The sequence below is a fragment of the Ixodes scapularis genome, unplaced genomic scaffold (assembly GCF_016920785.2).
Source record: "Ixodes scapularis isolate PalLabHiFi unplaced genomic scaffold, ASM1692078v2 ptg000800l_1__unscaffolded, whole genome shotgun sequence".
Lineage (NCBI taxonomy): Eukaryota > Metazoa > Arthropoda > Arachnida > Ixodida > Ixodidae > Ixodes > Ixodes scapularis.
In genome coordinates this window covers 1,048,203-1,120,291 of record NW_024610039.1, presented here as the reverse complement: position 1 = coordinate 1,120,291, position 72,089 = coordinate 1,048,203, and the positions used below count along the sequence as shown (strand labels likewise).

General features: G+C 45.5%; 1 protein-coding gene and 1 pseudogene across 1 annotated transcript; one reads left to right on the top strand and one right to left on the bottom strand.

Annotated features, from left to right (window-relative positions):
• The first annotated feature begins 32,543 nt into the window (after positions 1-32,543).
• LOC120844525 lies at positions 32,544-37,518 on the top strand (annotated as a pseudogene).
• An 11,641-nt stretch (positions 37,519-49,159) lies between these two features.
• On the bottom strand, positions 49,160-62,371 carry LOC120844524. Its single transcript, XM_042287979.1, has 4 exons — positions 62,277-62,371; positions 50,559-50,687; positions 49,887-50,015; positions 49,160-49,802 (listed from the first exon to the last, which is right to left on the bottom strand). The coding sequence occupies exons 1-4, from the start codon at positions 62,369-62,371 to the stop codon at positions 49,160-49,162; spliced, it is 996 nt and encodes a 331-aa protein (XP_042143913.1).
• Between the last annotated feature and the right edge of the window lie 9,718 nt (positions 62,372-72,089).

Sequence of the window (72,089 nt, the reverse complement as noted above, 5' to 3'; positions counted from 1 at the left end):
ATAATTTTGTACACCACATCGGTGCTGTCGTCTTCGACCCTTTCTATTTTAAAATCCGAAAAAAAGAAAAACTTCAATGTTATCGAAACCGTGAGTGAAAAGAGATATATCTGGTATCAGCGAAAAAGCAAAACGGGACACCACGTTCACTGTCGGGCATTGCTTGTGAAAGTCCGAGGCGAAATCTGCGTTCCGGAGGCACGCCTTGGAAGTGCCAAAATGTTTACCGGACTCCACCGTGCTGGAAAAATGGCTCCCGTCAAGAAATCTCATTCCCGTCGCAGTGTTGGCCTGACTGCAGCAGAACGTGTCGTCCTTTCGACGGCCCTACGATTGCTGTTTCGTTCTACATTTAGTATAGTGCCGACTGTGCGATTTTTAAATCCATGTGACGAGGCACGTCCGACATTTTGGCGACAGTGCAACAATTGTTTGTGTCGAGTTCCTCTTTGGTTTGCACGATCAATTAAGCCACAGTGCCACTGCTAATACACCATAAAAAATAGTCAGCAGATACTGTTTCAGGCATGTTTTTTCCTTGTATAATGATCCTGTCACATTGGACGTCAAAAAACATGTATTTAGTCATGTGCGATGCAAAGATACGCATTAAGCAAACATGCTCCAAACATGCCTCAGGTGTGTCAGCAGACTGTCATCATCTCTGCAGCGAACATGTTTTGTATTATGTATGCGTATTGTGACTGCTGATTTACGGTGACGCCAAATACTTTACCAGGTGGAGAGCATCCCACTCCTCTTATTTGCGCTAGGCAGCGTGCCTACCGCCCCCAATACTCGCCTATGCTGTTGGCGCCTTGCGTCCGCGGAAAGGCGTGCGCATCACGTTGTCCACGCCACGCCGTCCTGCGATCGCGTGGTGCTGAAGGAGGGGGCTGCCGACGGCGCACTGAGGTACCGAATTTGACGAGACAACAGAGACGGCTGTTTCGACTATAACTCGAAATGCCGACGACGACGTATGACATACGCCACACATCCGCCTTCCAAAATAAATAAATAAAAACAACAACATTTGGAGCCTTTCTACTCTGTGAAGGTAAATACCACCGAAGCTCTTTAGCACACGACATAGACGTGACACAATGTTTTCAATCAAGATAGGAACACATTTATTGTCTTCATGGGCGGTCACGTGTCGAAAGGAAGGCACACATACCTGCCGCCCGCCCCTGCTGTTGACATTTTTGTTGCTGTTCCCGCCGTTGCTCTTCGTAGGCGCGTTGCTCTTCGGGAGTCCGGACTATACGCGGACTCCCCACTACGAGGAGAGACGAGAAGTGAAACTGAAAATAGAAAACGGCAACATGTCTCTCTGTTTTTTTACATACACTCGCGTTGACGACTATCGCCGCCTCGAGGAGCCGGAGGAAAGTAGACACGCGCGACTGGACCGCCACCCGGAGGAAAGCAGCCACGCGCGACGGGACCGCCACCCCGGGAGAGTGGACAGAAAGAAAACTAGGCACTCAAACACTTGGGACGACGACAAAGAGTGGGCGATGCGAGCGTAGACATGGCCGACGCGGGTCGCATAGTGCCAGATCTTGAGAAGCCTTTAATATCTACCCGAGAGTCTATTCATCTTGAAAATGGTGCCCATTGATAAATCATCTACTGAAGATGTAGATTTTCGAGCGATGAGACGAATAAGGTTTTGCATATAAAAAGCGATGTTGCATCGAATTTTGGAGATGAGTTTTTGTTGACGCACATGAAACATGCACGGAACCCTAGCCATAAACTGCTCCGTTGTAGAAAAAAACGAAAATAAAACATTTACTCAAATCGCGCTAGATTGTCTTCGTTATAGGGGCTTTTCTGCATGACGTAAGCTTCCAGGATACATTTTACAACCGACCAAAGCTATGCGCCGGTGCTGCTCTATATAAGTTGTAAAATGCTCTGGTGTCCCAAGTTTAGCTTTATAGTAGTTTTTTTCATGCTTTGCCTTCTAAGAAGTCACCCCCTTCCACGGGCTATCAATTCACAAAAAACTGCGGGCGGATGGCATTGCCGCCGGCAATCGAGAAATTAATGCACAGCACAGAACCGTGAAGCCCAAAGCCCTCACAGGAGGATGGTCTAACACTGCAAAAAGAAGGCAAGAGAAGTAGTATCTGGAAAGTCGGTATCTGGGTGTTCAACATTGTGTGGTGAAAATCCAACAAAAACAAAACAAAAGTACTTTACCCTTTTTAAGTCTTCATGCGTACCTAAGGTCACTGGATTCTGGAAAAGTAGCGCGAAGATCCCCGCATGGTCGCCAATTCGGTCCGTGAAATTAACCATTTCTCCTTGATCCCTCCGTATTTTGTGAGCCCATCTAAATTCGCTGGTGACGGGTAGCGTTCTGGAGACGTTTCTTGTATACTCATATTTTGCTTTTCACACACGGGCGAAACAAGCGTACATCTTTGTACCACCACCACATGCTGTGTCGGTACTTGGAAGCACTAAAAATATTTTACTGTTTTGACATGCGCAGGAAGAACAACATAATTGTTAGAGATCCATGGAGATGGGCATGATTGATAAGTTGATCACATCGGCAGTGCCAAAGACGCTTACATTGGCGAGGAGCGCTTCCAGTTCAATGATACTCCTTGGGGATCTTGGCGCGATTGGTTTAGAACAACCCTTAGGAAGCTTCGCAGATTTGAATGGACCGAAATAGCGATTCCCATGTCAACGTAGGCAGATTCCCTTGCGAGGTTATGGTCGTCTGTATGTTAGTGTATGTTTGTGTCCAGCTTGCATGTGGGGAAGGCAATTGCGCTTCTTTTCGAGAATCCGGTGACTTGATGCGTACCCAAAAGAAGTAGAGATAGAACTTGAGAAGCAGAAGGGTTTTGCGTTGGGTGTTTCCATGTCAGTTAATTCAGTCTTTTTCTGGGTGATATTTTGTATATTTTCGTAAGATATATATTATATGAAAGTCATGTCCTTGGGAGAAGCCATCTGCTATTTTTTCTGGGTGTTTTACGAAGCAAGGGCCAAACCATTCCTGTGAAAAGTACGCGTCCTAGAAAAAAGGGTTGATGTAATATTGGTTTTTGTAAAGTTGGGAAATTTAGAAGAAATACGCTGCTGGTGTAATTAAGTTAATAATTATTTCTAGTAATTGAAATGTAACATTAATATTGTTGAAATATGCCATTTTAACGACAAACATGGTGGGCATAATTGCCCACCGTGTTTTAAGGTTTCTCACATATTTCCGAGAGACCTTGAAGGTACAAAGAGCAAAACACTGTGGCTCGAGTTTATCCACAGTGCAAAGACACGTATGAAATACACTACAGTATCTCTAATGCAAGTCCAACGTCGCATTAACAGTCGCGTTTTATTTGTTTTATTCACTTACAATCATTCAATCAAATTGCTCACTAGAATCATACAATCGGTATCCAGTATTTCGAAAGTGTCATGATGAAAGGAAACTAGTAGATTGGTACATAAGGCAAGTTATAACAGAATAAGACAATGTACAATCGGCTGGATGTTGTGAGGACATTGACAGTTTATCGGCAGTCACTAATAACTCAGAGGTTTCACAGTGTTCCGAGGACAACTGTAGTCACAACTGTGAGACAGAAAAGAAGTACACTTGTCCACGCAGCCCTTGGGCAAGGTACCATAATGCTGAAACTATTTTAACTTGCATCTGCTGGTGCTGCTACACTGCAACGCAAAGATTGTTTGGTGCAGGTCAAGGAAGCCCAGTGGAGTAAACCTTCTTCTAGACGTGTGGTATGCTGCACTTCATAGACCAGTTTTGCTACAGAGCTTTAAACGCTATATTTGTGAATCAGTTAGAAGACTGCATTACTCCAAAAGAAACCTAAGAAAATAAACATTCGAATAGAACATGCCTACACTGCTTTAAAAAGTACTCTGTGTGGTCTCACGTACGTAGCCTGTGCACTTACTGCCTAGCTTTACCATTTGCTACTCTATCAAATAGTTCAGCATTTTTCTATCGCGAAGCTGTGCAGCCTGGCTCTGGTAATCAGAGAAAACAAATCATCATAAAAACTTTCGTCACATACAATCACACACTTTTGTATCGTTCAGCGCTCTGCTCACAAGTCAGACCGACGCAGCCAGCTCCGATTATCAAAAAGCCTTTGGTCCTTTTATTGCCACTGCTTATATAACCGTTTACACACAGATAAGGAAAGGGGCGGTGCTGACGGCATAGTGGCGGCACTGCCGGCATAACAGGACAGGGCAGCATTAGTTGGCACAATACAACGTTGAAAGCTACTGATGAAAAACGACAAAACGTGCACGCCCTACGCTCTCCTTTGAAATTATGTTGTTGATACATGTCTGGAAAACTTCCTTACAAGATTCAACTAAAACTCTGAAAGAAGCAGAACGAACTGGGAGGTTTCCAAAATCGGAGTCGGCCGTGCCTTTCATACACAAATACAAGAGCGCTTGGTTTCCTTCAGAAAAATACGCATTTTCTGTCCTCAGCCAACATTTCCGGGATGTTCCTACGCAGAAATGCACCTTGAGGAATTTCGATGCCAGCCACCCACAAAATAAACCATGTCGTTCTCTTCTATCGTCGAAGGGTAGTTTGAAGGCGAATCGTCTGCCTTAGGAAGAGAAACTGTGCTTCTTAAGGCAAGAGGAGGAGAGGATGCCAAAAGGCCTCTTGGGAACGTAGCAAGGAGAGACATCATTTCGTCAGCACAGTTTGATTTTTCCGACTGCTTGAATAGGTTGAATAAGCTGCTAATCAAAAGGTGCCTGAAAGGTGCCCGAAATTGACGGGAAGTGGATTTCGTGTTTGCACCGGATTTTGAACGTATAACTGCTAAATTGTTTTCAAGGGTTCCCTGGTTCAAATGGCGGGTTAAAAAGTAGAAAAAACCGTAATGAACCGTGAAGTGATTGCTGAGCAGCAGTAGTGACCTAACTGTCAAGCTGAACCGACGAATGCAGTGCGGCTGCCTCCTACACCCGAGTATTCGCAGGCTTTTAGAAACCAGAATGCACTCTTTCAAAAACTCATCATGGATAGATCCGTCACACATTGCAGAGGCATATGGCGTCTTTGCAAATTTCTTCAAGCTATCTAGGCTGTCAAAGAGACGGTCTATTCTATCAACGAATCTCGCCGTGTGAACAGCTGTGGCTGGAAATTGCTGAAAACTAACAGGGGCATACATTGCAGCCGCGCAGTGATTGCTAAACACTTGAGCTGCTAGCTTCACCGACATCTTTGACAAGAAGGTCAAATTAAAATACTTTTAGTTCAGCTTTGGCATAAAACAAATCTGAAGTTGACTGTACTTTTCATAAGCTTCCTTGATGTAGGAACATCTCACTATGTAATCGCCAACTTTGAAGTCGTATTTGAATAACATGTTTCTGAGGTACTTCATAAGGTACGGAGCATCGAAACGGAAAAAAAGTGGCTTGCCATTTATCTCTACGTAAGTCTTTTCGGCAGTTACGATGTTTGAACGAAGAGACACATTCAGGCTCCCTTGTTCGCACACTACAGCTACCGGCTCCAGGCCAGCGTCCACAAGGGCGTTGTAGCACTGGAAAAGGAGATCTTTTAGGACATCTAAAGGTGTGCCTTTGTGAGCAAACCAATAGCCAAGCGGCTGCTTCCACGGTGTTCCGACTCCTTTCGCCATGAACATGTGAGCCTTGTTTGCCAACTTGTTACCTTGCTGTCCACGATTTTCTTCAAGTCCTTCGAACCTGTCAGAGAAGGGGTTGTATTAAAACTCTTCTTTGATGTGCATTTCTTCAAAAACTATGCTGCAGGCCCGATCGGCTCGAGAAAAAGAACCTGCCCGCGTCTTTATCAGCTCGAAAATGTCAGGGTCACATCCAACCCGCAGTGGCACACGTTGAACCTATAGCTACAGTGACCTTACTGATGGCAGCCTGAGCAGTCGCCTGCAATACTTATAGCCCTTGGGGCTATGAAAGTAGAGTCCTAAAGCCAAGGCTTTGTTGTGGCTGCACCATCTCCGGCCAAATCGGCTCTCATTGCTCATTCTCAGCTGGGCTTCAACGATTGCAGCGACAGCAGGAGACACATGAACGCGCACACTTTCAATGATTTTGGCAACGGTCCTCATATGACGTTGTCGTTGCAGCCTTCTTTGCAACCTTTTGTTACGCTTTTGCAGCTGTCACACCTTGGCTCTCACGGCATTCATCTTCTTCTTGTCGATGCTGCGGTTTTTTCCGGGTGCTGCAATTTGACAAATGAACCAGATCAGGTCTCCAAGAAAAAGTTGCATTTGCCATCAATTTATTAAATGTGTAATCTATTCACCTTCAAAGATACTCCTCAATGATTTGAAGTGTCTTTAAGCAAGGACAGCAATTATGGCAGACTACACATATGCAATTCAAGTTAGGAAAAGCAGCAGTACATCTTTATGTCGTACTTGGCGCTTCATGTTGGCCAGAGACCTGATAGTCCAAAAAGACAAGGGCGCATACGGAAACATGCAAGACAGAATGGGCATCTAAACAACGAAATGCATTTTCTAAAAGCTTGACCATACCTTAGTTGTGCCCATGGCACTGTAACGGTGAAGCACTTACACAGCAACAGGCAACTAAAGTTTGGCAGATAGGACAAGGTACCATGGCAGGCTCAGCATCAGACACATGTGACCAGGGCGGCTTTTCGACAACTATAAAAAAACACTGCCTTACGTTGGGTTTTGCGGGAAGACTTTTGATTCAGTGAAGCCGGTTGGGCTCTTTTTGTTTGATGGTGTTATCGCCTGCATGTGGAACATTTTTTTTGTCTTTTTGTGTGCTTGACAATAACAATACCGTGAAACACAAAAATGCGCTGAATTTTGAACAAACTTCAATTTGTAGCTGCCAGCTACCCGGTTTTAAGTTATGAGACCCCTTGCGCCATCAGCTCTCAAGATAAAGTTTAGTTTCGCTGGTATTTTTCGAGCCTTGGCTTTTTCATTTATTGGTGGTCTGACCTTTTATAAATTTCACAAAACAAAAACTGCAAAAAAATAGAAGGCAAAATCATAGAAGGCACTCACATTTGTGAGAAGGCCCAGCAGCATAGACAGAGAGTCTCTAGGCGACGGTGAAGGAACCAAAATCTTCATGTCAGCCATGTCCCCGCTGGACTCTTAAGCAGGAGCAGCATCTTGACGTAGAGCGTAACTGTGATCAATTAAAAAAAATAAAGAAAGGCTTTTACAAAAACTGTAAGTGAGAAAGCAAGTTCAACAGAAAGAAATGGGGCGACTTGGTTGTTCGTCTTAGCTGGCATAAACAGTGCTTCTCTGTGTAATTTTAGAGCGCCTGTCTGTATACTTCTTGTTTCTTGTCCTTTGTCAAGTTGCAGTGTTTCTATTAGTTAAGAAAGCAAGCTCACAAAAAAATTGGGAATGAAAGTATAGCACAAACAATATTCTGCCACCACTTATTATGGGCCCCTAATGGACTGTTCTCTAGTACGGTGCACGAGTATGTGTGGTCCAATGAAGGCACAGAAGTCCGCTCTCCAAATTTAATGTGAATTTAGCGAAGGAGAAAAGGTTAAAGTCCTTCCTTATTCTCCTATTTTAACGCATAAGAAGGAAATTCACCATCGTTTCGTGACAGTTTTATTTCAGATTACTGGTCGTCAGGGTGACCACAGGAACTCCGCGAGTCTGAGCGGCCGGAGTACGTGCAGCTCGATGAGGCTGGCGAACTCCTTTCTGAAAAGTTTGCGTGAAGTTCGTGATGGAATAGAAGTTGAGTTTCTCCCTATGTGTCTATCCCAGCACAATACAGGAATAATACCCTTGTTCTCACGAAAGTTCCAGTTCAAAAGACTGGTGCCAGGGTGACCACCGAACTCCACCAGTCTGAGAGGAGGGAGCGCGTGCAGCTCAATGAGTTTGGCGAACTCCTCTCGGCAAATTTACCGTGAACATAGTCATGGAATTGTTGTTGCGTTCCTTCCTATGTGTCCATTCTAACACACGACAAGGAAAATCACCTTGTTTCCATGAAAGTTCCATTTCGGAAGACTGGTCGTCGGGGTGGCCGCAGAAACTTTGTGAGGCTGAACTGCCGAAGTATGTGTAGCTCGATGAAAGTGGCGAACTCTCCTCTGTAAATTTATGGTAAATTCGCCTATTTTAACACAAAATGTAAATCACTTTCTTTCATGGGCAGCTTTATATTGGAAGACTGGGTATCGGCATGGCAAAAGATGGTCTGTGGACCAATATTGACGTTCATTATGGCACCTCGAATAAAACATGTCATTATAATCAAGCCTTAAATGATCTAGCAGTACCTCTGACTATGTTCTACCGGCTCTTTCCAGCTAATCTCACCTAGTTCTATTGCAAGATGCTCAGGTCATCAAGAACAGGAGGTAATGCAGTAGTGCTGGCAGCTGCTGCCACTTTATGTTAGTTACAATGAAAAAGCTCGCCACGCACAACTGCTGAACCTGGAGAGCCTTTGCTGGAAATGTTGCCATGTGTCGACTCTGCAAATAAAATAAAAATATTATGAGCCCACAAAAGCAATATTTCAGCCCCATGTGGTAACTATTTCTTTAAGAGCGGGTTAACCATGCTTAGTCACAAAGTGCACGGAAGGTTTATTGGTCTGCTTATATTTTGTGGGAAGCACAGTTAGTTGTCAACGCATTGTGACGGAGGTGTCCAGGCCGCAGGAAAGCTGACATCTCGAAATGTAAGGGGCAAACTACCCTGTCTCGTAGCTGCCATGATTTCTTCCCCTGTAGACTTCGGTTGTTGCAGAACCGAACCCAGACTTCGCGCCTGCAGATAAGGCATGAGGCTATGTGGGTGCAGTGAATATTACGAAAAAAAAAGAACCCAAAATGTCCACAAACCAATGCATATCAAAGCAAGGACATTAACAAATGCTTGACATCAACGCTCTGTGTACGTCATGAAGAGTAAAAACACGAGTCTTATGCACAGATGCTCTACTATATATCTGTGTTGCACCACTGATAACCACGCCGATGATCATGACACTAGGATGATGAAAATAATCCCTGAAGAAGGGGAACAAGAGGGACAAAGGACAAACACAAATCTCGAAACACAGCTAGGCGACTGGTGTGCGACCGAAAAAAATCCGCCTGGTCCGGGTATCGAACCCGGGACCTCTCCATTACAAGTGGAGAGGTCCCGGGTTCAATACCCGGACCAGGCGGATTTTTTCGGTCGCACACCAGTCACCTAGCTGTGTTTGGAGATTTGTGTTTGTCCTTTGTCCCTCTTGTTCCCCTTCTCCAGGGATTATTTTCATCATTCATGTCCAGCTCGCTTGCACCTTTGCATTTAATTGCATTATAATGACACTAGGCTTCTTAGAGCCAGGCCGGTAGAGGTAAATTTGAATATTGTGGGCACTTTTATAATGGCAGCACAGAACCCTGCAAAGTCAGAGTGATTTCAAAGTTAAAACATTTCTTGTATAACGCCTTCAGGTGTAGTTTCTTGTGCAGATCCAGACAACCCTAATAGTTTTAGGTAAAATTATCAAGAGTTAAAAAAAGACCGAACAAGGGGGCACGACATCACACAGCAGGCATGTTACTGACAGTAGTGAAGTCTCACCTTCGAGAGTCGAGGGAAAATCGGTGCAGCGAGATGCCAGCCGTGCGGGTGTCGCTTTCACACACTTCCACGGAGCACCGTTTCTTTGCGTATCGCGCTGCGCTCGTCGTCGCAAAGGGCGTTGAGCCCCTTGGACGCAGTAGCGTCCAAGGTCCAAGGTCACGACTGCCGAGTTCCCGCGCAAGTAACTGGGCTAATCATGCCCGAGCAAACAACAAAACTTCCCAAATGGTGTTAACTGCCGCTAAAACAATTAAAAGGCGAAGAGCACGTGGAGGCCCAAACACAAGCAAGCAGACGGACGACAGCAGCGTGTCTTTCCGCGCGCCACGACGTCTATAAAGGGCTGCAAATATCACTATTGCTAGCCGGCCTTTATGTTAGGGGCGTACAAAGGACGCTAATAAGAAGTATGCATATTACTAGCAAAAACAAAGAAAATTTTGAATTTTGTAGCACGCCAAACAGGATTGATATCTAATATTTATATTTACCTTGTTTCAAATACAAATGATTATACTTCTAGCCACAAACTAATTAATATTAATAATCTTTGCCCACCCCACCTCTCCTAGTCGCGCCTCAATCGCATCGTTCACGTGACCCTCCAGGTCGATGTCGCTGGCGATTTGTTTTGAACCGCCTTTTGGCCGAAGCTTCGCTACCAAGGACGTTTAAACAGACAGGACCCGGCATGACGTCAGCCTGAGTGAAGCCGGAAGAGGCGTTTAATCCCAGACTGCCTCGCGCACCCGTTCCGACGCCGTGGGGTAGCGCACCCGCGGTTCGTCTGCTTTCTAATCTGCTCCGGCGTGTGCTTCACGAGGCTAGCTTTCGATGCGGTCGGCGTCCGCCGTGGGCGTTCACGATGCAAATGCTTTGCAGCGTGAGTGTTTATACTTAGTTCCACATTATGTGCGAGCGAAGTCAGAACTGGAAGCGCGAGCCCGTTGTTCTGTGCGCTCCTGGCTTGCATGCGCGCTCGTGCGATCTGCTGCTGCTGTTTATTAAAAAATGCGTTGCGCACCGCCAAGTCCTTCACGGTGCGTCGTCTAGAGCGTCTCAATTCTAGTCACTTACTTTCTGCTGGGCAACCAGGCGTTCGTTTATAATATTCTCATCCAATTCCGACCATACCGGTTTAAAAGTCTCCCGTAGAGCGCTGTTTCAAGTAACAGTGGGTGCCGCCATTACTTTCGGTGCACACAGTCGCGTTGCCACGGAAATGTCAATCGCAACGCGGTTGTTTGCACCGAAATTAATGGCGGCGCCCACTCACTAGGCTTCCCACTGGTCAAGAAATGCTCGTTGCGGCTCGTGGCCACGTCTACTTCCGTTACACTTCGCTCCATGCATTGGGGATAGGGACGCCACCTCCTGCCCATTATAACCTCCTTGTTCGCTACCCATGTACGTTCTATCACGATCAATTTGAGTGCGAACACCGCTCCGCGTGGCCCCCTGGCAATTCCTCTATGAGGCATCAGTGCACCTTGTGGTCAAGGCCTATCGTTTCTATAGATCGCCGCACCACTCTGCACTTCCGGGTCGCCTGCTAGCGAAAAACAGTCGGCCAAACTGCGATACTGTTCACCAAAGACAAAGCGCAATTTGCACTAGCAATGTGCGCCAGAAGAAATTACTTGTATAAATATTTTTAGCGCCATCTTTTTAACTATGAAGTTTTAGTAGATTATTCCCATTACTCCGAAAACAATACCCTATACTTCACTGACGCCTTTAAGCATGCGTTATATTGTTATCGGAGGTATAAAAACAATCAACTAAGACTGCGTATTATTTAGTTCCCGTACGTTTCGCAAGAGCAAAGGACCACCAATGCGCATAGGCAAGAAGTTAGCGCGGCTGGAGCGTGGGTGACACCCTAGCTTCATCATAGAAAACAGCGCGGTAAAAACGACGAGGACGAAGACACACATTGGGCGTCCTCGTCGTTTTTTTTTCGCGCTGCTTTTTTTTCGCTAGCAGACGACCCGGAAGTGCAAAGTGGTGCGGCGGTCGCTAGAGACGATATGTCTCGACCGCTAGCTGCACTGATGCTTCAAAGAGCAACCGCCAGGGGTCACTGATAGCACCGCGTGCCACGCGGAGCGATGTTGGCACTCATATTGATTGTGATAGTACATATACCTCGGCAGAGCGTCGCGGGCGTAGGAGTCGGACTAAGAGCGGAGTCTAACGCTGGGGAGAGACTGCCTCCCGCGCCTACCATGCGTGTACTTTCTGTACACGCGTGGGCTTCTGGAACATTCGGCGTAGAAGGTTGGGTGTGCGGAACATTCAAACCTCGAATCAGCAAGGCGGTTCTCGAATTTGCCAGAACATCACATTACAGAGTCAACAAAAACGTGTAGACGCGGCCAGGAATCGAACCCTAGCCTTCTGCGTGGAAGGCAAGCGCAATAACCGTTAGGCCAAAGGCGCGCTGCCTACTTGGCCAGCTGCGCGCGCGGTAATATGTAGTATAAAATATATTCAAGATTTCCCTTGTTACAGGCTGAAATAAAAGGAGGACTGAAGTGAACCGGACGCAATTTTCGATTGGTCCGGACAGAAAGGTAATTTTGTGCTTTCGCGACGTGCGAAGACTTGCGGACGTAAACCATGGGCGCCGGCCTGATGACGCAGCATTCCCCGTGAAAATTGCCTGCGCCTAAAAAAAACAAAAAACCTGGTGCACCGAATTATGTGAGTAGTAAGAAACCCAGAGCACCCATCCGAGTTTTTTCTTTTTTTCGTCATCAGCCTAACGCGGAGACGCAGACTTTCAGGAAGCCAAGATGACAAGTTAATAAGTTGCAATTTTTGCTCGGTTCACAGCTCTCGTGTAAGTTGTAGCTATTGGTAACCGGCTGGCGAGCTTAAAAAAGAGGCAAACAAATACGAAACCCGTAAAATAAAGAAGGCTATATAAAATGTCCCTCCAAATATGAATTTAAAAAAAAAAAAATGTAGGAAGGGCTTTTTCTTTCTTTGTATTGTTTTTTATTCTCGCCATTTTATTTTAACGCGTACGTGTATTTTCTTCGTTTTATGCGGCGTGAATAGGCCACTCTTTTTTCTTTCTTTTCTCTCTTTTTCCACACCCTATTTATTCTATTGTTTGAAAATAATGGCAGCTGCCCTTCGGTTGCTCATACTCCTAGACAGCCCAGAGTGCACTGTGGGCGGCAAGCTGATGCCTGCCACCTCCATGAGAACATGGGGCTCCCTTTAGCTTTATGTCTCGCTCAAATCTTCTAAAACGTTCTGCGCTTAGTCTCATGTGCCTGCATTTCTAGAGCCCCTCGTTATCTTCAGAAATCTCCGCGGTAAAGGTTTTTGTTATAATATCAGATTATTTGTGTATGTAGAGAAGTGATTTTTTTCTATTCGTGACCCCATCAAAATTGACGGCACCTAGCCTATTAACAACATATCTGCCGGCAGGTTTGTTTGCCAGCCTTTTCGACCGAATCAGATATTCATGGCGCCTGGTGGTCTAAGCATAAAGACGCGAAAGTCGTCTAGAAAACGAGTGATGAAAATCACCATTAATCGGTGACATGATAAGAACTGAGTAGAAGCTCTGCCTCCGGCACGCACTCTTTATTTTCCGTTTGGACTTTGGACTTTGGTCTCCGCGTGCTATGAAGTGCAGAAAACACGCGCTGAGGTAGACCATTTCTTGCGTTCTTAACTTTTTTGGGACTGTACAGGGTGTCACAAAAGAAAATTTACACGGTATTTTCTACCGCAAAAATAAACTAGGCATCGCCGAACGCTCATTCTCCGCCCAAAGGTAGAGCTAGAGGTCACAACCAGATGCCAAAGTTTCAGCCCGATCCCATAACTTAATCAAAAGTTATAAGTGGTTTTCTGAAAATTTCAATGGGAAAATGGAGCCCATTTTTGCTCGTTTTCGGTTTCTGGTGCCATAGAGCCTAATGTGTTTGAGAACTCCGTCGGCCGCCATTTTTCCATTGAAATTTTCAGAAAATCACTTATAACTTTTGATTAAGTTATCGGATCGGGCTGAAACTTTGGCATCTGGTTGTGACCTCTAGCGCTACCTTTGGGCGCAGAATGAGCGTTCGGCGATGATTAGTTTATTTTGCGGTAAAAAAGACCGTGTAAATTTTCTTTTGTGACACCCTGTATATCCAGTTCCAGTGTTTAAAAAACAGAAGCCAGCGTGGGAACATCAATAACCAGCACGTGTCTCATCATCGCTTCTGAAAGCGAGCGTAACAGGCACCATTCGCACGAGCTTTGAAAATGGCATCGACCCGAAACCCGTTATTACGAGCATGGCGTCTTACTGTTGCGTAACGCGTGCAAGTGCGTGTTGCTTGCGCGCGAACCTAACTTTGGCAAACTTGCACTTGCACGGGCTTCTACAGACAAGCAGAGACACGGCGGTGGCCGGTTGCCTTGCTTGCAGTTAGAGCCACTAAATGAGCAGCGCTTAAAGGGTCTTGAAACGAGTTTTCTACATCTTCCTCCTTAACTTTAATCCTCAACTCAAATTCGAAATGTGAAATCTTGTCGTCGTGACATTCTTCGGCACCGGTGCGACGACTCGTAGCATCCACCGTGCTTTTTATGCACACCATAGAACTTGTCATTCCCCAGTGACGATAAGTTAGGTCAGGGCACTCATTGGCCACGAACGCGAATCCAAATATTCGTCGGCGGATGGATTGTTGACGAGCGCATACGTCCAAGTGACGGAGTTCTCGTATCTAGTGCGTTAGTTGGGCTCGGATGACGTCAGGTTGGCACCGCTGACGCGCTTTGGGAATCGCGGATGTATCATAGTGAAAGTCAGAGAGTTTTCGAAGGAAAGAAGGTACAAAATAGTAAGCTATATTTTCAAATGTTCGTACCGAAAAGCTGGCTTTTGACTTTCTACCCTCTTTCTTTTGGCCAACTGAACGATATGCGATTAGTAAAGTCCCAATTTAAAATCATTTATATCAGCCGAAAATTTGTTTCATGGCCCTTTTAAAGTATTTCAGCACCCTGTTTCCAGACATTGTTGTGAGCGCCGGCACCTTTGTGCCTGTGCAGAATAGACGCAACTGCCGATCTTCATGATTCAAAACAGTCTCTTCCTCAGCATTAGATTCGGTGTTAGGAACCACACGTAAAATTGCTTGGCTTTCTCGCGAACTGTTTATACGTTTGTGGTGGACGAAACTCCATTTCCTGTGATTTCAAATAATGCTTCACAAAACTAGCGAACATGGCTTTACGCCACAAGATAGGTAAGTGTCATTACTCTGAAGCGTAGCTTATTTAGTGACACTACTTGCAATTGTTTATCCTCCGCTCAACCTTAAGCAGAGTTTACAGCCAAAGCTACGAGAGCGAACTAGCCAACACACCTGGCTTTGAGACGTGCCTTTCAAATGGACCTTTCCACAAAAAAAAAAGAGTGTATGGCTGGGGCCATTTTTGTGTTCGTGCGTAAGGCGCGTGCTTTGCTCGCTTTCCGAAGCGGCTAACACGCACGCGCTGGGCTGTGAAGTTCGCACGCTGGACTGTGATTTTGTAAACACTGGAAATATCTATGAGGGGTATTCGCTGGACACCATATTTGAGGGCGCTGTTTAGAGCGCATGCTCAGAACGAGCTCACAATAATAATATGCTAAACCCGGCAATTTCGATGTTGTGGAATGCACGTTTAAAAGAACTCTGGAAGCTTGTCATCAGCACGCGCCCAACAGTCTTCACACAGTTATTGCCGCCAGGAAATACTCCCTACAAGGAGTATTCACTGCGCGCCATATTTGTGGGTGCTGTCTAGAGCGCATGCTTAGAGCGAGCCCCCATTAATAGGCTGCTAAGACCGGCCATTTTGATGATGTGGAATGCACGTTGCAAAATAACCCTGAAAGCTAGCCATCAGCACGCGCTCAGTAGTCGCGCACACAGCTATGGCCGCCAGTGAATACTTCCTATACTCTGATCACCCTTAAGTTGAGACTGGGACCAGTGCCACAGGCACAAGAGCTCGAGATCGCTGCTTTGAAGCGCTCTTCAGCAGAACGAGCAGTCGTGCAAGAAATGCACGTTTCGGAGACAGGAGCGCGGACTAGCTCGCGCTTGCAGCTTCGGCTGGTGACGCTAGTTCTGCAGAAGAACGTTACAATGTATCGACCTCGTGCTCTTGCGCGTGAAGCATTCACTGTAGCTAAAGACCGGTTCGCACATGTAACGAAGTGCTGATATAGCGCTGCTCACGCGTCGATAGCCATTTATCGTCTGCAATGAGAAACATCTTTTTAAGGTGCGATACCAAGCTGGTGAACGCTCCCGTCAACACGCGCTTAGCGCGAGGTCAGCGCTATGCTTGTAGCGCTCCGCGGCGTGTGTGAACAGGCCTTAAGTGTGAGCGGAGTATACCTCAGTGAAATACTTTTGTTTGTAGAAAAGCTCGTGCATCGGAGGCTCTTTCCAAAGCCACCCGCTTGTGCCCGTGCCTTTGTCTGCATTGCAGATGTTTGTAAGATGAAGTATAGTTTCTATCGTCCGTTGCGCTTGAACGGCGAGCATAGCAGAAGCTACAAGAACCAGCTCTGAACTTCAAACGTCCCCGCCAAGCTCGCGCAGTCGTGCAATGAATGCATCATTCAGAATGGTTCAGAGCAACATGCCCGTGCCGCTACAAAGACTGGTTCACACAGCCTCTTTTTCTTACGCTCCGTTTGTGGGCAACTGGGTGTTCCGCAGCGTTCAAGCAGGTTGCCCGTATGTTACATCATCTCTCGTGATTCTTACTGCGAGGCGGCGAAGCGTAATCGGCCCCTGGAGCGGTGCTCCGCCGCTGATTATTAAGTGCGGCCAAGAATTATTCGCAGAGTTGTTTGGTTCATAGCGCGCGACGTGAACAGTGGCTATTGACCTTTCCAAAAAAAAGGGCTCCTGGGCTGTGCCATTTTCAGTTTTCGTGCGTATGGCGCGTGATTTACTCGCTTTCCGAAGCGATAAACATGTGCATGCTGTGCTGAGAACTTGTAACTATTGGAATGGTCTATACTCCGTTCGGGCTTTAACCTGAGACTACAACGTATTCCGCAATCTTGAGAACTCAAGGTCGCTGCTTGGAAGCATTCTTCCGCAGAACGAGCTCTCGCGCAAGAAATGCATGTATCGAAACCAGGAGCGCGGATTAGGTTGCGCCTGTAGCTTTTGTTGCAGTCTCAGCTTAAGGGTGGACGGAGTATCCCTGGTGAGAAACTCGCGAGGGGCTCCTCTCTTTTGCTCACTATGGGGTGATGCACGTGCAACCCACGTGGTTGTTTTAATTTTCATTACGAGTATATAATACCCCATTCACATGACCGTAAAGGTACCTTTAGCTAAAAGACCTTTATTCTCTGCGGCTAATCAATGAACGATCTTCCGCTCGTGGCATGTGCTCGCGACCCAAGAGCACGGGCTGATTCGTCGATAGCAAAGGGACTTATGTTAAAGGTACCTTTATGCTGACCGTGGGAATGGGCATTGACATTCCACGTGCTTGCAGAGGTAGAGGAAGCTGATAGATCTAGTGCCACTAAATAAGCTACGCTTCAGAGTAACGACACTTGGCCATATTGTGGCTTAAGATCATGGTTGCCAGTTAGCTGAAGCTTTCTCTGAAATCACAGGAAAAGCTTTTCCGTCCTCCACAAATGTTTAAAGAGTTCGCGACAGAGCAAAGCAATATTACATGAGCTTCCTAACACCGAATCTAATGCTGAGGAAGTTGCACTTTTGAATCATGACGATCGGCAGTTTCGTCTGCTCTGCAAAAGCCCCAAAATGGTGGCGCGCACAACAGTGTCGGCGAACAGAGTGCCGATACTCAGCGCAGCTCATTGAGTGGCTCTACATGGATCCTATCTTTGGGTTGTGACAAACAAAATCCACCAGGCCACTATACCTAAGCTTCGCTCTGCAAATATGTGTTGGTGAACGAGTTAGTCGTGCCATATTCCGAGGCAGGCAGCAGCAATGAAAATCCCACTAGTTACGCTACGAATGTTTCCGTCTGCTTACGCTACAAGTCCCCCGTGATTGCTGGGCTTCATGTTAAGCGTGGCTTATAATTCAAGGAGATAGGCTGGCACGCTTATTGGACACGCGAATGTTTTTTTTTTTTTTTGTGGCTTAGAGGTAACGCGAGAAAACGTAAAAAAACTGGGGTTTGTTTACCAGCATTTCGACTGAAACGAGGTTTAGCCACTTTTGGGGGGAAGTAATGTAGACATGGTCAGTTTTTAGCGCGTTGAACTTTGCCTTTTTTATGAATAAGACCTTCGTGGTTGTTTACACTAAATGGATTGAAAAATTGCTCTCCATGAGTTTAGGGTTACGACTTAAAACTACTATGATAAATTACGCCTTTACCTTACTTGAAACTGACTTTGTCGCTAAAGTTACGTTACGTCAGCGTACGCAATTGACGACACACAAAAACAGACGCAGAGATGGCGATCCGGGAGTAACGAAACACGAGACGGTGCGTTGGAGATGCCGTCCACACATGTACTACAACCTAAACGCAAGAAGTCCCGGCGGGTTATGAAGACCAGAACACGGTCGATGAAATACTGGTTCAAATATAATACTAAAAAACAAAAATAAAAGGGCGCGCCAGTAAACGCAATCAAGGACTAGAAAACGAAGAAAAAAAGCAGGACCGAAACCGGGGAAGCGAGACCGTGTCGGCAACGGGATTTTGAAGTGTCCACGCCCCCTCGCGTGCCCCTGGCTTCCAATCCCGTCCGTATTTTTTGCCGGGACGATTGATTAATACCTGGCATTGTGATATCTTATTCCGCCTGCCCGGCCGCCTCAGGATGATTTCTCTGCGCCTTCTAGTTTGCTTTTAGTGTTATTCCCGGTCGTGGATCAGTAGGAAGAAAGCGCGAAATGAATGAAGGCCTAGGGTGACTTACGGGGCAACCCGGGGGCGCTTTATCTTTACTCTTGTTTATTTTTTTGTCTATCCATACTGTCGTCTTTTCTTTTTAATCTTGGTTTTATCTACATTTTTTTGCGTGCTCGCCGTTTTTACGCGGGATCGATCCTTGCTTCTGACTCGTCGCCCGTCGTGATTTTCTAGGATAGTACTACATCATGCCTCAATATTTGTAACTAGTGAAAGCCGGGAAACCGTCCAGGAAAAATGAGAATAAAGAAAACGGCAAACTGGATCGAAGGGAGAGTGGTATTTGTTTAGGGTATATGTGTGGATACGTTTGCGCGTAGAGTATTCACTTGTAAATCGTGGAAATTGCTAGATTATCTATTTCTCGCACAATTTAAAGGCCTTCGGTGCGAAGACTTTCATAGAATTGTGAAAGAGCCCCAAGATTTCAGCTTTGCGCTGAAATTGCTATGCTTCAAAGGTGTTTCGTTTGAATTCAACCAAATTTCTCATGAAACAGGAGAAGGCTTCCATGTCTCACAGGCATCGGAAAAGCTTTTAGACCAAAGGCATTTTAGAAGTAACAGAACCTGCGGAATACGAATTATACGCGCAGAGCCAGAACGGCTAGCTGCTCATTCAAAATCAACATTACGCCAAGATATTACGCAAACATCGATAGTAAACTACTGCCTTCAAGCTCAAAATTGTTTGACGATAGCAGACCTGTATGTAATAAATGCGAAATTGATATTTGGCGATTGCATATTCGTATTAAAATAAAGCGTTTCAAGCGAAGTAATCTCAAATCTAATTGGCTGTAATTCGGTAAGAATATCAATATATTTGTCATGTTATAATGTGTTATTGAAATTGATAACCCCTTTTGTCTATATAAATATAAAAGCAATTGATTTTTTTGTTAATTTGCGCAAAGCTGGTATCAAATTTTTGTTTGATATCGTTTCTAAAACTTAACGTTTTAGAAAATTAAGTTTTTGCATGTATTTTTGGGTACGATAGTAATTTCAACGGCAATTATATGTCACTTTAAAACTTCTAATTTTCGGGGCCCCTATTTTTTAAGAATCGGTCACAGACGATTATTCGCAGCCACAAAAGTTTGCAAATTAAATATACCTGTATTGAAACGTTTAAGGACCCAAATTTTCGCGCGCCCTTAAATTTCTCGAATTTATCAGTTCGCGAAGTTCGCGAAAAGTGCGTGCTCACGGACATTAAGGGAGCGCTCACTGTCAAGTGTTTATTTCTAAAGAAACGCCCAACCGCGTGGTCACACCAAACAACAATCACATACTGACACATGACCGTCACATTGATCGTCACAAGCTAAAACCCCTCAAATATGCCAACTCACAATCAGAAAAAACTATCGAAGGCGCGCTGACACAGTTGTCTTTGAACTTGGAAATGTAAAAGGCCTCAGCTATCTCCCTAGTTCGTTGGTGACTGTGTCTTCCCCAGGACCGTGGCATCTTCGAAAACCGGAGAACAACCACATCTGTCGCAGTGGACCGCCAGATTCCCCGACGGAGATGCCCTAATCGAACATTCCTGGTCACGTAATTTATCTTTGATGCAGCAACCGGTCTGCCCTATGTAAACTTTCTGACAAGTCAAGGGAATACTGTGGTCTCTCCCCCCTCCCCCGCTACTCAAGGGACAAAGTTGTTTTTATGAATTTTATCGCATGCAGCCCTGATTTAGTATATTTTTTTTTCGTTATTAAAAACTTTTGTGTTTTGAATTAAATTAAATACACACAGTCTCGTTGTTACGATTATTACTTACAGATGGTGAGAAACCCGAGATGTCGTGATCTCGTTTTTTTGTTTCACGTTGCACACACCCGGCAGATAGGTCGTTTGAAACCGCGTGACTACAGTGCCTTGCGAGATTACTTCAGAATAGCACAATGAGACCGGCCATCACCTTTGATACACAACGTTGCTTCGTAACGTGGCATGGGCTACACTCGTCATCGAACAGCTTTTGTGTGGCTGCTTATGCAGTTGTCAACGTTAGCGTGAGAGATATGCATGCCCTGCACTGTTCCGCAAATGGGTGCCAGGCATATTTCATCCTAATTGTTGGAGTGTCGACCGAAGCCTTCTTTCGGTTTCCGAAGATGCAATACCATCGAGCGATCTCGTTTTTCTATAATGCCGCATGTGTAATCGCCCAATTAAGAAAAAAAAAAGGCGGCGAAAAGCTGACATAAACGAGTTGGCAGTGCACCCCTTCGCCTGTGTAAAGAAGTGTATTTTCTTAGATGAAATTAGGAGAGCGTGCTGGTTAAACATCTTGTTATGCGAACACAAAAAGAAACGAGGGACACGCGAAAACCCGTGTTCTTCTGTGGCCCTTGTCTCCTTTTGCGTTCGCATACCAAGACATGTTTTCTTATGGAAGGGGTCATGACCTTCCTCCACGACTAAAACAATCCGTGTTTATCCATCTGCATTTTTTTTAGTTTGCACAGTGGTACCTTCCCGCTCAACATATGGCTGCGGGAGAAGGGCATATATGCCATGGCTTGTTAATCGTATATATATATATATATATATATATATATATATTTATATATTTATTGTGAGGGAGCTCGAGGACAACACCCACTTCATCTTCAATGTGATCATTATCTCTGACGTTCTGAATTATCCTATATTCACTTTCTCTTTCTCTGACCGCCTCGAGCACGGGCGTCCGTCCTTGGATTTCCCCGAGAGCAGTCGCTAATAGACCTGTCCCCGGAACTGCTCATCTTTTCCTCACAACGTGGTGGCGGTGCTTCATTCTGACATCCCCGACCTCGGGCATATCGCGACAATCTGATGCTGCGACACCGTACGCTTGCTACAATTACTACGACCTCGACGTCAACGCAGATGACTACCAGGTTTTCTAGCACGATGACTGACAGCGTGCCGATGTCAGTTTCACCACCAGCTGCGTGGACAGTCCGAAGTCGGCAACGTGACTCCAAAGCCTTCGACGGTCTCCTTGATGAGGACATCGAAAACTGGATCGACAGCCTCGAACGGGTAAGCAATTACAACCGATGGGATGACAACATAAAGTTGACAAACGTCACCTTCTATCTCGAAGACGTCGCCAAAACGTGGTTTTTGAATCATGAAGACGAGACTCCTAACTCGACATCTTTTACCACCAAGATCCGCGAAATTTTCTGTACTCCAACAAGTCGCAAAGAAAATGCAAAGAAGCTCCAACATCGCCAACAACAACATGAAGAGACGTACACATCTTACATGGATGACGTCCTGACGTTTTGCCGAAGAGCTGACGCTTACATGCGAGAGTCAGACCGTATACGACACATCGTCAAGGGCATCGCGGACACTGCCTTAACATCTTCCTAGTTCAGTACCCAACGTCAGTATCAGACATCTCATCCGTATGTCAACCCCTGAATGAGATGAGCACTGTACGATCACCTCATCGACACCAGGTAGGCAAAAACCCACCGACAAAACCAGATTTACGACAAATGATCCGAGAAATCGTTCGCGAGGAAATGAAGAAAACTGAGCCCCGAAACACCTGTCAAGATAGACCACGGCGACCTCTCAACCGACCTACGCGGACTCTTCCAGGAAGAACTGGCTTATGCTTCTTCCACCGCACGTCCACGTGTCGAGCCAAAGCAAGAAACGTACGTTGAGATAGCAGCACCCACTCCGTAGGCGGTGCCTCAGCTATAATGTCTTCCTTCACCTTCAATGGCTTCATTCACTCACGCAACCACAAACGCCACATCCGGCTTCACAACAATAAATTGTACCCTCAGAATTACAGTCCCGATTGTGATCGCTGGGTGCTCGTGATACCACGCTCATTACGTACCGGGATACTACACTCGCTGCATGTTGATCCAACCGCAGGCCACCTCGGCTTATTTAAAACATAATCCCGTATTTGCTAACGTTTTTTTTTTTGGCCTAGTCTCTACTCATTCATTGCCAAGTGCATAAAATCGTGCATTTTATGTCAACAGCAAAGACATCGCACCGCACGACATTCTGGAAAATTACAACCCGTACCTTGCCCTTCACGACCCTTCGAAACAGTAGCCATCGAGTTATTTGGACCATTGCCTATCACAGCCGGTGGAAACCGTTAGGTGGTCACCGCTGTGGACGACCTCACTCGTTTCGCAGAAACGGCAACGCAACGGAAGTAGCCAATTTTGTCATTCACAACCTGCTCCTTCGCCACGGGTCACCTCGCATTCTGCTTAGTGACAAGGGCCGAGCTTTTCTTTTTTCATGGGCTGGAAGATGTGCTCTCTGCATACAATTTTGTCCACAGAATCACTTCATCTTACCATCCACAAACAAGCGGACGTACAGAACGTTTTCGCCGTACCCTTGCAGCAATGATTTCTCTGTATGCTTCTCCAGAACACATGAACTGGGATGTTATACTACCATTTGTTACATACGCGTACAATACCTCTACACAGAGTTCGATTGGCTACTTCCCTTTTCGCCTTACATATCCTACGTCTACTCTGGATACTATATTCCGTCCTCCACCCATAGCACCTCATAGCAATGTCTTGAATGACCAGTTACGACGTAGAGAAGACACGCGTCAAGTTCCACATCTTCGAACCGATGAACATCAACGGCACCTTAAACAATCTTAGGATTCCAGACACAAAACTACCGTCTTTCAGCCAGGAGACGTCGTCATGGTCTCGTTGCCTAAATTCCGACCAAGCCGTTGCGAAAACTTTCTCCCACACTACATTGGCCCCTACGGAGTGCTCGCCCAGATATCCCCGGTAAACTATCTCGTCGAGCCAAGACAGCTTCCCTTGGATCACAAACGTCGCGCACACGAAGTTCTTCATATTCGACGGCTCAAACCATTCCCTCCCGCTGACGCAAACTAACTCGAAGCCCGAATGGCCAGGTGGCCATACCTCAACCGCCAGGGGGGAGCGTGTGGGGGAGCTCAAGGACAATAAAGCCCCTTCATGTTTCAAAAGTAGCGCGAGGTGCTTCGATGCACGAGGCATGTGCAGCGTGCAGCCCTAGGGAAGATCATGGCTGCACTGCGCAGCACTGAGCTAGATATCAGACGCCATGTTCTTTCCAGAAATGGCGCGCAGCACGTCTCTTGAGCATTTCCACAACAATGAATTGCGCCACTTTTTCCAGGATAGAGGGGCCTTAAAGGACAACACCCACTTCATCTTCATTGTGATCATCATCACTGACATTCTGAATTATTTTATATTCTTTTCTCTTTCTCTCATCGCCCCGAGCACGGGCGTCCGTGCTTGGATTTTGCCGAGAGCAGTCGCTCAATAAATCTGTCCCCGGAACTGCTCATCTTGTCCTCAGAATAAATGAATATATATATTTTAATTTTTTATTGTTTAAGGAAAGAAGAGAAAAAAAGGCGCCAATATTTTTTTTTTTTTTTTTTTTGACTTGCTTGAGCGATTGTTAAAGAAAACCATTTTCATTAGTTCGAGAAAGATTTGAATCTTACCTGTCAAGACAACTTTAGTACATACAATACGCTTTTTTTTTCTCGGCGTTACGTAGCATTTGGAACAACCGATTGGAAAAGTGACATGCAAACCTGAACACAAACGATACGCATGTTAATTACCGTCTACTATTGCAGCAAGTGAGATGCGTTTTTACATCCGACATGCCTGTTTCAGAGCAGCCAGGTATCTTTGAAGCTATCTCGCAGATGCGGAGCTTTTAACGTTTACCAGTATGATAAATTATGTGCGGTTTTATTGCGCGACTGGGATCGTCTTAGTCACTTATGCGCACTGTTTTGAATTGCAATAGAAAAAAAAAAAAAGTAGGTGACCGACGAAAATTAGTTGCGGTGTTCGTTTCTTCGTAGTCGAGTTCTCATTTTCCAATTTGTTAATCCACTATCACGTTATAAAGAAACGTTGTCAGTCACCGGTGTTCCGGTTTTAATACTGCCCAAGTCTGGATTGTGTACTTAATTTGCAACATTGTGTTGCGTCGTAAAAGCATTATGCTAGCGCTTAACTTCCTGTTACGCCTAGATTGACGTCAGCGACTCAACATGTTGCCATTTTCGTTTTGGCGCACAGTTCCGCCAAAATCTTTTTTTTTTAATTTTTCTTTTGTTTCATTTTGCTGCCTCGTCCCTTGTCCTCTGTTACGAAATTGCGCACGGGAGTTTCGCTTTTCTTTGCAAGGACTAGAGTTGTCTATTCACAGCTCCAATGAAAAGCCTTAAGACGGAGTCAGCGTTCGTACTTACTTTTGCGCAGCTTCCAAACGTGCTAAGCTAAAAAAAATTGCAAAAAAAAAAAAAGTGCTAGCACTGTTCATGCATTTTTCGAAAGACACTGTGTTCGCTTCAGACACATTGATGGAAATATTTGTGAACACGCCTCACACACGTTCAAAACTTATTTGCATCATACATACGTGTATGCGTCAAAGACGTCTGCAGAAATAATTTTGAGTGACCATGGTAGTGACAGAATCGTCATACACGAAAGGAACACCCTTTCGGAGGGGTGTGTTCAGACCGTCTTTTGTACGGTGTAGTGGCGGTGTGAGAGCGTCTTCAAGGCCAAGGTCGAGCTGTAGCCATCTTGAATAAGCTGAAAATACGATCTTTAGGGGGCGACACCGACTCTTGCGGCCGAAAAACTGTGGTAGGGAACATGGCACCGAGGTTTGGGCTTTGGTCAGTAGCAGGTTTAGAGTAAAGTGGAAGCTCCTCGTTCCTCTTTCCCCTTTAGCAGAATGAACGCTGGAGGAGAAGTCGCCTTCTCTCCAGAGTTCACTCTGCTAGAGAAGGAAGAGGTGGGAGGAGCTCCATTTTTTCTTGACTTGTCACAGATTATAATCCCCCATACACCTCGCACGTTCGCCGCGTGTTCTCGACCGCGTCACGCGGTACCGGCGCGGGCAAGTTTGCTCCGCTAGCTCAGCCAGCTTATCTATATGAGGATGTCATGCTGGGTAGTGTCTGACGTGCGCTTCTGATCCGCGGTGGGGTAATTTTTTTATGTGCTTTCGTATGAGACATCACGTAGTGAGAAAATAATTTCGCAACTCGAGTTGTTAATCTTGTTTTGTAAATTAAAAAAAAAATATATATATATTTCTGACATAGTTTAGCAAGCCCCGTCTTTCCAGACGCAGGTTGACGAGAACATCAGCCAGAAAGATAGAGCCGCTTGGCGATTGATTAGCCTGATCAAAACCAGAGAAAACTGAAAAGCGACCGGACGTTAAGAGTAGAGATTCAATTAGCAAGAAGTTTCGGCTCAAACTAGCTGATGATAATTAAACATATTTTAGTACAATGCCCCGACACGAGAAAAAAAAAAACGAATAACATAAATGTGTCGACCTCTGTTTTTTTTTTATCGATTTCGGGAAGGAATGCGTTGCTTTCCTTCCTTCACAGGAAGGCGCTGCACATTTTTTAAAGTGCGTAGAGGAAAGCTGTGCTTACAGACAGCAGTATTTTTTAGGTGCGCTTTAGGTAAGGTCAAGCAGATCGTTCTGATAACTATACTCTATACTTCGGACCGCCATTGCGCATGCCTGCCATATCGCTATTAAACTGTAAAAGGTATATTGCTGTTTTAATCCCAATTCAAGTACCGTTTTGGGGACTTTAGTTTTTTTTTTACAAAATATATATAATTCTGACGTCATTCTTGCACTGAAAAAAAAAACACACTTCGAGCTTGGCAAACTTTTCTTTTGTTTTCATGTTATTATCACTAAAGTGACCAAGGCCAGAACTGACGCTTCTCCCACCTGTCGGAGATCGCAAGTGTAACCGCTCGCTATTTTGTCAGTTCTCAAGCAATTGCACTAGGACTCTGTTTTTTTTTTCAATTTCAAAGCAGATTTCATTATGATAAACGAAACAAAAAAAGTAAATTTTAAGATAACAAAACAGAATGTCTGACTCTCTCCCGTTGATGATTTTGGGCAAAAGTTTGCAAGTCCTTGGCTCAGGCCTATTTAAGATTCTTTATTCTTTATTCAAGAAAAACCCGCAGCGCCTTGCAGGCATTATGGCGGCGGGCACAAATCTTTATAAAAATCAACAGCCTTCTCAAGGCGAACCACTTCCGCTGATAAAGAATTCCATTCTTCAATGGTCCTAACAAAGAAAGAATAATTAAGTATATTTGTCCTAGTTAGATACGGTCGAGCCTTGCAGCAATGACCTGTTTGTAATGAATAATAACTAGGTGAACAAAAAAAGATGAAGCTCAAATTTTGTTTGGTTTTGATAAATTGAATAAAACAACTTGAGATATTTTAATGACCTCTATATCAGCAGAAATATTAAATGTTGATATTTTTCATATAAGTTCGATATTACATGCATAAAGTCAAATTTGTTACATACATTTGCTTAATTTTTTTATCAATACCAAGGTATGAACGTGATTTATCATGAAATGTAAATAAAATATATTGTATCTTGTGCGTATAAGAGGAAAAAAGGCTTGATTCTTGTTAAACGCGCTTTGGAAAACGGCAAGTTTTGTTGCGGAGTAAAATAACTTTGACTTCACACTGACCACTACTTCAGGTACTTTTAAGTTTACGTGTTAAGTATTAATTTGATGTAATGATCTATATTAATGCCGCAGTATTGTCGAGAATATCACATAAAAGAATATCATATATAAGCTATAAATTTATTTCACAATAGTTTGATATTAAATGATCAAAATAAAGCTTGTTAAATTTATTTGCTTTGTATCTTTCGTTTTTATCAATTCCAAGACATGATCTAATAAATTTTAAAAAATACATAAAATATATAATTTTTTGTGTATATAATCGAAAATAAAGCTTGAATCTTGCGAAATGTGCATTGAAAAACGGAAACTTTTGCTACGGGGTGAAATGACTCTTACTTCGTTCTGCGCACTTTTTCAGGCACTTCAAAGCGTGAGTATTAACTTGAGGTAATTACACTTGCAAATGCCACATGCCACAATATTGTCCGGAATATCACCTCTGCAAAGATGCTGTCACAGCGCACTACTGATAATTTTTAAGTTTCAACTGCAGTCATACAAACAAAATACTTTATATTATATTTACACTTTCAATTAGAACACAATCATGTAGTTGCTTGAAGCCTTAAAGCATATACATCTTTTTCTAAAAACATAGGTTACAAATTCGGTATTTAATTTTTTTTAAATAAAATATGCAGCGTGTAGCTGAAAATATTTATTTACATTCACCGCAAAACAAAAAAGATACGAAAAAACGCATCGAACAACGTTTACTTTTTGCACAATTGCAGAGTTATGTATCCAAACCATATCCCAAAGTTTCAGTACTAACCGTTATCTTTTTGAAATAATAGTACGTTTTTCTTTTCGTTTCTCTTTTTTTAATAAAGTGTGGTCAATTGTCGCCCATTTTCGGTAACTGCCACCTAGAGCTCCATTTATTTGAAACCTTTGTCGGTGTCTACTTTCCTACTAAAAAGTAAAAAAAAAAAATAAAGTAAACCCGCAAAATTGTAGAATTTGTTAACGGTTAATGCTGGGAAAATTGCATCTGGTTCGCACAGCTCGTGCTACATTTGAGCAGAAAATGAGCGTTCGAGATTGCGTAGTTTATTTTTAGACAAACAAATACCATATCCATTTTTTTTTTTGGGGGGGGGGGGGCGGAAAGCCATGTATATAGCGGATTTTATTTTGTACATATATTATTGAATTTATATGCACTGAAACAGCTTGGATGGAGCTTTTTGGTGATAGCAAGGTGCTTAAAGTACCTCATGTAGGTCACATGTAAAAACTTGCCAAACTTTTGAAAGTATCACAAAGTTTCCAAAGTGGCCATAGAATTTATTTAGAAAGTGTCACAGAAGAGATCTAGTTCAGTAGAGTGAGAGGGAAAAGAATAGCGAGTGGGTCATACATACGATATCCGACACGTGGAAACAGGATCAGTTTTCGCCTGAGCCGCTTCAATGATCAATAATGAAAAAAAAAAGAATCCGCCAAGCTTTTTTTTTTTGCGCGGTCGTCCATTTCGCATTGTGTGGACGAATACACGTCGCTGTATTTTTATGTCACATCGACCACGTCACGGAAACTTGCTAATCCCTGTACTTCGCAGGGAGCCGCGAACAAACTGTTCCCTTCCTACATCTTGACCTATCACTCTGTCGGAAATGAAGATGGCGTCGAACGATAAGTTTAATTGTAGTGATGATGTGTGTAAAAAGTTGGCAGATGTTTCAAGTCGCTGTATTCTTAAACAAACAAAGTCAGAGTTGGCAGTCCGACGCTGCTCCTATATCCGCCGATGAAAAAAAAATAATAATCCCAACGTCAGACTGTCATTCTTGGTGCCGTTGGTCCAAGAAGGCGATGACTTCAAACGTCCACATTAATTTTTCCACACAACTTTGAACTTGTTGTTCGACGCCATATTACTGCCTTGCCCGAGCGGTGGGACAATCCACAACTCTCGGCGGAGTGGTGGCGTATAATAAGAGGATTAGCGAGCATTCATGAGGCGGCGCACGTGGCCTCGGAACGCGATGACGTCTGCTCTCTTTTGTGCAGGAAACCTTCTGCGCGCGAACACACCGTAGTTTGTTTCTGGATGTTTATGCAGCGGAATGATAAATTGCCCCCAGAGGCGCCTGGTGTCTCAGATGTTTGCAAGACATTTAGCACACTTGTATCGATGCTCATCCATATCGAAACGGTCTTTGGTGTGGTTCGAGTCGTCCATTCCTGGATTCTGTGGCGCAAGTTTTCCCTTCGAGTTATTGTCCTCATGTGTGTAGGATTGAAGCCAAGTTTCCTAATAAACAAGCGCTTGCCTCGTTCAGCAGTGCGACCTCTTACGGCCTTTACATGGGGAGTGGTTGCTCCCTGCGGGCGGAGCCCGAAGGCGTCGTTGCAACCAGACCCTGCCTAGAGCACTTTAGTTAATTCTGCGAGGCAAGTCCATTTCACCGTGGTCGCCTCATTGCTGCGGAGTTAGTTTGAAGCAGTTTTTAGAGTAATAATACGCAGTTCACGAGGCCGCCTTCCTGCAGGCACTTATGCTGAACCCCTATTTCTTTTCATATCCTCAAGAAACGAGTTTCTAAAGATAACGTGATTAATTATGATATAAACTTAAATATATTTGAGTCACCTAACTAAAGTTATTTCAGATAACTATATTAGCGCACATCTTCAATCTCGGTGATCGGTTATCAGCTGTTCAGGATGGCTCAGGCAGTTTTGGGCGAGGAACGGTCGCCCCCCCTCCCCCCCTTTCCCGACGCGGCTAAGAAGTTTCATTGTTCTTAGGCGATAAGGAAAGACGCAAGGAGAACCGCTCTCTAGGCCGGAACATGGCATGGCAGCACTGATTTTCTCTCTTAATTTTATTTCGCAACACTGACTGCGGGTACTTGCTAGAATGAAAAAGAAACGCGAGGCATCTTCATGGGTCGTGATCCAGGCTGTTTATCATTATTTCCAACGGACAAGTGTCATGGTGGGTGTAAAAATCATAGTGGAAAACTAGAGTCGTCGCATTAGTGAAACGACTCTAAGCTAAACTAACACTGTCAAAGTTTAGCGTCTGAAATTACTCCCATTTGAACAAATGAATGAAAAATTAATTAAAATAAAGGCGACACAGAGATTTTTTAGCCCATCGTGCAACCCCATTGGTGGTGCACTTAATCGATAAGGGTTTTATTGAAACCTTTTCCCGAGCGTTAAACTTCAGTAGAACCAACTGTTTTTTTTTCTGTTTTTTTACATCACAGATGCATAGTCGCTAAAATGGGTAATAACGAATTAACCCCAAGCCAAAGTTTTCGACGTACCTCCACTGTGTATACAACTCAATAACTTTTTTCGCAAGCACAGGAATAAAGCGAAGCGTATCAAATGAGATGAAGAGAAATTCAAGGACAATCATGGCTGCGCCCACGTACATCTACTTAAAGGGATACTGAACCAAAGAATTTGGTGCCGATACTAAGTGGCGCACGTTCTTTCCACCAGCCAGCAGTCGGTGGTGTGCGCGAGCACACTCAACAAAAATGACGTCAAAGACCTCTATTCGCGGTTGAGATGACAGTGAAATGCATGGGCTTCGGACTAAAGGAGAATAAGGATAGGCTTTTCATCTCCACAAGTGAAAGCTACGTGCTTGTTAGACCAATTCATTGCTTAGTTTTTACACCAGGCACCACTGTGTAGATGAAAAACTTGTCTTTATTCTCCTTTGGTCCGAAGCCCATACATTTCACTGTCATCTCAATCACGAATGGAGGTCTGTGACGTCATTTTTGTTGCGTGTGCTCGCGCACACCGGCGGCTGCTGGCTCGTTGAAAGAACGTGCGCCAGTTATTATGGACACTAAATTCCTTGGTTCAGTATCCCATTAAAGGCGTCTAAATGTCAAGGACAAAATCAATGCCGCTTAAGGAATTTTCCTGAACACTGTGGGAAGCCGAGGAGGACGACGGCGCGCGTGGAGGCAGGAGCGGTGGCCGGCGGCCCGGTGCGCGTGACAGAGTGCACGAGGATTCCGCCAGGCACGGTCAGGACAACGACAGCGACTGCCAGGCCCAGAACCAAGACGCCGAACAGTAAAACGATTTGAATCAATCCTTGTTCGTGTGACTTCTTGGGAGGGTGGACCAGGCGGGGACCGATTGGGCAGCAGTATTGTAGAGCGACCCAAACAACTGGCGCTTCAACGTGGGGCCCGATTGGTCTGCTGCTTGTTCTGTTCGTCCCGGGGAGTCACACAGATCTATTGAGCGTTCAGCGTGGTGTAGAAGGGTAAACGCTAACAATGCCCCCCAAGACGAGGTCGACCCCCAATACGGACGAGGACGACTCGTCTGAGAGCGGAACTCAGGAACCGACTGACGCTGCGGGGGCCGGAGAAGGCTCTAGTACGCGAGCATCTCCAGATGCTGGGATTTTACCATCAGCTCCAGCTGGAGGCGCGGCAGACATCGGCGAGTTTATGCGCGCCATGACGGCGACGATGGAGACGTTCTCGCGACAAATCGCGACGACTCCAGGAGTCGCGAGTGCCCCGCCTATGTCTCTGCCCCGACCGCGGTTGTCCGTACCGACGCCGACCTACGCCGGATATTCCGACGGGAAATCGGTCCACGATTTCTTACAGGACTTAGACGCGTATGTAGCCGCGTTGGGAGCATCAGACGAAACGGCCTTGGTGCAGATCGTGCCAATCGCGTTAACGGGCGACGCGTCGCGCTAGAGGCGGTTGCAACGACCGTTTCTATCGATGGCGGACTTCCGGAAGCGGTTTAGGGAGGAATTTTTGCCCCCTGATTACGAGATGCGGATTTGGGACGAACTAGCTAATCGCACTCAGCACCCCGACGAGAGGCTCGTGGAGTACGTTCGCGCGCTCCAGGAGCTCTACTTGAGGGCCGAACCATCCGCGTCTGACGCAGAGAAGGTAGCTAGAGCGATACGGCAATGTCACCCTAGATTCAAAGCCTATCTGCGCGGACGGGATTTCGCGGATCTGGGGCACTTGCCAGAGAGGCGCGAACGGTCCAAGCGGGCTTGCTCGCTGAGCTGCAGTACCGCCCCCCTCCGAGGGCCGAGGAGTCCCTAGAGCCAAGATGCGCGTGGGCAGGACGCGCCGCAGACACTCACATCGAGTCGCGGACGGCGTATACGGCCGTTGCGGAGCGCGGTCATGGGGTAACTATAACGCCCCGGGCTTTGGACCCCTTCGCATACGAGCAAAGGCGCAGGGCAGCCAACGCAAACTCGGCCCGAGTGCAGACCCGTAGGGGTGGCTCAGTGGTCAACCATCGCAGAGGCGCGACTGGTCACGACAGTCGCGGGGATCATGACTCACCGCGGTTTGCCACAGATGAAGTGTCGCGTGAGAGTAACGATGGACAGGTTGCGCGTAACGACCGGCCACAAGTCAGGTGTTACAACTGTCACCGTCTTGGGCACATCAGACGGCATTGCACGTGGGTAGCGTCTGGTTCTCAGGGTTCCCAGGGAAACGCCAGAGGCCGGCGCCACAAATCAGGTCCTCTGAGTCGAGGTTGCCGGCCGCTGCCGAGGCCCAGTATCAGTGTGCCGACAGGGCTGAAATTGTGGCCGGCGACCGCGTGGCGATGGCCCCGTCGGCGTGTCGGGCTCAGAGCACGACACCTGAGAAGGGCCCGCACGTGCGTGTAGAGATCGGTGGTAGAGAATATTCGGCAGTAATTGACACCGGTTCTACCCTTTCTCTAATTGGCGATAATGTGTACGAGGACTGCCGTAACGGGAACCTTTGCGCGCGGGAACTTGTAACTCCGCCGCGTTTAGCGACAGGATTGGCCGAAGCGCAAGGGGCGATGCGCCTTCACCTTGGCCTTGACGGCAGACGAAGGAGGCAACGTTTCGTTTACTTGCCTGGTATGTCGATTCCTGTTATTTTGGGGCAGGACTTCGTCTGTCGTGAGGGCATAATCCTGGACTTGAGGAACAACGGGTATTGTTATAGTGCGTTTTCTCCTCTTATTCCCTTTGTTGCCCCATCATCTCTGGTGTAGGGAATGGAACGTTCGCTCGCTGCGTCACGCCAGGAGCAGGTATTAGCTGCGCGAGTCGTGCCCGGGAACGTCGAAATGATAATTGCGTCTTTCGATGGGCTCGCCGACCAACGGCGGATGCTAGCGAACGCCTTGTCCCAACACGCAGCTATGTTTACCGAGAGACCGGGGCTTAAGACTGTTTTACAACATAAGATAGATACAGGAGAGGCCAGGCCGTGGGGGTGTAATCCTAGACCACTAAGCGTACATAAACGGGCCCTCCTAGACGCGGCTCTCGACGAGATGCTGGACACAGGGGCGGTGCGGCCATCGCAGAGTCCCTGGGCGTTTCCAGTAGTTTTGGCACCAAAGAAAGACGGCACCGCGCGCCTCTGCGTTGATTACCGAAGGCTTAATGAGGTCACTAGAAGGGACGCGTATCCTTTTCCCTCTATTGAGTCCATAATATATTCGCTTGGAGGCGCGAGGGTTTTCACCACGCTGGATTGTAGCAGGGGCTTTCTCCAGATCCAGGTGGCGCCAGACGATGTCCAAAAGACGGCGTTCACCTGTTACAGGGGGTTATTTGAGTTTACGCGTCTTCCGTTTGGGTTGTCGAACTCGCCGTCGAGTTTCCAACGGCTCATGGACATCGTGCTGGGCGATGCGAAATTTAACTTCGCCATGGCCTACATGGATGACGTTGTGGTATTCTCCAAGGCGTTCAAAGAGCACCTAACTCATTTTGATATCGTCTTAAGGCGAATGAGTGTGGCCGGTCTAACAATTAATCCAAAAAAGGTGCAACTGGCCGCCTCAAAGGTAAATCTTTTAGGCTTTGTCGTAGACAATGGTACCTTGAAGCCGAACGATGAGAAATTGAGGGCCATTCTCGATTATCCACCACCGCACGATGTAAAGAGCCTTCAAAGGTTTCTGGGGATGGTTGACTTTTACCGGCAGTTAATCCCGATGTGCGCGGAGCTGGCGCTGCCATTGAATCTGCTGCTCCGGAAAGGCTCGAGGTGGGTCTGGGGTCCAGAGCAGGGTGCTGCCTCCTCGTCTCTCGCGAGGGCAATAGCAAGCACCGCTAGCCTTCGGTTACCAGATCTTAATCGGCATTTTGTTGTGCAGACAGATGCGAGCGACTACGGTGTCGGAGCAGTATTGCTACAGGAGCACGACGGACAGTTGCGCCCTGTGGTATTCGCTAGTCGAACGTACACACCGTCGGAACGCAACTACAGCGTGACGGAAAAGGAGGGGTTGGCCGTCATGTTTGCTCTGAAGAAGTTCGACTTCTATTTAGACGGTACGACTTTCGTTATTCAGACTGATCACGCAGCACTTACCTGGATTCAGAGGCTAAAAGAGCCCGCGGGAAGGCTGGCCCGCTGGGTACTAACCTTGCAGCGCTACTCGTACACGGTTGAGTACCGAAAGGGATCGACCAACAAGGTCGCGGATGCGCTCTCTCGGGCGCCCCAGGTTGGTGGTTGGGAGGAGGTGACGCAACCAGAGTGTAACGAGAAGCGCGGGAAGAACAGGAGAATGTCTCCGGATGCAGGGGTGAGGTCCCTCACGGACGGTTGGGAGGAGGCGAAGCAACCGGCACTCGTAGCAGCCTTAGCGCGCGGCACGAAAGAGCAAAGGATCGTCGCTTGGGGTGAAGTGGTCAGCAAGGAAGAGCTTGTCGAGGCCCAGAAAGCAGATGGTTTTTGCCAGTGGGTGTTGGGTAAACTGGCTGAAATTGCGGTCGACACCGGGAAGGCTGGCGGTCGGGTTAATGATCAATTTGATTCATATCTGCTGGGCGAAGACGGCTTATTGCTTCGCTACATCCCAACGATCGATGAAGGGGAGGGTAATGAGTCTCCCTTCAGGGTGGTGATTCCCAGGAAGCTACGGAAGAGGTTTATCGGGTACTTCCACGACTCGGCTCTGGCAGGTCATGGCAGTGGCAGCAAGACTTTTCATAAGTTATGCCGCGCCGCGACCTGGCGGGGGATGAGGCAAGACGCACTCCGATACGCCCGCAGCTGTCCAGCCTGCCAGAAAGCGAAGCCCAGAGGGGGCAAGCCTCCGGGCTTGATGTAGTCGGTGGAGAGTCACTACCCGTGGGAGATCGTCGCTTGCGACATCATCGGCCCACTGCCGAGAAGTCCGCGGGGAAACCAGTACCTCTTGGTTATTACCGATCATTTCTCAAAGTGGGCAGAGCTGTACCCACTGAGGAAGCTGGTTTCAGAGCGGATCTTGGAAAAGTTACTGGATACTTTCCTACGCTTCGGCACACCCAGGTGTCTCATTAGTGATAACGCTAGTTATTTTACTAGTAAAGTGTTCGTGGACTCCTGCTTGGCGCTGAACATAAAGCACAAGAGGACAACACCGTACCATCCCCAAGCCAATATCACTGAGCGTGTGCATCGGAATATCAAAAGCATGCTGATCGCGCTAACGGAGAGACACCGAGACTGGGATGAGCACATCGCTGAGATGGGTTTTGCCATCCGGAATACTGTGAAGAGATCGACTGGTTTCACGCCAGCGTTTCTGAACCTGGGTAAAGAGATCCCGTCTCCGCTGGAGAACGAGTTACGGAGCAACCAAGGAACACCAGGACGCCCGCTCTCTAGGTATGCGGAACAGCTAACGAACCGCTTGTCTGGGGCGCTGCACGATGCTAGAGAGAATCTTGATGCCGCAAGGATCGAGCAAGCGGTGCAGTATGACAGGAGCCATAAGCACTTGGAATTCAAGGTTGGTGACTTGGTCCTGAGAAGAACCCTCCCTCTGAGCAACGCAGCTAGCGGTTTCGCCGCATCGCTTGCTCATAGATGGGAAGGGCCCTATGAGGTAAAGACGCGAATGTCACGGCTTACTTATAAACTCACTCGGTGTGATACAAATGAGGAGTCGGGTCCAGTTCACATCGCGGACTTGAAGGGGTATTACCGTCGCGATGGGGAACATAGTGAATGAAAACTACCGCCGCCGCCACATTCGGCCACAGAAAGTGATGATTTTCCGGTGTCTGACAGTGTTCTTTCTACACAGGATGCCTCCTTGGAGAAACCGCCCCAGGGGGCCATACCCAGGAGGCCCACCCGACGGGCCAGGCCCCGAGGCGGCTGGACCCCAGTGGTCCGGTCGACCAAACACTCGGGGCGGCCGCCCAGGGAGGCTTCAACACCGGGGATGGCCGAACGGCGGAGCGGTCCAGCGCCGCCCGGGCTCCGCAGGTACCGCGAGCCCGGCAGCCGGCAGGCCTACGCGGCACGGGGCAGGGCCGTCCGCAGCAACATCGCGGCACCAGGCAGGGCCGTCCGCGACGGAGCCCCCGCACCACGGAGCGGGTCCGTCTACGACAGGGGGACCTGCCTGGAGTCGGCCCCCCTGCCACACCGTAGCCACGTGGAAGGCGTGGGTGGAAGGAGGGGCGGTCCACTTCGTTTCCCGCCGGCGTTGGAAGCATCAACCCAGACCAACGCCTGGCCAGCCCGACCACCAAGTCCCACTCCCGTTCCGTGGCCACACGCAGCCGGCGGCGCCACGGGTCTTGGGAGCGCCTGACACCTGCTGGCTGTGCGGGGTCCCGATAATACATCTGGAAACCCACGAAGCAGGTCGACTCCATTCTGACCTGCTGAAGGCACAACCCCTCCCGGACAACGTGGCGGAAGCGGTCCAGACCCTGAGGGCAAGCCGCCCGGACCTCCTGGCTCCCGCTGCCTTGGCCTCCGTCCAGCCAGCCCGGCCTCCCGAAAACCGTGCCGCCGCACCGGCTGCCGCAGCCGCTGTTATCGAACCCGCCACCACGACGGCCCCCACAACATCGGCCGCCACCACATCTTGCGGCACAAGCCATCGGGCCAGTGTCGTCCACCAGCCCCCTCCGCCCCCTCGACTTCCGACGACGCCATCATGGCCGAGGTGGAACAACTCCTCGGCCAAAACCAGTGAGCACCCGGGGCCCCCCGAAGACCGGGCCTTGAGGGGGGGGGGGGGGGGGGGAAGTGTGGGAAGCCGAGGAGGACGACGGCGCGCGAGGGGGCAGGAGCGGTGGCCGGCGGCCCGGTGCGCGTGACAGAGTGCACGAGGATTCCGCCAGGCACGGTCAGGACAACGACAGCGACTGCCAGGCCCAGAACCAAGACGCCGAACAGTAAAACGATTTGAATCAATCCTTGTTCGTGTGACTTCTTGGGAGGGCGGACCAGGCAGGGACCGATTGGGCAGCAGTATAGTAGAGCGACCCACAACACGTAGTTCTTCAGTTTTGGTCATAACTCAACAGATGAAATTCTAGGCCATAAATTTTTCAAAAGAACCTGATATTATGTTTTTTGTGGACCTTATGCATACCTGAGCAAAGATTGCTAAAATGAGAAGTTCTAATTTGTGCACGCTATAATTATCTAACTTGTTTAAACTAACATTATTTTTCGAGCGGTAAAACGTATATATTAAAATTAACTATCTGTTCCTAAAGAAGGTATGTATTTATCTTCAGTTTAAAATTTTGTTTACACACTAAACGAAAAATTCAAAAAGTCCACAATTTGCAAACGATCATATATTTAAGCCTGTCTGCCAGAAGTTCGAATACCTTGTATCGAAAAAATAATGGCGGAGCATTTCTACTACAAAAAAACAAAATGGTTGGCAATTTTTTTTCATTTTTATTTATTTTCACATGAGCCTTACAACAAACATTGCGTTTCAATTCAATGCCCCATTCACACAGCCAGCTTAAAAGTAACTTTAACATTGGTCCCTTCGCAACCGGCGAGGCACCTCGCTGCAATTGGTCGCGAGCATTTGTCACGCGCGGAGGATCACGCGCTGATTCGCCAGCATCCATGAAGGTCGCTTAGTTAAAGGTACCTTTACGACCATGTGAATTGGGTATTAGTGATATTTGGAGCACATCTTGAGGCAATACCGAATAATAACTGTAAAAAGTTTCAGAGGTAAAAACTAAGTGCTTGTCGTGGAAATCGACCGCGAATTTACTCCCACGAAGCCTATTTAGCAAAAATATGGCTCTCAATATAAAACGAAAATGAAAACCGGGCCACAATGTGCAAAGCAAGACTCTATACACGAACTCAACTCTTTTACGTCACGCCGCGGTGGTGGCGCGCCGGACACACTTCTGGTCTGGGGCGGTGGGCAGAAGTGGCCGTGCCAGGCATGCATTCCTGTGTTCCTTTAGAACAAACGACACAAAAAACCTGCCTTCTCGTAAAAATGCTGCGACGGGGGCTGTACCAAGAGAGTCTGGAAAGGTTTGAAGATCAGTTTTCATGTATTTTTGCCCCCTCCGTTCGTCCGAGAACGTGGAGTGTAGCCGTGAGAAGGGCAAACCAGACGCTGTCGAACTACGATTGCGTGTGCGGGCAACATTTTGTGGTCGCCAGATGTATTTGTTTTGTTCCAAAATGAACGAGAGAAAACGGCCAAGTTGTCCGGACCACCCACGGGTTCATTGCGTCTTCCAATTCACACGGCCGCCTGATCGTTCGAACTTTCGTCTGCTCTTTCAAACTTGTCTGCTTTTTGTCGTCTGCTCGTTCAAACAAAAGCGGCCCGTAGACCAAACTTTGACCGGGTGATTGCAATAAGAAGTAACTGCACGCCTCAAAAGACTTAAGTAGGCTCGGTGTAAACAGTAGATACAAGATGTTGGCAATTGGTACCGGTGGCCATCACCGACTTGTTCCGCTTGGTCTGTTCCCGCTTCCGATTTTCAGTATCGACATCGATCATCGCCGCTAACTTCTACACTTTTGTAGCACGAGCGACGTCGCGACCGAAAATAGCTTGAAGAATCTCATCATGGTTTTGGCGTCCATTCTGCGGCGTTCACGGAAATGAATCGCCGCTCGTCAAACTATTTACGCAAAATTTAGCAGCGTAACGAGCCTTGATAATTTCGCTCAGGCGTTAAAGTGGTGAGACATTGCGATGAGAGAGTAGAATCGACAATTCCAACGCGAAAAAGAGTATGCAGACTCACACAGACGCCGGAAACGTGACATTCGAATAGTTTGTTCGCGCGAGACGCGGTGCTTCTTGCCCGTACTCCATTGTGCATGCGTTCGAACTGTCGTCTGTCTTTCAACCAGCTTGGCTGCTTTTTGTCCTCAGCTCGTTCAAACGACAGCGACCCCTAAACCAAACGTTTACCCGGTGATTGCGATAAGAACTAAGTACAGGCGTCAAAACACTTTTGAAGGTTGGTTCGGGTAAGTAGGCTAAGTGTAAACAGATACAAGAAGATGTTGATCATTATTGTTACCAGTGGCCATCACCGACTTGTAATGCTCGATCCTACTTGCGGTTTTCAGTATCGACGTCCACCATCTCACCTACGGTCCACGCTTTTGCAGTCCGAGCAACGTCGCGACTAAAAATAGCAAACAGAATTTCTCATCGGGGGCGTCAGGCTTTAGCCCCCATTCTGCGGCGTCCACGTGAAATGAATCGCCGCACGTCACATTATTCACGCAAAGCTTGAGCTCGTTAGTTTTGCTGAGGCCACTAAAGTAGTCAGACATTGTTAGGAGGACCTAGAACCAACAATTCTAACGCGAAAAAGAGCACGGGGACTGACACCGACGCCGACAACAACGCAATTCAATGGTTTGTTTATGGGCGACGGCGGGCTTCTTGCCCACCATCCACCGCGCATGGGCGGCGCCGGTGGCGTCCGCTAGGGGAGCTCCGGTTTGTTTTTAAACATGAGTTGGTATATATACATTTTTTAACTGAACCAATTCGGTCTAGCACAAAACTCTGTCCATCTGCACTACCAAACCATGTATGGCCAAAAACGTAACATTTTACTAGTTCTCAGGAAGCGCGATTTCTAATATGCTCATATATTTCAATATCAAAATGATGAACACTTTCTATTTGATATATTCGAAAATAATTCAATATTTTTAGGACGCATCTATGATTAAGAATTACGTTTAAAACGCTTGCTTATATCGTCATTTCTTCATTACCGCCCTGGGCCTCAGCCTTAAGTTCTGCGGATTTGCAAATATCCGAATTCTTTATTCGTCTCGAGATTTGACCCACACGGCTTATGTGGTAAAAATTAGAACTAAGCTTTGTTTAACACTTGTTTAAAGCAAAATAAATTCTGCGCCTGCGAGGCCGAAGCCAAGCCAAGGCAATGCATCGCTCGTGCACTGGAATCAGCTGCTAAGAGCTCGTGCTCTTTGCCGTTTGTGTGGGTGCTTATTCTCCATCCTCAGTGTGACAGAGAGATTCACCCCATGTCTCATATAAAATCATGGAACAACAAAAACACGTTTCCCCTAAATTTAATTCCGGTCTTGAGGGAAATGTACCCTTTCAATGTTCACCAACATAGGCCGTCTTTTGCCTCCAAAAGAGTTTCGGTGACCGCATTTCGGCAGGCCTTCCGAGCCTCTTGATGTCTCAATTCCTAGGAAGATAAAGTTGTACGAAAATCACGAAGTTGGGGCTTTTGCAAGGTCATTATGTGGTGCTATTCAACATATAAAAAGGATTCGGTTGTTTTTACGGGAGTAACAAAATGTCAAGCAAATTGTTCGCTAGCCGGTCTTTTAACTAACCACATGAAAAATGGGTCATAAAACATTTCCTGAAAAATACAAGACGCGGTGATATGGTGGGGAGTGCTTGTCCTTTCGTTTGACAGAAAGTTCGCTGTGACGTAGACTGCCAACAGCGCTTCCTTCCGGCGGTTTTCAAAAGGGGTCTATAGGCAAAGATGGGATTAAGAAACAAGTGACCCGAATGAAGGCACTAGAAATAAGCAAATCCTTTGCCAGAAATTAGTTAGTTTGAGTGCCTTCATGATAGACGCACTTTTTTGCATTAGGAGAAATTCGTTAGAGGCGCTTCTAGTTTACTTATCTGTACCCACGTAACGTATGTAGCTTTAACACTTACGCCGTGTGCAAATTCTTGCCAAAGTGCAGTATGTGCCGATTTAATAAACAGACAAAACAGAAACTTCCCAGATAAAAAAATGAGATAACGAGTGTCTTGCGGTTGCAACGTATTGCGAGCTCTATCATTGCCCTTAACCACATCAAGGTAATACTCCGAACAAAGATAAAGCATCGCAACTTCTAAACAATTTCGCAGAAGTCACCTCACACATTTCTACAGTTTCTTAGTTAACTTAAATTGCGACGTATTTACGTACCTTCAGATATAACCATGTTGTAAGTGAGTACAGGGCATAAAATCAATGCTATTATTAGGGGTTGCTCATTATCGGACGTGTCTACAAGGGGGGATTGTCAGATTATGCTTTTCATGCCCATCAATTTTTAAGCGTTGTTTTAAATCCACTATCCTCTGGGGTAATGCTTTCGCCAACAAAAAGCGCGAATAAGTTTACAACTAAATAAATGTTTAATAAGACAAACTTGAGCCTACAGACTTATAAAGTAAGAAACCACGAATTTCGCGTCTTCAACCGAATGGTGACTGAGCCGCAGCAGCGCGTTACCAGTACTGTAATAGACGAGCACGTTCAAGAATGTTTTCAACAAGAAAACAGAATACAAGCCGAGAATGGGCTGGGATTTTTCAGAAGAGTACATAATTAAAAGTCACAGGGCCTCTGATGTTATCCCTAAGCCGACTTGAAGGCGAAAGCCGAAGCGCCGATGCGTTAAAGAATGACACATCATTTACTTATTTCAATTTTATTCCTCATAATTTGTCCTGTCATCCTTCTTAATTTTATTGCCTTTCATTTGCCAGAGTGGTCACGTAAACCTGAGGGCGAACCTCCGAAGGCAGGGCGTTCTCTGACGACGTAGTTTCGCATATTTTAGGACCTTCCATGTCGCCAGCGTTTTATCAAGGTCGAATACACGAAGAGACATATAAGGCTTTCGCCTTAATAATTATTAGCCCGAGCCCGGGCCTAGCGAGATCTAAACACCATTCTTCTGAGATCTGGGTGACTGCCGCATGCTTTGCGGACTCCGCCATGCACGCGGTAATATCACCTTCACTTCGTTTCACCTTAAAGTCCAGTCACGACTAACGCCACGAGCTGATGTGACTAATCAGAGAGCGTCAAACGCGCACCGTCATGGTGTTCGTCATGTCTATTTACGTGTCCTGTGATCGCTGAATCAATCACAAACAGAAAACTCCAATCGATATAAGCCTTTGCCGCTGCTTCCCTAGTCCATTTAGCTCCTATTGTCGGCTGCGTCTTGACTTAAGCTGAAACTAACTATGCAAATTATTGATTACTTTAAATCTACACCACGTCCGAATGTACTATGATATTTCCATGAATAAAAGAAACGAGGTGATAGCACGTGAACTGAAAGAAGAAGGTTTAGTCTGCGAACATGTGCCCAACAAAATAATGAACGAGCGTCGAGGCAGCAGAAAAGCTTGCGGTGATTTGGCGGAGCAAGCAAGAGCGAAACTGACTCGTCAAGGTCGCGGGTTTCCCGTTATCTAGTGTACGTTCGGCATCGCGAAAATTCGGCCCAGACGTTTCGAGTGTCGAACGTTCGGTGTAAGAACAAGAAACTAGGACGAAATGATGAAAGTTACGCCCCAAGTAAAAAATGTGACAGGGTATTCTTATGTTATCCTTTAGACGACTTAAAGGTGAAAGCCCAAGCGCCGATGCATTAAAGACGGACATATGATTTACTTAATTCACTTTGATTCTTCTAAATTAGGTTTGCCATCATTCTGTTTGCCATCATGCTTAACTTCATTGCCTCTAATTTGCCTTAGTGCTCACGTAAACGTGATAGCGACCCTCAGAACACAGCGCGCTCTCTGGCGACTCACTTTTGGCTCCGTTTCATTGACTCACTCGGATCGTGGCGTCGGCTGTGATCCCGGTGATAGCGAACTTTTCAAGTGAGCGCGCTCTCTGGCGACGTACTTTTGGCGTATTTTAGGTGTTTCGTGTCACCAACGTTTTCTCAAGGTCGACTAAACGATTAGAAATATGAGGCTTTCGTCTTAAAGGGGCCCTGCGAGGACTTTTTTACTGGTTTTTAATTAGCACCGAACCTGAGCGCACTGAGCGTAGTAACTTAGTGAAACTTTTTTTTTCTTGAAAATCGCTTTATTTTAAAAGTTATAGGCAAACTAAAATTACAAAAACAAGCAGAAAATAACCTCCCTCGTGACGTCCTTGGTTACTTGAGTGGCCGTGAACTAGAGGAGGGGTGGTGGGCTCTTCGCGAGCGCTCACGGCTGCCGCACTCCATGTCGACGGCGCCAGAGGGCGCCACTAAAGCATGTTCTGTATAGGCTGTATGCAGCGGGCAGCCAGAGCGGCTCTCCTTGCATTTGCTGCGCGATTAAACGCTAATTCGGCATGACACTTCATTGGCCACAAACGACAAGAAACACGGGGTAAGGATCAGTTCAGAATAGGAGCCACTTCGCGCTGCCATACCGCGAACCAACCAAACCGCAAGACAAAGTTTCTCGCCGAAGGCCTTCGGAACGCTCTGAGCCGGTCGGATCGCCCTGTCCATACGACCTCGGCGCCGCCGCGTACATCCGAGACCTTTCCGTGTCGGCGCCTGATCCCACTACTCCTTTCTATTATGCACCGCCTTTTCCACCGCTTGGTGGCGGGTGGTATGTCGACGGGTCATTTCTTGTTTCCGTACTTTATAAACTGCATTTGATTCCTTTCCGATCAAAAATACTGAACAAAAACTACTTTTATAAATAACTGAAACGGTTCGCGCCAGTTATGTTTTGTATTTCGACTAAAAAGAAGCTTTTAGCGGCCTTGACCAGTAGTAAGCCCAGGACCAAAGACGTCATATTTTGCGCGCTTTTGGTACCGCGGGTCACCCTCGTCGGCGAAGGGGGTTTCCGCGTCGTCCGGTTAAAATATGACGCACTTATATTTAGTTACTCTCTCCGTGCCTGCTGGCTTGCCCGAACTTCAAGAGACGTGGAAACCGCAAAAAAAGGTAGACGCTTAAATATGATTGCAGGGCGGCTTTAAAGGGGAAGTGCAACGATTTTAGTATTGAAATAATAGGTGGTTTGTAATTTTATATAGTCTATCCAAACACAAGTGACCTAAAACGCGTCACCTTGCCCCTTTGCTATTCCGGTGCGTAATAGCAAAGAAGAAATCGAAATATTTGCCGATCTGCAGCCGCTTGTGGTGGTATACGGAACTGAAGTGTGACGTACTCTGGGAGATACGCGGAAGTGAACAAAACCAGTCCCCCTCCGCTGCTACACTCGCCGTCATCCGCGTGGTGAACCGTCTTTTCTGTTGATCTCTCGCCGCAACCTTCGACGATGCTAATACGTTAAAAGTCTATAATCGCGGAGGAAGCGGCTGGTTTTTCTGAAGAGAGAACCCAAGGGAAAACCACGTGATCCCCCAGAGCACGTCACTCGAAGGCGACGTAGAGAGTTGAGAGGCACTTTAACTTTCGATTTGTTTCATTTTTTTTTTAGATAAAAACTAGCACTCTCAAGAAAATACGATTTTCTGTTCTCCGTTCCATGGGTGACACAAATTTATTTCCGCAGTTCATTGGCCAAAGTCTGAAAATTGTTACACTGCCCCTTTAATAAACGCGAATAGTCTAGAATTCCGTGACCGAACGCAGCTTGCTAGGCCTTGCAAGTGGCATCAGTATTAAATTGATTGCATTTATATAATGTATGCATGGGAGCTTATTTTAGGCTTTTCACTTCGTTTTTGAATTTCAGTTAAGGTTACGTGAAAGCAGTATAATCACCTAAGTTCCATGGCCATGGGGACATTATATATAGCGCTAATGGTCACAAAAAACTTAAATAATTTATACAAATTGTTGAATAATCTTAATTACTAAAAGAACATATTATTCAAATTAGAATCTTTCCGAATGTCCTCGAAAACCACAAGATCAGTAAATTATACAAAATCGCAGCGCATTGGAAATTTGTTGGTGCTCCAAAGTTATAGCTCGTGCATCGTCGCAGGGCTGGCGAAAGAAAACGCGGATGATAATTTTATCATTCCCTTCCATCATGCCAAGTTATCAAAAAATCAACGCCTACCGAGTAGCATCGTCTGAAATTGGGGATGGTGAGGCCGTTTTTACGCATACGTTCATCGTTTGAAATGTGGGCAAGCGCGTCTCTCCAGGGAACTTTTTCGGGACAAGTCAGCCCCGACTAATGGCAGAATATGAAATTTAAAGCCTTCGAGTACAGTCTAGTATTATAGCAAATACTTCTTTTTAAGAAAACCTGTCTAAAATCGGGGATGGTTAGGTCGTTTTTAAGCATTCGTTCAGTGTTTGAAATTTGGGCAAGCGCGTCTCTCCAGGGAACTTTTTCGGGACAAGTCAGCCCCCGACTAATGGCAGAGTATAAAATTTAAAGCCTTCGAGTACAGTCTGGTATTATAGCAAATACTTCTTTTTAAGAAAACCTGTCTAAAATCTTGGATGGTTAGGTCGTTTTTAAGCATTCGTTCATCTTTTGAAATTTGGGCACACGCGCCAGGCCAGGGAACTTTTTGAGAACCATCCAGTTCCCAAATAAATGGGAGATATGAAATTAATAGCCCTCGAGGAATTCCTCGTATTATGGCAAATACTAGAAAATGAAACCTTTTTTGAGAAAACTGGTGTCAAAGTGGGGATGGTTCGGCTGTTTTCAAGCATTCGCTGATCTTCATAAATTTGGACACGCGCGCCTCGCCAGGGAACATTTTTAATACAGCTCAGTTCCCAACCAAAGCAGAAAATCCATTGGAGAACCTCCAGGATGTCCTGGTACTATCGCAAATACTTAGAAATTGGTCATTTTTTGCGAAAACTTGTCTTAAAGATGGGTCGTTGTCCATTTTTACCTATTCGTACCGAACTTTGGGCACGTGCGCGTCATCCTGTAACAGTTTGAAGTCGTGTTAGACTTTTTATGCTAAATAAATATAAAATATAGGGCCCGCGACTGTAAGCTGCTACTATAGCGAAATTGAGCCACCTTTGAGTAAAATCCTTCAAAGTGGACATGGTTGTACTATTTTAAGGGTTTTGTTCATCACTTAAAATTCCGGCACACGCACCTCATCCAGAACATTTTTGAGATCGGCCGACTTCTTAACTGGCGATGATATACACAATTTCGGGATTTTGACTGCAAGCTGCTACTGTGACAAATCCTCAAAAATGAATCATCTTTGATAAACCTTTTCATGAAATGGACATGGTTCGGTCGTTTTCAGGCATTTGTTCTTCTTTGCACATTTGAGCACGCGCGCCTTGTCCGGGCAGGTTTCATGATCGACCAAGTTTTCAACAGGCTACAAAATATAAAATGTCCGGCTTCAGAGTACAAGCTGGTGCTATTGCAAAATCTTGGACTTCAACCGTCTTCGAGGAATGTGATCTTAAACCGGATGTTTCAAATCGTTCTTCTCCCCATTTTTTTCTGTTTGTATGGAAGGAGATTGAGATAATTAAGTTAATGTTAGCATTTAGTGCGTGTCTAAATATTACTTTTGGCATGTGAATATTAAAATGATCGGAATAATAATTCTCTTATAAATCTTTATTTTTTCGCAGTGCTTAAAGCAATTAAAAAAAAACTCACTTCGTTATAATCACATAACATTTATATTTGCGAAAATCATCTATAAACATTTAAAATAACTTTATCTCAACATAAAACAGCTGTTTTTTTTGCTCATCTATTGATGCATATAGCCGGATACTTGAAATGATCGTAAACGTCTAAACGAGAACAAATCCACTTTATTTGGTAAATTGGCCATAGTTAGCTAAAAAATCATATTAAGAGAAAACAAAATGTACACAGCAGATTAAATAACTTTGCTTTGCTGCAGTCAAATGGCAACTCTTGTATTTTGTTGTATGTATAAATTGTGCTCGTATGAACTTCAATTTATTCAAAACTTAATTGCGTGAAGTGCCTTCGAAATATATGTTTCTACAAATGTATTACATATATTAGACACCAAGAAATTTGCCACAATGTTGGGGAGGAATTTTATTCAATTTATACAATCATAAAGAGTTTTTTTTTATCCGCAAAAATAAACTGTACACTTCGATTAACTTGACTGTCCGTAGTGACAATACATCAAAAAGCTTATTATACTGAGGAACCTGCGATTTGCACGCATCATCATCGTCATCATCATGAATAGCGGTACATGGTAGAGTGGACTAGCATTATATAACATTGTTCAAACCGTAACGTTGCGGTGTATGACTGTATTTGTATATCAAATACGCGGGTTTCTAGGGGAGTGGTGCTTTATCTCGGCAAGATATGGCGCTAGCATACTACGGCACACGTTTCCGGGGATGTGGGCTGTACAAGTATCTTCGACTAGGAACTATTCCAGCCTCTGTGAGTTCTCGGTCGAGTATGCAATTATCATTGTCCAACCCGCACATGTTTGTCGCTTCGATAAAAAAGGCGAACTTCTGTGTACCCCGGTTTCTTAGGTGTAACCTGACATGCATTAGTGACAAGCTCGTATCTACACTCCGTTTCAAACATCGCGTGCAACGCTGGGAAAGCTACGGATGTAGTGCGCATGAAAACACACCAAACAATGTATTACTCCGCGCGTTTTATGGACGAGCGGTACAAGGCGCTGCTCTGGCGATCGCGACGTCGCGGCGGCGGTAGTTCAAATCCCCATGACGCGCACTTTTTATTTTTTTTTAATTTTTTGTAGACGTATTTTTCTGCGCATTGCGGAGGTGCATATTTCAATTCCTCTTTTCTTGCTTTCTATTTATTAGTCGCCGAAAGGCCGCATTTCTACCATTGCTCTGCCGCTATGCAAGTGTTATTTTCCTCCAACACCCGAGTTATATTGCTTTTTCGTGCAGCTTAGAATGAGAAATCGCCTTGATAGCAGTCTTGTCCTAAAGTTTATAATAAGACGTTAATCAATAATAGTTGTGGCCTGTACAGTTTATTTTGAAATAGCTGTTTTAATTTTGTCCACATCTTTCTTCCGTCAGGTACTTCATTACATACCGGAAACATATTTCCCAACACAAGTTACTGCTGCGAGGTCTGGGCAAATCTGATTCTCGTGTCTTTATCAGTGATTTCCCCACACTCCCTCTAGGGGGGGGGGGGGGGTAGGGAGGTTTACACCCGCTTGTTTTTCTCAAGGCATCCCCTTAATTCGGAACGGCCCCTCTATTCTCAATGCCCCCCTTCCCCGTAACATCGAGAACCCCCCCCCCTCCCCCTAATTTAAATTCCTGAGAAACCCCTGGTCTTTCATGTTGTAAACATAATTGAAAAGCTAGCACAGTTTGTTAGAGATATGCTCCCATTTGAGGCCTCATTTTACAGCTCCCCTCGCATCATTGTAGAAAAGAATGTAAACAACCAACAAAGAAAAAATCACGCCCCTAGATGATTGTCATTTTCTTGCTGGGACAATAAATATTTGGATTTGAGTTATATACTATTTTACATAAATCAAATGCAGCACAGGTATACTGGTGCGCAACACGACAGAGTCAGGTCTTTCTCTGGGTGACATTCTAGGGATAGAAAATGGGTATTTTCTTCAGTGTCTCATTTACGTTATTGGCAGGCACAGGTTTACTGTTACGACTGCAGTACACGTCCGCAGCTGATTACAAGGTGTTTCACGGGGCGAAACAAATACTGTAGATGGACGATACAAATTCTCGTCATTGCAGACTTTCTCGGCTATCTGCTTCAACTGACACTCTTCCTGCCACGGATAGCGAGCGAAAAACGGCAACCGACGTGGGGATTCCTTGTACACATGCAATCATGACACTCAACTCCTTCTGCACTCGTGATTTTTTTTTTTTTTGCTGTTGAAAGAGACACAGGAGTTTGAAGCCATCGAAAGAAGCCCGATTTGCACAGATTGTTGTGGCCCTCACAAGCGCCGTTGGATAGACGACGCCCGTTACTCATGTTCCTCGATGCCGCTCAGATCTTGGCTAGATTCATTGGAGGAGCTACTCGTGTTTCCAACAGTGAATACCCCTGGCTCAATTTCACTATCGACAATGATGTCCCGTTCCCACGCTTCATCTTCAACACGCTCAACGTGGGTGCAACAGTTCCGCCAGTCCTCTTGGGTCACAGATGCCAGTGCTTCTGGCAGGAGCCGCTCGACCTCTTGAAGCGTAAAAAGCTTGTTTTTGCTCGCCACGTAGCCCTTCGCCTTGCTCCATACCAGCTCAGCGGGGTTGAATTCACAGTGGTAGGGAGGCAGTCGTAGGACTTCGTGGTTGTGGGCAGCTGCCAAAGTGTTGATCCGGTACACAGTGCCGGGTGTGTTGACCTTCTTGGAAAGCTCCAGGAGTTCAGCCCTCACCATGTCCCCAGACCATGAAATTCCTTTCTTTGTGAGCCATGCCTGGATGTCGGCTTTCCGAGTCGGCGACGTGGGTGCTTTTTCAAGAGCAACACTGTGGTATGGAGCATTGTCCATCACTATGATGCTTCTGGGCGGGATCTTGGGCAGGAGCTGGCTTGAAAACCACCCTTCGAAGTAGGTGCCACCCATCTCGGAGTGGTAGTCCGCATTGTTGCCTTTCTTGGCCCTGAAGAAGTCGGCAGCACCTTCAACGAAGCCTGTTTCGCTGCTCCCAGCATGAAAAAGAATCAGACGGCCTCCTTAACCAGACGGTGCTGCCAGGCCTGTCGTCAAGCCCTTCAGGAACGCGTCCTGTGAGGACTTCACAGTCTTGTCTTGCCAGACGAATTGCTTGGTGTGTCCGGCGTTCACCCAGGTTTCATCAAGGTAGATGATAGTCCTGCACGAAAACACCTTATATAATTTCAAATTCTGTGTTAATTCCAATATCACAATAACTAAACACGACGTAGATTATTTACTGGGTCAGGCTTAATTTTGCGTACTTAGTTAACTATGAAAATGTAAAATGAAGTTATGCGCTAGACTTTTCTTGAAATCTACGTATCTCAATTAGGGCAATCCGTGAGGTGAGTAAGTTGTTCCAAATAGCTCAAGGACGACATTTGACAATTCTGAAATTATGGTCGAAGTGGAAAACTGTAAACGACTTTATTTTCGCGTGACCTGAATTTCGCGAATCGCCTGAAATCCGGGAAAAATAGGTCCCGCTGACAATTCCAGTAAAATGTAGATATATTGTAATCTACATTGAAATCCCACCGGGTCGCAAAAATTAGAACCCGCGAATTATTCCAAATTTTCAGCTCTCATCTAAATCGCGAAATATTGAGCCCGCGAAAAATAAATCGTTTACAGTATGTGCGACGCGAAGACGGCGCATATGTTCTACATGAGTAAATTCGTATAGCACGATCCGTACCTGCCCTGTCTTCGGAATTTTTTGATGGCTCGCAGATACCTCTGACGCCGGGCAATGATGTCGCTGCGCTCGATAAGGGCCAGTCTCCGCTTCCTCTTCTCAAAAGCGAAGCCGATGTCTTTGAGCAACCTTTACAAATTCGTCTTCGACAGGTCGGGCATCTCGTCGTCTTCGTTCACAGCCTGCAGTATGCTATCAAGAGTAGGAATATCCCTCTCAGAGTACTTCCGATGCACCTTCAGGCGAATGGCGTTGAGTGTGAACTCGTCATGCTTGAAGGTTCGCGTGCTCGAAACTTTTACGTTGCGAGGTCTTCGCTTCGGGGACGCCACCTTGCCAGATAGACACGGCGCCTTGTACTTCGCGACAGTACGGGCGCACACTCCGGTGTCATTACTGTCCCTCTCCAGGATTTCACGAACCGACATTTCCGGGAATCGCGTCCTTGTACTCGCGTACACGTTGGCGATTACCTGCTTGCACTCTTTCGAGATCTTCGCACAACGAATCTTCGAAAAAATCCGAACAGGAGAGGTACTTGAGCTTGCTGCGTTAGACGCCATCTTCTCAAAACCGGCGAGGCAGGGGAAGATGCTGGCAGGCGCACAACTCAAAACGCGAAGCGGCTGCCGCACGGACGAAAATGGAAAACAATTAAAGTAGCTTACATTATCTTTTCCTTTTTATTGAAAAAATCTATCTTTCGTCGAAATCAAAACGCCATTATCTGTTACTCGCTCCAAAGATGTACATTTATTTGTCGACTTTTTGTTTTTTTTGCAGGGGCGGCACTATTCTGTGAAGCGAACGTAGGCGCGGTTGGCTGTGTAAACCGGCGCGCTAGCTTTGACGGCGTTGCACGCTATGTTTGAAACGGAGTATAGTGAACTGCAATTTCCGTTCGCTGACCTGTAAATTATGATTGTTGGCAGAGCTTTATTCCTCACTGAAACAAGAAATGGAAGGATTGCCCCCCAAAAATCGGCACCCAGGCTATATAAAATCCGGAGCCCAATCTTGGCAGCGCATAAGAACATTTTTTTTTGACAACGAAGTTTCACAAACTTTTTGTTCAAAGAAGCTTTCACCGTGTCGGTTGTTCATAACTACCAGGGCTGCTTTTTGTTCCTACTGCCAATAAATGCGAAATAAAAGTGACAAAATTATTTTAATATACACAGACGGTTTACAGGGACGTAACCAAAAACCAATAGTGGCCGAACTTTTGGGAGAAGTATGTCACTTTCGGTTAGCTGTTGTTTTGGCTGGTTTTTGAGGACATTCAGTAAGTAGCGCATACTTTAAAAGTATCACCGCCGAGGACTAACTGCTGTAGCTTTTGAAATCTACTTATACGGAATAGACACAGCTGTCCCCTGATCCCTCCGGTTCAAAGAAAAATCACTTATTTGGTTCTCAAACAAATGACAAATTTGCCGAACGTATCGTGGACACATTTTCATGACTACCTATTCGAGCCACCTGGTCTATATACCAGAGCACGACTTAAAACCTACAGGTGCATGAACGCGTTTAACTACAGTGTTAGCGGCAAGGAATTGACGATGGGCACTTACCTCCCACAGGCACCGAAGATACGCGCCGAGCTTCCCTGTAAAGTTCGCAGAGCTGATTGTTGGTTTTAGCAATCTCCCGAAACTCTTTATTATGCTTCCCTTAGAGCGACGCGAGACTCTGTAATGCACTTTTTTTTTGTGTGTTTTGACCTTCTTGATATGGTAATAGAGGTTTATTTGTCAAAGTACCGTTCCCATTGCACTTGTACTTGCCGTAATAGCCCATCGTCGTGGTCGGTTGAGGCGCCGCAGCGCCGGCGCCACATTCTCGCGTGCGTCGCCTTCCGCCATCGGTCGACAGCACATCGAAGTGTTAGCACCGTCTCCCAATGCCGTCGTTCTGCGAACTCCCAGGTTCGGCGGCGTCGGTTGCGTACCTCGTCTCAAGATACTCTAAGTAACTTCCCTTATGACATTTCGCTCGCGACGGTACGCATCGTCAGCTTAAAAGCATCGTCAGCTCAAACGTAACCTATACCCCACTCCCCGTTGTGTTAAACTAACTGCCTATATGACTTTCGTCCGATCAAAATTGGACTACGCCAACTTTATTTGGTGGCTTCATCAATCATATGTCATTACTAAACTCCAATCAGTGCAAAACAAGGCCTCACGTTTTATAACACACGACTACTCGCGAACGTCAGGCGTAACTGCACTAAAATTCAACCTCGACCTATGCCCTCTATCTCAAAGATCTCAAGTTGCTCGTCTTGTCCTTTTTCACAACTTACTATTCCTCTTCTGATTTTCGAAACACCAACTGTAACCCATCACCTAACATCTCCTTGCGTCATGACCACAGCCTAAAAATTAAACCTCTATTCCCCAGAACTAATAAATTCCAAAATTCCCCATTTTCTCTCGCTGTTACTAACTGGAATTCCCTTCCTGAATCCATAGTACGTGAATCTAACCCTAAGACATTCCGTGAACTATGCAAGGCACACCTGAAAAGCGTTGATCCTTAACATGTTTATCTGCTAATTATTTTTTATACATGTTATATTCTGATATCTGTCCTATTAGTTTGTATTTCTTTTGTTTTCTTTTTGCGTTTTCGTATTATTTACCTTGTCGTCACTTTTTTTGCCATCTGTATATGTCATTGTATCCCCCCTCATGTAATGCATTTCATTTGAAATGCCTTTGAGGTAAAATAAACTGAACTGAACTAAACTGAAAAGTACGACACTGGGGCTTTTCTGAAGCGTAAATCTCACTCAGTTAGTCACTAGGGAACCGATAGTCGTCGCACACCCACATACACGGAAGGTAAACACAGGAGAGCCGGAAGCATTTGTATCTTCATCGCATGGCGGCCGGCAGTGTCGCGAACAGCCTGTAGGATTACAGGTTCAAGCTACATCGTCGTGTAAACCCTGCGCAGATTAAGACAGTTTTTATGACGTGCCGGAGGCTATTTCATGCCGTCTCCATAGAGGGTTCCCGCAAGGGTCCTGTATCACAATGCGTGAGCAATATCGTCACTCGCAACATACGTGTCACGTGATATGAAGTAAAGAAAAACAGAAGTCCTAGATAAAAAAAAATTGGCTTGTGTGTATGTTTATACAGCCTAGAACTTGGTCTGCCTCACAGGGGCGACGAGTCTCCCAGCTATAGATGAGAAATTTAGCCAGTGCGGTACAGCCGCTAGCCTGGGGTCTTTAACGTGCATCACGCAGTAGTGATACACGACCGCACGCCGGTACGATGCTCATCCAGATCGAAACGGGCAAGGGTGGGGCTCGAACCCAGGATCCCTGGGTTCTGCAGCGCGAGCTTTCGCTCCACGTGCTCCGAGCTGGTGTGCGCTAGACCACTCGGCCACCGATCCCCCCCCGGAAGTCTTAGATATTAGGGGTCGGGAAAGAACGACTTTGGCGACAGACTGCCTTGACGACCTCGTAATGGAATGAATCATAATCCAGGCGGCAGCATTTTTGGGGAGAGGCGTCCATAAGCTTCTGCCCCATTATAATAACTGCCTAAAGTGGGCGGTTAATATGCGGAGAATTATTTAGGGTATGTAGCGAACATTTTTAGCATAATAAAGTAGTATATATCACGTTTACACTTTTTTACACAGTTTACCGATGAAAGTCAGTCTTTTCAAATAAAACAAATACTGTAAAACCCTTTATTTTCGCGGCCCCTATTTTTCGCGAATCGGTCACAGATGACATAGTCGGGACCACTAAATTTTGGGAATTCCAGACGCCTGCATTGAAAATCTTAAGGACCGATATTTTCGCGCGCCCTTAAATTTCGCGAATTCTTCAATTCGTGAAATTCGCGAAAATTGAGGGCTCGCGAATATTAAGGGTTTTACAGTATTGCTCGCATTTCTTTTAACACATGCTTCGACTGATGTAGAAAAAAGGCGCGTTTTTTGTGTCTTCTAGAGCGCCGCTCTTAGGCGCCAGTTTCCGTGTATCGCGGCGCCGGTGTCGGCGTAATCGCAGTAAATTTAGTGGGAAATTCGACGTCACGTGACCTCTACACAAATTTATTTCTCCCTAAATTCAGCGGGCAAATTCAGTTCTTTGCTGAATATAACGGGAAAATTGACGTGATGGGACCTCAACACCAATTCCATTCCACGCTAAATTTAGCGCGGAATCAAATTGGCTTTGAGGTTATGTGACTAAACTTTTCCCGCTAAATCTAGCGGAAAAAATTAATTTGTTCATAGGTGACGTGATACCAGGGAATCTGACGTCATTTTTCCAGCTAAATTTAGCGGGGAAACTGAATTGGGGGAGAAGGGGAGAGGAGGGAATGGAGGAAGAAAAGGAGAAGGAGGAGAGAGTACTGAGAAGGAGGAGGGGCATACCCTCCCCTCCTCCTCCTCCTCAAGCTGTGCGCTCTAATTTCGCTTTACAGAGATTTAAAAACTTGTTTCATTTTTATGTGCAAATTTATTTTTGCCTAAACTTAGCACGCTGCTGTCCACCTGGGGCAGTGGCCTGGGTGCACATATTTTTATTGTAGATAGCGTAAAGGGAGCTTCGAAAGGTTTGAAAAAAACAAAACGATGCACCTTTTCAGCTCCTAGAACAAATTGGCAAACCAACTCCGTGACCTGTCTGATGGGAAAGAATGCGCCCTTTGCTAGTAGCATGTGGTCCAGCTACCTCGCCTCGCATACGCACTGTACGCACCAGAGAGTTAAATGAAATGACATAGGTCGCTTCTGCTGACTTCCGCCAAGGTCCGTTGAACTGCATAGACCAAGTTGCGCGGGGCTAAAGGCGCTCCACGCGGCGGACGCTGCAAAATATCTACGAGCAAAGGATGACCAACGTGAGGCGGATCTGCCGTAGGAAGATCCGCGCTCCAAATCTTCGAGCGGAATTAATTATTAGTTGGCACAGGCCCCTCGCGGGGAGTGATGAGGGGAATGATTAGGGTGTGGACGCCCGGCTTAAGCCGCGCACTCTCCGATCCAAACTAAATCGGATTACAGGCTGCGGGTCCTGGAAACCAAAAAGTCTTCCCATTGCGGGAGGAAAGACTGCGGTTCAGCATCAATGGTTGAGAGAGCGAGCTGCCACCTCCAAGCTGAATGTGATCACGTGCTTATATTCTTGATCACCTGCGACGTGACCAGAAAAGCTAGAGTGTTTTCGAACGCTCGTTGAGCGACCTTCTCATTGAGGAAGCATAATGGCACAATGGCACAATTCGAGAGAATGAAAAGTATAAAAGGTGTCCGGCTTTTGCGGGTACGAGAAAGTTGAAATATATTCAACATTGAATGCAGCTGACAGAAACCACAGAAAGTCGTCGGTGATTTTACATGATCCGAAAAGAACTTCGCGGTTTCCAGTGCCAGCATTCTAGAATCCAATCTGGATTGAACCGGATTTAAGGGCGGTTTAAGCAAGCCCGCAAACCGGTCGTGCGGGAACTTTTGAAAGCCGGAAGTGACATCGCCTGCGACATTAACGGTGACGTTTTCTTGTGTCCGGCGGCCGGACGGAAAGTTGAGTATGTTGAACAATTTCAAAGCCGGACGAGGAAGCATGTCGCAGCAGCCAATCAGGGGAAGGCGGTCCACCCTGCTCGCCCTCCTTGAAAACTTTGTAGAAGAGTGGGCGTGGGTGTTGCGCATATGGCTTCTCGAGCATCTTAGGAAAGGATTTTGTTGCATTATTTCACTGAAAGTCATGCCAAAATCCTGCAAATAAGGCATTTTCTTCCTCTCTAGCACAAGGAGACTAATTTGCCTTTTTCTCTTTCCCGGTCAATTCTTCCCCCGTCTCCGCCCGTCGCCGCCCCCTGCGCTGGTTGTTCTCGTCCACCCTTCCGCGCACTTTCCATCCCTTCGGCCAGCGGGAGTTACAAAGAAAAGCACGGGTTCCGGTTCCCGGACCTTCCCCGACGGCGTTTTACGGGTTTGTTTGTTCCGTCCTTTGCCCACTTCGGCGGGGTGCTTCCCAAAGCTATGTCCATTCCCTCAAATCACGGCCTTGATTTCTTCGCGGAGAGCATACTGCTTTGTTATGAACGACTGCGCTGGTCGAGTCAGTCGCACAATTCTGTGTTACGGTGTTATCCAAGATTTTACAATAGTGTGTGCTAAGGATGAGACGAGCTTCTCTGAATTTAGGTAGTATGCTCATAAAAAATGCCTGAAAAGTAATGTTCTGTTTGCGCTGCTTGTTCAGGATCGGACTCGCAATCCGGGGAAAACCGATTCAAAACCTGGCGCTTCCAAGCTTTCTTTTGTGCTTTTTCATAAAACTGAAATTTTGTGTGACGCTCTTGCATTGCTTAAAGTCCGTTAAAACAATCGGCATTACAGAACACTGGTAGGACCCAGCATTATAACACATCAAATCTTAAAACAACTACATTATTTTCTCAAAAGGATGTTGAACCAAACATTTCAGTGTCTATAACAAATGGCGCACTATATTTCCATAAGTCAGCAGACGCCAGCGGCTGCTGGCTCATGGAAAGATAGTGGGCCACTTAATATGAGCACTGAAATGTTTGGTGCAGCATCTCTTTAATGTTTCAAATTTTGTGCTATATTAGGTTTTCTTTTAACACAGGCGCTTTATTATTGTGGCCTGTTTTATCTGCAGTAAATTACCTCAGATTATAATGCTCGTTCTTCCGTCTTGCCTAAACATCTGGCGGCCCCGAGCCAATGCGGCCATAGTTCACTTGCCTACAACTCGGAGCGCAGACTGAATACGAGTAAATGGGAGCCATCAATCAGTGCCGAAAGCGAAACATCTGGGCGTTTGTCAACATTTTGTGCCCGGTTCATTGCTGGGTAACCCGATCTAAAGCGGAGAAGGCCGCATTGCCTTGAGCCTTTAATCTGCGTGCAGGTCTTACTCTCCCTTTAAAGAATTGACCGTGCATTTCTTTACAATGAATCGAAGTGTAGTGCAGAGCGGTTCGCCGCGGCCGGAGACGCCACATTCTTGCTGACCAGCCACAGGGCAACTGACATTCACATGGAAAGAAGACACTTGCAGCGAAAACGCTTATACAGATGAAGGTGTTTTTACAGTTGAAGCGCTTTGACCAACCATGGGGTCACGTGGAGAATCCAACAACGATCTGCGCAATAAAGTGGTGAAAATTCCAGCTTCCTTGGTATGATGAGGTGTTGGATTTTCTTAATAAAGACCATAACACATTTCACATAAGAAGCCGTACGCACCTCCACTTTCCAAAAGCTCAATATTATTCGAATTGTTCGTGTTTACTAGAGTCCATGGCTGAATCCGATGTATCATACACCACGACAGCCCCTTTTCAAGGGGTTTCACGGAAGTAAAATTTAAGGCTGTGTTGGTCGTTCAATGGACTTGTTTGTTAATATGAAAATAAACATGTAAATAAAAACGATAAAAATAATTAAGGTGCAAGTTTGTTTCGCCTTTATGTTGTCAGTTCGTCTCCATTTTAAATTGTGTCTATTCAAGCTCTAGGAAACTGCGAAATCCCAATTTATGCTTGTTTCAAACTTTTTGCTTCGTGTTATTGACACTTAAGTAATTTTCGCAGCGTTGCCAAGGCTAGTTGCAATCCAACTCAAATAAGACATGAAAAAAAAGGGATACGACGGAAAAAGAAGGGGCAAGCACGAAACCTCTCAAATTGAGATGTTTTGTGTTAAGATTACGTCTTTATCTGTTAAGTGTAACTTTGCAGCGCAGTATACATCAGAATGGCAAACCAGCTAGCCCAGTTCCAGGCATTGTGTTTGTCCCCTTCTTAATTTCGTCCATCTTAGCCGCTTTTTTTTTTCGCGAAAATGTGTAATATTACCTTGCTTGCCTGTTTACTTACTCTTGCTTCAAGTAAGACGCAAGCCAAAGCCATAAACTTGCGCAGCAGTGCGGGAATGCATCACCGTGAAAATATATCTCTCTCTGATAACGCAGCGAAAAAATGTTGATGCCGACTGACAGAATGGGCATTTCAGCTAAAGAAAATGCGCGGAGAAAAAACATGCCAAAAGAAGCGTTGCGATTCCCGCCACAGCGTCACTGGCCATATTGAGTTCACCACAAAGTCACAGCAGGTAAAACAGGCTTATAGAGGTACTTCGGCGTTTTATTCATGGTCCCTGATTTGCCTCAAAATCTGGTAAACACCCCAGCACGTGTCGCCCAAATAGTAACCCAAATATTGGGCCATAATGGTTTCGCGTAAGTACGGAATTTACAATGTTGATCCTCACCGCTTTTCTAAAAATTAGTTTCTACTGGAAACAATAAAAAAAAAGAAGTTACGGCAGCAGAAGGCAGGGGTTCACTCTTTAGGCTGTAAACTTTGTTCTGAACTGGTCATAAGGATGTTTCATTGCGCCAAATGAATGTTTTGGAAGCTCGCTTCCTCACCTGTGCAGCAGCACGAAACAAATGCTCGGCATAGTTTATTTAAAAAAAAAACGATTGGGGTGTGTGCATGATTAAACAACCTAGGACCTAATCTGCCTCAACGAGCGGCTTGTCTCCCAGATATAGATGAGCCATTTAGCCAGTGCAGTACAACCGCTAGCCTGGGGTATTTAACATTTATCACGCACTATTGATAGACGAACGCACGCCGGTACGATGTTTATCCAGGTTGAAACGGGTGGGTGTGAAATATATTTGTCGACCACCCACACGACCTGCAAGCCTTCTACTGACGTCACAGCACTGAAAAGCACAGACATACATCTGAAGGTTGGCTTTTGGCGTCGTTTTCACCTGCCAATTTCATAATAACTGTTATGAATTTCATTGGACTAAAGAGCATACCGGAAAGGCTAAAGGCCGGTGATTCTGGAAAGATAATCAGTTGAGGTAGCTCAAAAAATCTTCGGAATACTCCTTTAATTCCACTAAGGCCGTATTGAAAACACCACTAGAAATGGATTAATCTTGGCGGTTCACACAAGTAGTTTATGCTGGTGGCAAATAAAAGCGCACTTGATTGGTTTGCAACTCCTGCCCATTAGATAGGTGAGGCTGACACTTGAAGTCTTAATTGTCCTCATGGCTTCGTCTCAAATTAAAATTTTCAGAATGCACTACACGCTTTTGCAACGCGCCGCCAAGTATGCGTAAAATTAAAAGCAGCTCTTCTAAATTTTTTTTCTAAATGTTGTGTAATATTTCTGCAATGTTTTCTCCACTTTCCGCTGATATTTACCGCTGGTGTTCCTTGGTCTGGAAAAGTCGCGTATCCTAATTTCTTATAAGTTCTTCCTACAAAGTCTGTAAAAGCAAGAGAGAAATTTCGCTGTACTCCCGAATTAGTTCCATGCATTTGAAGTGACAAGGAGTAAAAATATCAGGTACGTTTCAATAAATATTTGTTTTATAATATCAACGCGCGGCCAAGCGCGTATAGTGTGTTTCTATTGCACGATTATTGGTTTTGCTCGGTGAGTAAGAATATTTATTATACGCTAAAGAATATCTGTCTTTTTTTAAATTTTATATTGTTATGTCTTTATGTTTTGCTAACGTCTTGTTGTTCAAAGATGATGCAGTCCTAGATTGTCTAAACCAGAATCAAAAATAACATGTCGATTTTCTCCTTGGAACACCCTGAGGGGCACTTTTAATTATCTCAGTTCAAATGTGCTGAAGCAGCTCAGTAACAGTATTAACAAACATGTCTTGCAGTATGTCAGATAATCATTTATCACCGAAGGATAAAGTTGGTAGGCTACAGTGACACATCAGGGTAGCCTTCTTCGCCCTGATGTAGCAGTCTGGGCAGACTTCAAGCAAGTGGAGATCTCCACAAAGTCCTTCGGCACAAGGTAGGAGCGACAGAGCTGAAAGATGCCACTTCGACTAGAGTGATAAATAAAGAAAAAAAAACTGGTTTAAAATATTTGGCTAGATACTCTAGCAAACACAAAATTTGCGCAGAGTCGTCCACAAAACTTCTTATTGTAAAGCTCTGGCGACGATGTAACGTTGACATGGTGCGTGATATACACGAAACAAAAGCAGCGGGGATCTTATCGTATGAGCTGACATCACATCCCTCGAAAAAAATTAAAATTTTGCGAGACTCCTAGTGGGCAAAAAAACGAATTGTGACCACGTTTACTGCAATGACTATGGACCCTTAGCAAATAGTTGCCGTGTTTCGCCTACCGCACTACCTGAGCCTTTAGAGCATGCTTTTATGCGCGCGCTCGGGTAATACAGTGACCAAGGAGCACGAGCTTCGAAGCGTGCGTCAAGTACGTCTGTAGTGTGATGCGCCGAACACGATAACTGTTTGCTAAATGTCTTCATTGTTTCTTACGATGACATCTCTCTCCTGACAGCACAATATCGGAGTCATAAAAGGATGGTTAAATTTTCTTCCGCCTCATTACATTTCAAAAGTATTTTACGCCATCATTTTCGCAATGCATTGGTGTAATCACCCTTGGCCACGTCTGCAATACTATGTAATTTACGAGCTCGACACTTAATTATTATGCGGCCAAATACAGCATTATATAAACTTCAGCATGTCGTCTTTAGACATCACAAAGGAGCTTTAGTCTGTGCGCAGCCATGAAGCCCTTGCAAAGCAAAGAGTGTTTCTATTTGTTCGATAATTATTATGGCACAGAAATGGGCAATTACTTCTGTTCTTCAAATAAAAATAATTTTTTCGCGTCTCACATTATCTCAAGATTTTTTTTCAACAAAAATAAAACTGATTGCAGTTTTTCTCGTCCCGCATCATTTCAAGTTTTTTTTTTTCAACCAAAACAACGGTAATCGCAGTTAACGTCAAAGAACAGTCGACAAGCACATTGTTCTAGCAATGGAATAATGACAATCAGCACTAATTGACTTCAAATATATTTATGTTCATGCGGCGGAAGTAAACCAATATTTGTCCTTGATGTCGCTTCGACCATTTCTTTCATTTAAAAGTCGTGATTTTCTTGTGGAACAATACATCAGCAAAACCAAGAAAGGACGTGGGCGCACAACGTGTTTACCGCAAGCCCTCCACCGGTGATTTGTTGAGTCCGCCTTGCATAATCAGCAAAGTTTAGTGCAATATATTTCTCGGGATAAAGTTTATTAATGACACCCCTCCAAATAAACCAATCCCCCCCACCCCCCCCCCCCCCCCAAAAAAAAAAGAAAAACTAGCAAGTGTTTTTTAACAAGTGGAAGCTCTACTCTGCTGTAACACAATGCTTCTCATTAACCTCCCCCCCCCCCCCCTCCCTAACACGCCCCGAATTGTCCGTCTCACGTGATCGTTAGACGGATGTCTCAATTTCGAAACCGACAACCGCTTTCAATCTCGGCACTCTATTCAACAAAAAGCGAAGGAGAAGGAAAACGAAGGTGCAGAAAGGGCGCCTAACAGCTTAGGCACCCGCTACCGACCAAAAGATTCTAGCGTGCTACATTCGCTGAACACGGCCGCATAACAAAAATGGCCGAGAACCATTCATTTTTATATTTCCTTCGTTTCGCGCACAAACACCACACTTCACTGATGTCCTTGTTCTCTTCACTCTCGTCTTTCTTTTTTTTTTTTCTTCTTTTTTTTTCATTCGTAATTGAGAGCAACAGTGTTCACGTTCCCGAATGTTCCGCACGACGTGCACGCAACACGTGTCAGAACCACTCCCTCGGCTCACTGAACCTGTATGTACAACAGAATCGGGATGGACGACGTCGTCTTGCTCGAGAGCCACACACCCACGCACACACCGCCGAATTTTCTCTGCTCCATTTCCAGCAGTTCAACAGATAAAACCTCGCTCCGGTGGTCTATTTCGTAGACCAGCTAAGGTACACCCCCGCAACCGTACATCTGACGTAAACTTCTTTCAATCAGAGCTGCCGACTGTCCTGCAATGCGCGCGCGGTCAGCGCAGATGTCGATGGTGGTTCCACGCAATGTCTCCAAGCTTCTTTTTTTTTTTTTTTGAGAGAGCGAGTGCCGGCCGCTCGCCATGGTTCACGTCACAGGCTGTCGTAGTACCCGAACCAAGAGCAGACATGACAGGCCGGTCATCACCGACGTCCATCCAGAGCAGCGCAGGCTCGTGGTCGCAGCAGCTGCGAGCAGTGATTAGACCGGTCAGTGCCTGCAATCTTGTCACCCATTTTAACATAGCCTCCTATATACTGACAAATCCTGGCAGATCGCCACCAGAATTGGCCGACGAAAGGAAAAAGGTGGAGCGGCAGACAACGGATGAGAAGAGATCCACGTGGGCTGGCGCCCCGCTGAGGCGAGACGCCGAAACACACTTCTCCCGAGAGAACAAGTGTTTTTCAGGTCCTCGCCGCTGCAAATGCTGTGCGCTGACCTCCAGGTTCCACCAAAAATGGCTCTTTGATGCTCTGTGCTACCAGATCCTCGCGCTTCGAATCTGCAACCACCGGCACTTTATGGCTCTGTCATCGAACTACCAGGCTTTGGTAGTATAGAGGAGGCCATGACTGTACAGTTGCAATGATCATCCGCGACCTGAACATAGAAGCACATCGTCGCAACCGGAACTAGAAAAAAAAAATCTCTCTGGAGAGGAGGCAATTAGTATATTTTTCTTTGTTTCGTTTCTGTGTAACGATTGTATTACATTGCACAAATACCCCTTTGAATGAATTCCTGAATTTCACAACATATGAAACACACGCTAGTGTTGCTCCTTTTGCATTAATAAACACAAAAACAAATTAAAAACAAAAAACAAAAAAAACAACGAGCAGCGATTTCCCTTTTAACTCGCAGCAAGCACAAGCGGTCACGATATCCGGAGAAAATTATATGACGGAAATGGTTAACACAGCCACCCGCTGAGGATGGCGAAACACAAGACCCGCGCTGAGTCCCAAGCATTGTTAGGCTTCGTCAATTGTTGGCATGGAACGTATTGGTCACAACCCACTAGCCGAATAATTGTTGAGCTATTGAATATCGCGAGTCCTGATCGAGCGCTCATGCAATGATTGGGGTCAATCTATGGGGCGCATTCTAATGTCATCTGTGGAGGGCATTTTTACCTCCAAACTACGTCATCCAGTTTTGAGAAGGAGAGAGTAAAAAAAAAAACGCCCTCTTTTCTTTTAGGAATTGCACCGCAACGAAGAGGTCTCTATGGTCACTGGCGTAGCGTGCGAGTATACTTGGGTCCGTCTAATGCCAATGAGCTCGTGTAAGGTGAAAAAACAAAAAAACAAAAAAACATTCTAACTGAATGTCGTTGCACCGCCCCGCCCCTCCAAGAATGCGAAGCGTCTGGGCACAGTCTGGAGGCACGATCGATATTGGTTGCGAAAATTTGGTACATTGTAATCTTGAATGAGCTCTCGAGATGTTTTTTCTCGCTTTTGTTGAACCTTTGTTGCTTAATATTGTTTTATTCTCTTCTTTATCCTGCGCTGTATATTTTATATACAATTATATTCCCATTGAATTCGGAAGAAAAGAAATAACAAGCGCTGACCAAGCAGATAAAGCGAGGCCGGACCTATTAATTCTTTTTAGGCCCGTGACAAATTGCTCCATAATTCTACCCAGTCCCTCGAAATAAAGGAAGGAATATGGAAAAAGCACCCAAGTGCGAGCGCGAAATTGTGCGGCGCCGTGGCAGCCACCTCAGGACAATCGCAATGTATCGCTCATGAGATTCAATAAAAACACGTTCCGTAAGGCGGCTTGAATTCATCCGGTCGGAACAAAGCTATTAATTCCCAATATAAAATCCATTTCTTAAGGAATATTAACTTTGTCCAAGTAAAAAAGAAAACTGAGCAAAAAACATTCACGGGGGAATGCAAAGCCAGCCGTGCTACTCCGCTCCCATTGTTAGCGTTTGGTTCGCATTTTGCCCCTAGGACGTTCTAACGGGGAACCATGCAAACTTCGTATACTGCACAATACGTCTTCCTTCAAGTGGCGCTCGTCATTTTATTTTGAACGTTTTGAGTTATTCTTGCGGCTAATTCGCTATAGTGACCTCTTGTTCCAATGTTTAGGCGGCACCTTGGGTCTTGACATGCGTTTCTTATTGCTGAGCCAGTCCAAATCCGCATTCTGATACCGGTCACTCATGAGGATATTTTTATAGATTGTTTGAAATATCTCGGGTAGACCATTCAAATGTAAACTTAATTAGCTTCCAACAATTGTTTATATATTCACCGTACCTGTTTGCGTTATTTGAGAAAAGTTAAGTTGACATCCACCGACAAATGCTCATATGCAACATCGTGTAGTGAAACAATTCATTTCTTAGATTTTATTGCTAGGAAGCTAGAATCTTTCTAGCGTGATCTGCATTGTGAAGGAAACTTTAGATATTTTGAGTAATTAATCTGACGAGACAAATGATCGATTAAAAACGTTGCTGCGCAAATATGTGAATACTATTTTTTAAAAAGTACGCCCACGAGATTTCAGAAGCCCCTAGTATAAAGAGAAATAACAAACGAAGAAAACAGATGCACGCTCAAACGAGTTGTTCAAACGAGAAAAAAACAAAAAAAAAGAACTTGAATGCACTCCTATAATTTCAAAAAATCATCGGCACAAGTTAATAAGCGCCCAACTTAGGTCGAAAAGGACACAAGTTTGTGCATTGATTGAATGTGAAAAAGACACCAACGTTGTTCTAAAACGGAGGAGCCTATGTTCAAAAAGTATCCCTCTGAACCTCTAGCATTTCACGCTACTCTCAAAAGACTCGCTAGCGAGTTGGTTTTATCATACATATTTAATTACGACTTCGTAAGCATGTAAAGGATGTCGATTCCACCGAGTTCATTGCATATGGAAAGGGCGTTTTGATTAGGCACGTTTTAACTTCAACCGATGATCGTTCGGTGTTAGAAAGAAACTCATAATGTTAAATTCAAACACGTAAATTGTCTAAATGCACCAGCTTGTAGCGATTGTTTTTCCAGATTACAAATAACAATTGTTTTGGTTTTGTGTAGAAAGAAGTTAAATATTACATTCAGAATGGTGTTCTTGTTTATGTTCTACCAAAACTAAAAATATTTTCTAGAATATTGCGTATACCGATTTTGCGAAACAATTTCCTGGTTTAGTTTTCAAAAGGAAACCTCAACGTAATGCCCGCCATAAAAAAAGCGAAAAACAATGCACTTACATCAGCACCAAATAAAACCGCGTACCTTCAAAATACATGTTTATCTTTCAAAGTCCTTGTTTTTGAAAATGACAATTTTCACTGTTAAAATTATGGCGATCCCCAGTGTTCGTTGATTCTTCCTAACAATGTCGAGGACTTTTTTTTTTGAGTACTAACACGAATGGTTTGCAATATATACAGTTCTCTAACAAAATTGGTTTCAGGTATACCGCAAAAGGCATCTACGCAAACTTGGTTTTAATATTGTCAATATTGACGAAAATGCAAAAGTTTTTTTTTTTAATTATATCAACAGAAGACACTAGTAAAGACAATAATATTCCCTGGAGAAGGGGCCTGTTCTTCGTATCGAACCAGGCGGATTTTTTCAGCGCTCACCAGTCACCTATTTGTGTTTAGAAAATTGAGTTTGTCGTTTGTCCTGTTGTTCCCATTTTCCAGGGATTATTATCGTTCATTCTGTCCACCTCGCCTGCACCTTTGTAGTTAATTGCATTTATCAAATCATATATGTTCTGATCAGTGTAGAAATTGTTGCGCGAGTTGCAGATCAGTGCAGATTGTTGCGCGATGCCGTCTTCCAAAGGGAACGTTCTAGGCAGTCAAAAACATGGCAGCTCTCGAGACGAGGACAAAGGAGCAGACTGGACCAGGCACAGCTCTGTGCACTCCATAGTCCTCCTTTTCCACGTCTCAAGCGCTACCATGGTTTTGAACACCTAGTACCTTATCTTTGGAAGACGGCGTCGCTGGGATATTATGGAGAGCGAATAGCTCTTTAAAAAAATAAGAAAACGTGGATGCCTTCCAGTCCTGCAGATTTTATTTTCGCTCTGAAATGCTATCATTTCGTCGGGTTTTTTATTTCAGATTTTAGATTTTTCACTCCGCCCAGAAAATGAGGGAGAGAAGACAAGAGAGAGCGCGCGGGGTCTTCAAAACGCCGAGCTCTAGTTGGAATAATGACCCCAACCTAGCTGTCTTTATCGCGCACTGCACTCGTCGAACGCGTTAGCACGCGAAACTCTGGCGCCCGGCGTTTCGCTCTCGCTTCCGAACGCATTCGACGCGGGCAGTGGAGGCAAAGGTTGAGGTCGACCATAGTATTGTCTATACTCACAAAGCCTGGCAGTTCGACAAAGGAGCCATGGTGTGCCGGGTCGCAGATTTGAAGCGCCAGGATCTGGTAAGACGGAGCATTCAACAACGATTTTTCGGGGAACCTGGACATCAGCGCACAGTTTTTACAGCGGCGAGGATCCAAAACACATTTTTTCGCTCGGAAGAAGTGTGTTTCGGCGTCTCGCCGCAGCGAGGCGCCAGTCACGTGGCTCTCCTTTCAACCGTTGTCTTCCGCTCCACCTTTTCCATTTCGGCGGCCGCTTCTGGTGGCGATCTGCCAGGCTTTGTCAGTACATAGCAGGCTGTGGCTCTGCCTACTAATCATTAAAGCCGGAGCTCGGCGTTCGAACGTCCTCGCGTCCTGTCGTCTCTTCATCTCGATCAGTTTCTCGACCCATACCCCGCAGCACACAATACACTCATCAAATTGCGCTTCGGCTTTAAACACTTGGGAGCCTCCAAAACCGTGATGGTACACCCGATACAGTCGCAAACCCATTCAAATATAAACGCGAAGGTTGTGGAGAAACGGAACAGATAGCTGTGGTCAAGTTACATAACGAGAAAGAAAGGAAGAGACAAAGAGAGAAGGAAAATGGAGAGAAAAGATTGACTTACAGTCGACCCTGATCATCTTCTCGGCGAAGATGGTCTGAAAGGAGGGCGCGTCTGCGGAGACTTCGCACTTGTAGCTGCCTTCGGAAGCCGCGTCCATGCCTCGGATGAACACGCTGCCGTTCACCGAGCGCACCATCTGCACGAGAGAAGAATAGGACACACTCTGAACACAAGTGTCTCACTTGGAGCCACTGGCAACGTGAGGAACGTGGAGTGTGAGTTATTGCGTACGTACAGGCCTCTTGCTTTGTGATTGCCCTTTGGCGCTTTTGTCGGCTAATGCCTCAGTCTCATTGGAGGAGAAGCGGCAATCAGATGCAGGACACTCGCAACGCTAGCCTATTAGTGTCTAGAATGTCATATTTACACCTCTTTTCTAGTTTCTGTTAACAAAAGCTGTACGCAGACTGTAATCTTTTCGTGTAGGCTTACCGCTTCAATCTCTGTCGGCTGATTATGTCCGGTGTTTCGCAAACCCAACGCCATATAGATGGCGGGGCTGTAGTTCTAATGTGGCGGAAGACACGGGCAAAGATTTGTCAGAATTGTTCGCGCACCCGCTCGCTGACGCCTTGTTAGTGCGCTTCAAGTAATATATTTAGATGGAAATGCGAAGCGGTCTGGGCAGGGGCGTATGAACGGTGACGGAGATGTTGACGTGCGTTAGGAAAACTGGCATATTAATTTCTTTTAAAAAGTGCGGAAACCTCAACTTCGGGCGGCAGTCGGTGAGTTGTGTACGGCAAATATTCTCTAGGTTGGTAAAGGTATTGTGGCATTTGCATTGCACACGGCCTGCAATCCCGAACATGTAAAGCTGGGCAGGGTAACCGCCAAGCTCCGGAAGGGTAGCGCTCACGTTGATGAATCCGTGGCAGAGGCTCACAAGTCACTGCACACCGTAGAGATATTAGCGCCCTACAACACGCTATCAACCTTCGCCATAGTTGCTAATATTTCGTTTTAGCATAGCTTTAACGCGGGGTATCGTTCGCTGCGGTATTGCAACCTATAGCTCGTGCTGCACCTTTGAAGCGTGATTTTCAGCCCACTAGGCCTGTTGGCCTGCCTACGAAGGCCTCCGACTTCGATATGCTAAAACTGCATAATAATGCCATCGGCGTAGTTGAAAGTTTTAATATTGCTCTATAAAAAGCTATTTGAATATACAGTATTGTATACATTTGTGCCGTATTATTTGCAGGGCCGCGACCTGCCTCGACAAAACTGCCCGCTCTAAGCACTGGTCTAAAATCGCAGGCTTACACACACGCACTTCGAAATTTTACGAATATTTTTATTTTGCCTTCATAATTACCTAAGTGCAAGTATGCGTACTCTGTCCTCTGAAGAGTTTGGGTACTCTCTCCTTTGGAAGAGTTTGGAGCAAACGGTATTGAGCAAACGGTCGTGTTCCTTGTGACGCCCTTTTAGCGCGTAAAACGTTAACCGATTCCCGATGTCAATGGCTCGACATACCGTTGAACGAGCAGCTCTCTTCTACTTTCGGAAACAAATAGAGTTTTCGTAGATCGTGCATGAGATATTTGCACCATTAGCAGGAGCATATTCCGTCACATCGATCGCAGATTAAGTCGGCGAGCTTAGGACCCGAAATCGAGAGCACACGCGATCTCCAAAAAGTCTCCAGTTACATTAGAGATCCCCATTCCTTCGTGCAACGCTGTTACTATGAAACACAACATATCCCATTACCATTTTTTAGACCACCTGAGACTGGGTGGAAGAAACACGACGACGTCTTAAACACAGCTAACCACTTTATTCAGTTCTCCCTCCTTTTATACAACCTGAACCCAAAATCGTCCCCATAAAAAACCCTCCAAACAAAGGCACCAAGGGGACACGTCTTGACTTCGCAGCCAGGATAATCTTAAAAAAAAAAATAATAACGAATCACTTTGAACTAACAGAAACTACACACACATCAAAACTTCGGCCGAAGGGAACAATTCTTTGACCTCGCAGCCACTATTATCTTTACAAAAAACGAAGAAGCGAATCACCGGAACCGACTGCAGTCTAAAAAATAATAAACTTAGACCAGCTCGCCTGCGCCCTAACTGTTTTTTCACAACATATCCTATTTTAACGCAACCGGGTTTTTTTCGTTGCAACTGCTTGATGTACGAGCACGCTGACCAAAGCAATGCCGTAGCTGCAGCACAAAGGCTGCCAATCTCTGCTACCGTCTCCCCTTCCGTCACCGCTCCTCTGGTTTATTTATTTAACGTTAGTTCGACGAATTCGTTTAGACCTCTTTCTTTTCTGTTTACGTATTACATCCCGGACTGCCCGTAAAAATAACAGTGCAAAGGAATATGGATATATATATATATATATATCTATATATATATAGATAGAGAGAGAGAATGACGAGGTCTTTCTCAGGCCGAGACGTCGACTGACTTTACGTACATAATGTTATGAAATTCCAAACAACCGTCGCAATTACGTTTTCTTGCCGTTTATGTATATACAGTTGTTGTTTTTTTTTTTTTTAGGTTTCGAAGATTTGTTTACAAAAGTTGTGAAAGCTACACCTATTCGGCTCGTTCAGGTGCGTTATACGGCCGGGGAACGTAGTATATAGGGCTAATTGTATCGATTAGTCGGCTAATTAAGTAAAATGTGTTCATTAACTTCTTTGTTTGTGAGATAGTCGTATCAGTCCAATTAGAAATTTGCTGAGCGTCGTCCAAAACTCCTAAATCAGTCATTTTTAGAAAAAAGTTTGACACGTGACAAGCGCAATAGTGCGCTAAAGTTACCACTCGTAGAGCAGATACAAGGCTGGGGCTAGATAAGACACGGAAAAATCACGCGGACGCCTTACCGCAACAGCTAGCCTTGTACCTGCTCCTCGAGTGGTAACTTTAGTGCACTATTACGTTTCTTACACGCTGGAAATCTTTCTGAAAGTGACCGATTTAGTGGTTTTCAATAACGCTCAGCAAGTTTCTAAGTTAAACCATGTCACCATTTTCGCAAATTGAAAAGTTAATTAACATGTTTTACTTAATTAGCCGACTGATCGTTACGATTATCTCAATATACCATGTCCCCCTGGCCGTAAAATTCATCTGCAGAAACAGCATAGGTGTAGCCTTCACAGTATTTTTAAAGCAAATCTGTGAAGCTTAAAAAAGCACCATATATATATATATATATATATATATATATATATATATATATATATATATGTATATATATATATATATATATACATATATATATATATATATATATACATATATATATATATATGCACAGGCAATTTTCTTGGAATAATGATAAGTGTAATTTTATGATCAAATAAATCTGCGTGTGGCAGTCATCATTAGTCACGACGTGCAGAAAGGCTTAAGATTCAGAGAGGCGTACCACCGGTGGAGACCTCCATCGCTGGAAGGGGAAAAAAAAAAAACGACGGGCATTTATATTTAGCCTCTCCACTCTCCTCCCATTCTCTTACAGTGGCAGCCTCGAACGATTTGCAGCGCGTCCCTGGCTTTGCAAGTGTACGTCAGAGGTATTGAATTCGCAGGGCTGTTGGCTTTCTCTTTAGTGGGCTGGGGCAGTGTGCGTAGAAGCAATTCCAGACACCGTTGGCAGCAAGGTTTCTGCGTTTTTTTTTTCTATCGAACATACTTTCCTGAGTACTTTGAGAAAGCATTGTTCCTTGGAAAAAAACGAACAAACGTAATCTATTTTAAGGGAGTGCCTACGTGACAAAATAAATACAAATCAAACGTTTGTTACAATTCGTGCAGATTTTCCCACCGATGAACACTTAATCATGCAAATCCACCAAAGCCCTCAATGTAAAAAAAAATAGTTTGCTACAAGGGATAGCCGAAAAGCATGCACTCTCCGCTCAAACCATAAAATTTATCAAGTCTGTGCAATCGAACAACATATATACGCACAACACACAGCCTTATTAACCGAACAGGGTCTATTTAAACAAATATATCTAGATTGAAACAGCATATATAATTTACAGTGTCGACAACTGTAACCTGACGACCGTCGGACGAACTGCAGACTTAATTGTGGGGACAGCTCGCTTCTTGAACATCACCAAAGCAAAAAAACGAACTTGCCTGCAGCGTTCTCCACACCAACCTCATGAGCTATATTTTTTGAAGACCAAAAACTCTCTGGTAGTATTATCTCAGCGAAGACCATATAACTACTTCCTTTCGCAGTTTTAATCTTGTCTCTCAGATGGGCTCAACTTTCAACAAAAGCTCCGGGCGCAGGGGTTTTCAGACCGAAATCTGGGTTTTTCACCTGATAGGAATTTGTGTGCCGAATCCTTTGCTCAAATAAGACACTTCAATCCTGAACTGAGCAATGAAAGTCAAGGGCGTCCGTAAACGCCACACATTTTTTAACACCCCTAACTTCCGTCTGCTAGAGGAGGGCATAAGTACAAGTGTTTTATTGACATTTCAATGGTCTGCGCGAATTTACCACCTCTCGGAGTCGTGAAAATGGGAAAAAAAAGCGCACTGAGTACTGTGCTTGAAAATTCTTGAATTTTGATATTTGCCTTTC

Excerpts from the sequence above, each read along its gene's own strand:
- LOC120844524 (XM_042287979.1), bottom strand. The coding sequence starts at position 62,371 with ATGGAGCAGAGAAAATTCGGCGGTGTGTGCGTGGGTGTGTGGCTCTCG. Across the intron at positions 50,016-50,558 it reads AAATTCCGAAGACAGGGCAG|GACTATCATCTACCTTGATG; the intron begins GTACGGATCGTG and ends GTTTTCGTGCAG. Across the intron at positions 49,803-49,886 it reads ACGACAGGCCTGGCAGCACC|GGCCAAGAAAGGCAACAATG; the intron begins GTCTGGTTAAGG and ends CGACTTCTTCAG.